The sequence below is a fragment of the Thamnophis elegans genome, chromosome 1, assembly GCF_009769535.1.
Source record: "Thamnophis elegans isolate rThaEle1 chromosome 1, rThaEle1.pri, whole genome shotgun sequence".
NCBI classification, from domain to species: Eukaryota; Metazoa; Chordata; class Lepidosauria; order Squamata; family Colubridae; genus Thamnophis; species Thamnophis elegans.
The window spans coordinates 105,970,854-106,042,942 of NC_045541.1; the positions used below are offsets into that span (position 1 = coordinate 105,970,854).

Below are 72,089 nucleotides of genomic sequence, written 5' to 3' on the forward strand. Positions count from 1 at the left end.
TTAAATAATGTCCCAGGTGTTCACACCATTTCTCCCTTTAGCGTCAGGGCTGGTTGTTAGGTTTGGGTTGATCACTAGCAGCCTGCAAAACGTTAGGTTTTTCTCTGCTGGCTGCTTCTGAATGTGCATCAAAATGTTGTTTTTTTTAAATGAACACAAACAGCAAAAGATGTAAGTCACAATCTGACTAAAGCTTTTAGGTTTATCCAGTTTCCCTCTCCAATAAGCATCAGTCTTGCTTTTGAGTAAAACAAGTCAGGTCAAGTTATAAATCAGGAGTTCCACGCACATTTAATCTCTGAGAGAACTGTAAACGCGGCGAAAAGTTAATTCTTTCTCATTTTAAAGCCTAAAATGCGAAACTGCTAACACCATTGGTGAAAACTTGGGGTAAAAACTATGCAGCCTGTCATAAGCATCTCGCCTCAGAATGCCAGTTGCTAAGGAACAGCTGCCGCTCAGATCCTGCCGTAAACCTCTTAGTCATCTTCTGGGGGGTGAGGGGGGACGACCTGGGATGGGGACCCGGAAAAGTTTTCCAACGAGCATCACAAAGTTGCTCTGCGGAAAAGTGACTTCAAAAATTTTTCCGAGACAAAGAGCGCAGCCCCGCCTCCCGCTCCTCCCGTTCCGATCTGCGGGTGGGTGTGGCCCCGAAGGACGTCTTGCCGCCCAACGGATACCGGCGCGAGGAAGTCGCCTATTCTGCTCAACAAATGCCGTAGAGAAAAGGGCGGGTCCTTCGGAAAGTGCGCGCGCAGGTGGGCTTGGAGGGCTTTTTTTTTAAATTTATTTATTTATTTTCCTTCCCCCTTGGTGGAGGGCTCCTGCGGCGGAGGGTGTAGTTGTTGGTGGCGCGCTTGTGTGAGTAGCTCTATTACCCGCAAGCGCTTGATTAAAAAAAAAAGTGGGAAGGTGGACTGAAAGAAAGAGACAGAAGAGAAACCTTCGTTATTGTGGTGTTAAAAGCCTTGCGGTACTGTAGCCGGGGGAATTTTAGAGCTCGTGCTTTGGGTCTGGCGGGGTGTGGGGGGGGGGAGTGGGAGTGGCGGGGGGGGGAGGAGAACAAAAAGATATTCCTTAAATCTAAGCCTGTTTTTTTATTATTTCTTCTCCTCGCTCCCGTTCCCTCCCCCCCCCCCCCAAAAAAAAAGTGACCTTAGGAGGTATTGAATCCCAGGACCTATAATCCTTGACTGGTGTGGTGGTAAGGAATTGATTCTGTGGACCATAGGGAAAAACTGTTCAATCTGCAATAATGTTACTCTGCATGTTACTTCCAATATAGAAACGAGGCTGCTTCCTTACAGGGTGTCCTTGGGCCTGCCTTGCTTGATGGCCCTGTTAGGCAGACATTCTGAGCTGTCCCTTGTAATCCCTGGTTAGGAAAATAATAATAATAAATGTTTTTGATCTTAACAAGATCTATTACTATAAAACAGTGCAAGGTTGTGAACTTGGGTGCTGCTGCATTTTAGATAGAAGGCAATTTCTTACCTTTTTATTGTTAACAATGATACAATGTTAGAGATTTTGTTTCCTAGTAATATATTAATACTCTCTTCTTCAAAAGCAGTAGGAACTAAGGTCTAAGCACTTTAGCAGTGTGTTAATATGTTTATTTTGATTTAGGAATGTTAAACTCCTTACAAGAAGACTGGTAAAGAAGAAGAATGGAAAATAAAAGGCAGAGAGCCAGAGTCCAGGGTGGCTGGGCCAGCCAGGGTAATAGCAGAATGACTTCATGTTCAGGTAAATGCTGTCTTGTTCTAATGTATATAAATAAATTAAACTTGTTGCCTAGCAGGAACACTACTAACTATTCACAAAGATCTTCTCTCTACCTATAAATACTACAGAAGGCCCTTTGGCCTGTGAAGTAGTTTACTAGGTTTCTCAGCTATTTAGATCAAACATCTTTTGGCCTGTTGGGCCACTAAAGGTCTTAAGTCTTTTTGCACATGTGTACTAGTGGCACAAGGCATTTTGATTTAATGAAATGTTTTAATGAAAAACATCAAATTTAGAGGCTAGTGGAAACATTTGGAATCTTCATGACCACTCTCAGAAAATGGTCCCTTATGACAAAACCTCTAAGGGAGATTGATATGTGTCTCCCATTACTTCTCATCCTGCTCTTTACCACCTTATTTTATTGTGCTTCTATATAAAGATGTATACTTCCTGATTCCCCCCCCCCTCCAAACCTCCAATCTGTAAGGCAAAGAGGTAGTTAGGAATGCAACTTTTGACCTAGGATGGTGGTTGGTTTGAAACATGCTAGCTTTTCATTTCTGGAAATAGAATATTATTTAAAACAATTAAATCTCTACAGCGGAAGGGAGATTGTCAAAACAAGGGCTTTAATTGCCCCCCTAAGATCTTTACGATAGAGGATCTAGAAACAATTTCCTAACTTCAGTGATTATTGATCTGAGTTCTTAGAAACCTTTGAACTAATTTTGACTGTCATAAATAGATTTAATTAGGACTTTTCAAATGTTTGTTTACTAAATGTGATAAATTAATATTATATTTTCCCCATGGCCCAAATAATTGAACAGTTAACTAAGGTCACTTCAGTCTAATTGTATGCATGGTCCCTCAGAAATAAATCTATTTAATGTTGAAGCTAATTGTTACTTAAATATAGGATTATAGTATACGCTTTTTAAGTATTATTAAAAAAAACCCATAGAGTTTGCTATGATAGATTTTACTAGAACTATAAAAATGTGGTTTCAACGCAAATGTATAGATTTCTTCAATAGTAGCATGAAGGAAATTAAACCATGAGAAGTGATTCATATGCTTGTTTGAGCCTGTCTCAAAGCCTGTCCCAAAGCCTCCTTCATAAGAGCATGAAAAAATAACATGATTTTAGACTATTATTTTTAATATCAGATTCTCAAAGTACTTCACACATGGGGGCTCTACATGAAAGAAATAAGTGCTCTCAAAACTTTGAGTCCTCTCACAAAAATCACGGTTCCTGAAGTAGAGATAGTAAAAGGTAAAGGACTCCCTGTGGATTTTGCTCTGCTAGTCATTGCCGATCATAGAGAGCAGTTTCAAGGCTATTGAGTTAGTGCTGTCCGAAGACATTTTCACATTCATGTGGCCAGCATGACATCATGGAGTGCTGTTATCTTCCAATTGAAGTGGTACCTATTTATCTACTCACATTTGCATGCTTTTGAAATGCTGGGTTGGCAGGAGGTGGGGCGAGGATAGGAACTCACCCCATCACATGGCGTTCAGGTCTCAAACCTGGATTGCCGGCTCTTCAGCTGACAAACCCAGCACCTTAACTACTGAGTCACCACATCGCAGTTTGAAGTAGAAATACCAAATGATAAAATGTTACATCTGTCTGTCTGCCTGTGTACTCTTAATTTGAAAATACAATTACTAAATAACATTGAAAGTATGAAAGTTGTTGTTATCTGGTTTGATACTGTTCCTTCTTATGTTAGCCTCAAGAAAGTCTAATGCTAGAAATCCAGCATTTGCCAATTCAGCACCATCCACATTCCAAGGAGAGGCAGAGATTTCATCTAAAAGACAGTTTGTTTTTAAAGCACCTGAAGAGGTAAAAATATTGTATTATATTGTTACTGCTTTGTTTATATGCATATAAAAATGCCTGAACACATAGAAAGCAAATTGTAAGTTTCTTGTGTGTATTTTCTTTAAAAAAAATAGTCTCCCAAGTCAGATGCATTATCAGCAGTTTAACTGAACAATTATTATTGGAATTTTCAGCAATATTTCTAATTTTTTTATACTCTCTCCCCCATTAAGTAAACTAAATATACATACATTATTAAAATGTTTTTTTTTATCCTTAGGTTGTATGCAAAGTCCCAGAACCCAGAGTAATAGAGTAAGTATTTTAATTCTAGTTCATTTTAATACCAGTATCTCTTGATCATTTGGCTTTGTTGCTCTTACAGAAAGTCCATACAATTGCAATTGGGACCAGAACTTTGTCACTAAGTGATGCAATCATTAAGTAAATTTGGATTCCCAATAACTTTGCTTGCTGGAAGCTCCTTGGGAAGGTTAAGGTGGTGATCACATGTTCCCAAGATGCTGCAACTGTTGTAAATACATTCCAGTGGCCAAGCATCGAAATGAAATCACATGATTATGAGTCCATTGGTCATAAATACAAGGATAGGTCTTAAATCACTTTTCACAGTGACTTCGATCAAAAGTTTGAACTGTCACTAAATTAATGATCATAAGTCAAGGACTACCTGTAATGTGTTTTTACTCCTATACATATCCCTTGGATTCGTGAATTTTCTTTCCTAACCCTAATTAATAGTTTGAACCTTTTATGTTTACCCAACCATGATGATTTTTTTTTCTTCCTCCACTGCAGAAAACAGGGTCTATATGAGATCAGCACATTGCCCTCAGGTATATCAAAGTAAGTATCTAACTCTGTGTGTTTGTGTGTGTGTGTGTGTGTGTGTGTCTTGCAGGATAGCTCTGTTAGGATTATGTTTCAGTATTTGAATTAGTATTAAGTCATTATAGCAAAGATGCTACAAAGGACCACAGACATGGAGGACCATGGTATTGTACAGAAATTTATTAATAAAATTTAATAAATAACTTTCACTTGTTAAGAACATCCTCTTATCTTTAATCAAAGAACGTGTTCTAATAACACTGTCCATATTGGCTTGCTTTTCTGATGGATACAAGTCTACAATGTAGTTGAAGCTTAACTGTTTTTAAGGCTGCATTTACTAAATCTTCAGGTGAAAAGAGTCATTGGATCAAGACCATTCCTATTAGTTACTTCCAACTATGTTATATATTTATTTAAAATTCTGAGGGTTTTCATCCCAAAGTGGAAGGCAACGTATTTGGGGATCTCCCTTTATTGTACATCCACAATAAGAATAGACTAACAATTATTTTGTGTATTTCTCCTTCCATGTTGAGTAAATCTTGTATTTTGCTTATTTAATCTTTTTTTTTCCTGCTGGATCCAAAGAATGCTATTAGAGGAAGAAATATCTGCTTGCAGGGCTTGGGAACTTACCCATAGACTTTTTGTTAGGAGAATATTGAACTTCATTCCTTTTCCAAATCTCACTTTCTCCATGATGCACAAAAAATATCTGTGCTAACTAAAGGATATGATTGAACTTAATTTTTCCTTTCTGATGAAGACAAACTTACAGGGAGTTCCTGCCACTTACAAAAGAGGACTTGTGTTCAGAAAAAGTAATCTCTGTTTTCTGTTTATTGATTTTGTCATGCTATTTATACGAGATCCAAAGTGATTCAAAATGTGTTATATGAGATTCCAGAAATGTTTAAGAAGTTAACAATAAATGAACTGGTACTATAGTTAGATCCAAATTACACAAGTCTCTGTGCACATTTTGACTTATATATCCTTCTGACCTCTTATCTGTTTCAAAGAATCTGTAGTTTCCAAACGTCTCTCCTGAATGACCTGGAGCCTATATCATTATACACTCGTTGGCCTATCATTAACTCAAAATGATATAATAGGTAATGATATTGAAGGTTATTGAAGTCTAGAAGAATTAACAATATTTTCCCAATCACCTTTTCAGCATAAATCATCTACTTTACTTCTCCTTACATCTACTTCTCTGTTCTTATTTCCCAAATGGATGCCATGGGACTATTCTCTTTGTCCTCCAGGCAAGGTACAAGAAGAAATGTGAGCTTAAAAAAAAAGTTATCCAACAAAACTTTAAACATAAGCAAATGGGGAGTGGAAGAGCTTGATAACTCCTAAGCAGCCCACAATATTTAAGTGGTGGTGGTGGGCACTCTTCTTAGAAAGCCACTTTGCTTGATGGAAAGAAATGACACAGAACCTACTTGGAATGTCTTAGTTTGAAATAAATCAGAAAATATCAACATGTAATGTGACTTTTCTTTATTCTAGGATTCATTTGATTCCTGGCTTCATTTCCTTGAGTGAAGCAGATTGGATGTTTGATCAGTTGTTCCACGAAATTCCATGGAGGCAAAGAACACACGTTAAACACGGTAGCTTTGCTATCAGTCTCCTTTAACTGTTGACTCCTGTTTTTTAAGGTCCAGCAGTAAATCTTGAAATATTCACTCTAGTAGAATCCATTGCAGCCAGAAAAATACTTGGCCCACTGCCACTAATTCTAATCTCTACTTAACACACAGATTTAGGGCTAACCTGTGTTTTGTTTAATAAAAGGAGATCGCCAAAACAAACTATTATTTTTTTCTTGTTCTAAAGATTCAGAAAGGTTCTGTACCCCTACTAGTGATTTTCCTTTGTTTGTACTGGTTGATTGTTTTGCTGGTGATTATTATTATTTTCTGAGAAGGCAGACAGGCTGAAGATTCATTGTTATCTTTTCAGCTCTGAACTGGTCTTGAGTTTCAAAAGGCAGTATGAAGTTGGGGCTACATTTTTTGTGGTAAAACAGATTCTTACAATGAGATGTTTTTTGTTGGTCATACAACAAACTCTTTTCATTGTTCTGTTTATTTTTTTATCGGATTTCAAACCATAAGCAGTCTGAACTTGGTTCACTTTAGGGCATTTTTGTTACTTCTCACATTTCCCTCTAGAAATTTGTATTTCAAACAGAACTACTTTGTTGATGTATAAATAGCCTAGAATAATTTTCTCTTGGTCGTATAATTTATGAATTGCAAGTTAAAAGTCTCATTTGCTCAGCTTTTTTATCTAGAGAAGGCAAAAAATTGCTAAATGAGTTACCGTCATTTATTCCCCAAATGCCCAAAAAAATTATAGCCATTTATTGCTGGTTTTCATAGTAGCCCTAATTATTGCATCCAATTTTCCTTCTGTAGATCGATCTTATGACGAACCCAGACTCACAGCATGGTATGGAAAACTACCCTACACCTATTCCAGACTTGAAATGCAAGGAAACCCTGATGTACGTATGGATCTTGAGTTTTCTAAAGCTGGCAACATTAAAAAGCCATAATAACAATGGTGATCTGAATTTCAGGCATTCCTCCTTTACTGTGATTTCTTTTCAAACAAGGGGGAAAAATTTCACTGGATACAGGGGGTGGGAATAAGAGAGCAGCAAAGCCACTTCTTGATGCAACTGTGGAGAATTGTGAATGGGGTAAATCCCCTGAGACAGGATAAAGCGGATTTTCTTTTAGTGGATAATTCACAGCTGAATTATCTTTACAGCATTACCTTTGAAACAGAAACTGAGCTGTTCCTTAAAATTTGTCATGATCTCATAAGGGATGATGTGATCCTTTCATGGTAGATCAGACTAGGAATCCAGTATTGTGTAGGTAGTACTACTTTTATTGAAAAACTGTAGTAACAGAATCTTGCAAATCTGAATGTGCCTCCCCCCCTTCCTTTATCGTTGTGACTACTAAGGAGGATCTTGTCTGAGTTGTTTACTCAGGTTACATGTCTGCCCTAGACTTAGTTCTCTTTTCCTGACCATTGTCATAACAAGTCTTCCTCCTATCTCTCAAGGCCATTCCTTCTTCCCTCTCCTGAACAGAGGTTTGTTAAAAAGTAAGCAGCTGATGTTTTAGCAGAACAATATTTACTACACGGTAGTCTTACCATACCTTGCTGAGGAGGTTAAGGAATGCATTTATTGAGCTTTCAGGGCATTACAGCATTGGACATTCAGCCTGGTTTGTTCCATCTGCTGTGCTGTTTTCATAGTTAAAGCCTTTGGAACGTGCATTCTTCTTGCTCAGTTATTGGAGAATTATGAAAATGGAATATTTTTTTAAAGATCCTGTTTTAGTGCCTGCATACTTTGGGTGGTGGCTTGAGTCTCAGTTTCAATTTTCAGCCTGTCCTCCTCTTGTTCCTTTGCTTAATTAGGATTTCTTCCCAATCCTTGACTTACAGGTATAGCCCATGAATTTTCTGTAGGACAGAAACCTAATTAATATATAATTTAAAATATGGTGATCTTACCTGAATTTCTGTTGGATGAATGATGGAACCTTGCATTTATCAAACACTGGAGGGCAGTATTGGAAAAGAACAGAGTAAAAGTCGCTATCACTTTTCATGTCACATAATGAAATCGTACAGTATTTTTCCTTACTTCAGTTAAAATTGAGAGAAAAACAACACTGTTTTCCCCCTGTCAAATAGCAGTGTTAATTCTGACTTTAAATCTGATTTATTTCATGGTTTGCTAAGGGAACCCCTCTCCCCCAACTACCTTGGCTATTAAATCATTGAGGAAATTCTAGAAATGTTCTTTGCAACATTGAACTATAACTCCTATGAAGAATTATTTAGGCAGCTTGCTAGTTGAGCAACTTTGTAACTGGTTTCATTTTTTTAACTCCAATATGCATTTGCAACAAGATGAACTTATAACAAATTATAAGTAATCCTCTCTTAATAGCAGCCTTGTACAACAACTGTTCACAATTATGACAATAATGAACAAATTGTGACCTATCCTCACATTTGCAAATGTTGTAGGTCTATACAGGTAGCTTATAACCATTCACTTAATGACCATTCGAAGTTACAACGGCACTGAAAAACATGATCATTTTTCACTTACGACAGTTGCACCTTTCCCATGATCACTTGATCATAATATTGATGTTTGGCAATTAGCTTGGATTTATGATGGTTGCAGTGCCTAGGGTCATGTGATCAACTTGTGACTAACAACCATGTTAGTAACAAGAGCAGTGATTCACTAAATAACTTTGGCCATGGAAATTTGGGGCTCAATTGTGGTCGTAAATTGAGGTGAAGTAAGATCATAAGCACGCTCGTGGTTTCAGTGACCCATATCTCTTAATGACTTGAGTTGCCGGTTCCAGTTGTCCCTAAAGGAGGACTACCTGTAGCCCTTATATAGTTCAGGCATAAAGTAGCAAATGCTATAGGCAAGTACCAATTAATCATGATATTGCAAAACATGCAAGCTTTGGAGATTATGAAAGAAACTTTGCTAGTCGTGAAGCTCTTACATTATTTAATCAGATATTAATGAACTTTGTGGCACTTAAGCCCTGAAAGATTCCATAAGCTATCACTACCTTTCTAGAATATGAGAAACTAAGGGTCTAGACATCAGATGCAAAATGTGTATTTGTATATATGTAAAGATACAGTTGTGTAAAAGTAAACACTTATTTATTAAGGAATGCTGCTTCAGTCATTTGACCCTAAATACCTTACAGCAATACAGTTCATGTTACAATGACACATTGTCAAAGTTATCAATAAATATAGTCCACTTAAAACCCAATAGAGTTATTGTAAGTCATGGCATCAAAAGAACAGCATCCATCAAGTACATCTCGCTTTCTCACCTCAGTTCTCCAAATATACAGTAGGAAAGGGATGTTACCAAGACTTCCTAAATGTTAAAACTGAGGGTGCAGTTCTTATATGAGTGTGAGGGCATTCTGCATGAGGGAACTCCTGCAGAGAATGCCCCTGAGTCCTCTCTCATCCACTTTGCAAATGGTGGGGACCACCAGAACATCTTGGGAAGACAAAATCTAAATGGTCCTCAGATTGCCTGGCTCCAATCCATATAGGATTTAAAATGTGTTGATCACAACACCTTGAGTTGCACCTGGAATCATTCCTGTCAGTTACATATGTCCATTTTCTTGGCAGTAATAGTGACATGAATTGCTGTTATTACCTTCTGGGTTGTTGGGTTGTTGTTTTTTTTAACCTCCTTTTTTGGCTTATAAGAAATATTGACAAACTGCCCACTTTCTTAAGAGTCCAACCACTTAACTGCTATATGTTCCTGCATATTGTAAGATGAGAGGTTTTTATTTCATTATGCTTACCACAAGTTCTAGGTACAGTATTTTTTTCCTTAAGTTTCAAATTAGTGATATTACGGTTTGAAACAGACTTCTTAGTAGTATAGCTATCTTATTTACTGGACACTGACTTTGCTTCTAGTTGTGATGTTTACCTCCTTTTTTTCTCCTCTGATTTCAGTGGCACCCACTATTGGCCATGTTGAAGGATCTTGTAGAAGATTTCACCAAGAATACTTTCAACTCCCTACTCTGTAACCTTTACCAAAATGAAAAGAACAGTGTTGACTGGCATAGCGATGATGAGCCTACACTGGGAAAAAACCCCATAATTGCATCGCTTAGCTTTGGTGCTACCCGGATGTTTGAGATGAGGAAGAAGCCTCTGCCTGTGAGTTTATAACGCTGGAATGTAATCCAGTTGAAAGACATATTTTAATGAGTTTAAATGCATAATACAATGTTGCTGTTTCTGTCCCACATATCTAATAAGAGATGGGTAGCACATAAACCCAGTGTTCAAGCCATTACTAACCAGTTCATAGCTTTAAATAGCATTTGATGAGCTATTTGGTGATGGGTGGGATGCTTTGGTAGTAGGTTAGTGTTAGGGTGCAGTTTTTGCTGCCATTTCTGGATGAGGCTGGAAAATGTCCTAATTGTAGTGAACCTGCTAAACAATATTTCCTATCTCATTGCAGAATTTCACTTCAATTCTCATTTGCCCTAATCATATACTGTACCTGATAGCTAAATCCAGAAACACTATGTTTCCATTTTAAAATGGAAGAACCCAAACTTTTATTATAAACTTGTTCAGATAAGTAGGTAAAGAAGTACCACAAATGTTTAACAAGATTTAGACAAATGAAACAATGATTTGAAACTGATCAGCTTCCACTGGTGTTAAGACCATTTTTTATTTGTTTTTTTTCTTCTGAACCAAAACTTTATGTACAAACTTGTATCTATTGACATTCTTTGCTCCCTGGATAACTGACAATTTTTAAAAGCCAACTCCAAGGTTCGTTTTCCTTTGCTGAGGAATAGGATAGCCTAGTCGTGAAGATGATGATTACAGTTGAAGACAGTTTTTTTCCATATTGAATTAAAACAATCCATTACAAAAACCTTTTTATACATTAGTTGATCAATAATTTGAAATAATGTGAGATGCAGAATTTATGAGCAGACTTTCACTTATATAAAAATATGTTCCACCTTGTCTTGAAATATCTTCCAATATTTAATCTATTTCTTCAGTATAATTCCTGAGTAATTTACATAAGAAAGAATAAAATTTGGTGATAAACACAATATTCAATTTTTTTATGATTTGAATGAAAATTAACAGCAAACTATTACTTAGAAGTTCTTTTCTAGTAGCAGAAAAAAAAATGATTTATTGGCCCAATGAGAATTTAGCTTTAGAATTTGTTTTCAAACTGACAAAGCCGAGATTCACCGTTGCTGTTCCAATATTTGAGGGGCTGCTACAAGGAAGCGGGGGAGGGTGTCAACCTATTTTTCAAAGCACCTGAAGAGCAAGGAGCAATGGATGGAAACTAATCAAGGAGAGAAACAACCTAGAACTAAGGGGAAATTTCCTGACAGTGAGAGCAATTAGTGAATGAAATGACTTGTCTCCAAAAGTTGTGGATGGTCCATCACAGGAGATTTTAAAGAAGAGACTGCACAGTCATTTCTCTGAAATTGTATAGGGTCTCTTGTTTGATCAGAGAGTTGGACCAGAAGACCTCCAAGGTCCCTCTGTTATTCTGTCTCCTCATGTGGTCTTAGCATGGATATATGGAATTGGAACTCTGAAGAATATCCTAAGATATGAATAAGTATAAAGAAAGGTGATATTTTAGACGATTTAGTCCAAGGCTTTACTTTTAAAAAAATGAAAATAAAATCAACACTTTTAAATCTATTAAAGAAAGGAGCCATTTGAGCTGACAATGTACATTGCCTGCTATCTCTGGAAGAACTAGTGAAAGTGCCAGATGGCAGAAACAGAGCAAGTGCCAGTTCTGTAATCAGAAAGGGGGAGAATGAGGACCAGCCCAGTCAGTTTGATATGTGGGCCTAGGATGATTCTAGAATAAATTACAAAGACGTGGATACTTGTAAGCATCTTAAAAGTAGTAGGGTAATAATCAAAAGTCAAGGTGGATTTGCCAAAAACAAATCTTGTCAACTAATATTGCATATTTTGATCAGATAAATTTCCTTAATACATTGCCAAAATGCTGCAAGCATATTATGTCTTGTTTTCAGGAAAGCATCTGGAAAATGCCCTGTGATAATCATAATTATTACACTAGTTACATGCTGCCTGGATGTTATGAGAACTACAAAACACGATTTATTTGAAAATAGTACTCCAAGAGTGTTCAATAATGGTTTGTCATCAGTTGGATGGAAGAATTGAATAGAATGGCATTAGGTTCCAATCTGAGTGGTCTAATCTTCAATATTTTTATTAATAGTGATGATGAGGTAGGAAAAAATTCTTATCAGATTTGCAGATGACAGATTTGCATGAGGTAGCTAATATTCTAGAAAACTAAAAACATTTTTGTTTATACTAAAACCTTGACTATTGACAGGTTTACATGAGGTTTTAATAATAGGACCCTTTTTACTCAATAAACTCTTTTTTTGAACTTTGAATTCTGATTTCCTGCAAAAAGGATACGTGCACAAATATAATATACATAGGGTTGGAAACAAATGACATGTTATGTGACTAATTTTTCAGGATGCAATTTGGCATTTCATCTCAGAAAGAATAAATATCTTTGATTTTATTTTATTTATATATTCATTCATTCATTGAATTTCTGTAGCCACTCATTTCAACTGGTGATTTTGGGCAGCTTATAGTTCTAAAACTATAAAAACAGTTGAGACAATAAAAGCATTTTAAAAATAAAAGCATTCCAAAAATAAATATATACAGCAACCGAGATAAATGGCAAGTGTTCCGACCTGCAAAATCTACCTATGCTGTCTTTTTTTGCTGCAGAGCCTTGAATTTGCTTGAAGAATTAGTTCACTGCAGTTAACTTCCCAGCTTATACTGCAATGTAAATTTAAAGCTTTGAAGCCAAACTGTAATAGTAGGTAGGCAGCAGCTCTGCCACTAAGATTGTAACCAAGGAAACAGGTAGCTGAGAGTAGGAGGAGGAGTTAGGGTGTACATGTTAGATAATAGTGGATATCCGTGATTAGCCTCTAGATAATTTTGTTTTTTTTCCAGTAAGATATTGAGCAAAGTCTGATCTCCTCCACTGAAGAATACTAAGTGTTTTAATTATTTGCACACACTCACACACACTAACAGGAAAGAAGAACTGCAGAGAAGGCCTTTTGTTTTATTGATAAGAAGGTAATAATGGTTTATGCATATGAGTTGTTACTCAGAAGTTTTTCTATGTCTATTGGGTGAATATTAAGTGTGCATAGCCCAAGCCAAGACACAATAGATTCTCCATAAATTAGAATACTTTATTTGGCCAAGTTTGATTAGATGCACAAGGAATTTGTCTCTAGTGCAGAAGTTCTCAATCAGTAGTGGGTTGCAGGTGGTATGCCCCAGTACGCACGTACCGGTGCCTGCCAGAAGCAGCAGCCACCATATCAGAATGGTGCTTTGGAGGGCCCGCCCGCCCTCATTCCTTACTTGTATTTGAAGGAAATGGGCCATCTGTGCGCGCGCAGTGTATGGCACCTGCATGACACTCCGCTGAGCAGCATGAGCATCGCAGGCAGTGGGTGTGCATGCGTGTGCAGTGTGTGTGCCCATGGTGCACACCCTGCTTCCGTTGCAACTGGAGCCAAAACCCACTATTGCTCTCAATATACTTGCAAAACAACAGAGTAATAATCATAATAATGATACCAGTAAGAGGAAACGGTAGAGAAGATAAGAAGAATGCAGCCATACCACATGGTAAATACTAAGTAAATACTTAGACGCAGGACAATTCTGTGGGAGTTAGGTGTTCAGCAGAGTGACAGCACAAGGGAAAAAACTTTCTCTGTATCTACTGTATTTTTCGGAGTATAAGACACACCTTTTTTCCTCAAAAAAGAGACTGGAAATCTGGGTGTGTCTTATACATCGAATGCAGCATTTTTTTGCCTCCTGAAGCTCCACGCCCTTCACCAAAATGGCTGTGCATACCCTTATGGAGGCTTTCAGAGAGCTCCTGAGGGCTGGGAAGGGAAGAAATGAAGAAATGAAGAAATATTGTCCTTTTTGCCCCCCCCCCCCAGCAGCACTCTATAAGCCTCCATAAGGCTATGCATGCAATTTTTTGACAAAAGAAACATGCCATTTTTTGCTCGTTTTTGCCCCCCTCCCCCGTGCATTTTGCAAGCCCCCCAAGGCTATTCATGCCTTTTATTTGAAAAAAAAAACGAGCTCGTTTTGGGAGGTTTGTAGAGTGGAAAAACTTTTTCCCTTTCGGAAAGCTCTTTAGTTAGAATGACTGATGAGAATTACATTGATCAAGTGCTGTGCCAGCAGAAACAAGTCTTAGGTGCTGCAGGTTGTCAGCGATTTCTTTCTCCAGCACATGGATAAATACATCTGGAAACATCTACCTACCTACCTACTCTCTCTCTCCCTACCTACCTACTGTATTTCCCCCCCTCTCTATCCCTCTACCTACCTACTTACTCTCTCTTTCCCTACTTACCTACTGTATTTCTCTCTCCCCCTCCCTCTCTCTCCCTTTATCTACCTACCTACCTAACTACTCTCTCTCCCTACTTATCTACTGCATTTCTCTCTCTTTCTCTCCCTCTCTATCCCTCTACCTACCTACCTACCTAATTTTGTTTAATTTGCCTCTTCAAAACCTTGGTACGTCTTATATTCCGGTGCATCTTATATTCCGGTGCGTCTTATACTCCAAAAAATACGGTAGTAGTTTTAGCATGCAATATAGTGGCTTTCCAGTGGGAGGAGTTAAAACAGTTTGTATCCAGGATGTGAGGGGTCTGTAGATATTTTCTCAGCTATCCTGCAATATACAGGTCCTCTATGGAAGACAAGTTGTTTTTTCTGCAGTCCTAACTATCTATTGGAGTCTGTATTTCAACTGTTTGTTGCTGTACCAAAGTGAGAGTGACACACCCATGAATCTCCATTCTGCTACTCCAGGTGAGGCTGATGGAAGTTGTAATCCAGTATCTGGAAGGCTACATGTTCCTTTATCTCTTGCTATAAATGAGACATAAATGTCTACATTTCTAACAGGAGATTATGTAACGATTGGAGTATTCATCTTGGTCATAATGTCTGGAAAAAAATGTAAGAAACCAACATAAGAGGCTGATTTTAAAAGCAAAACATTGAAATAAATAGGATGCTGGTGTGTTTTGTAAGGCTGCAGGAGACATGAATTCATGAATTAGTGGGTCTTTGAGGAAATAAAAATAGCTTCAATAATCATTGTGATAACTACTAGAGCAGAGAGATTCTTTGGTCTTGCTACAGAAGTAAAAACTCTATTAACTTTTAAAGAAAGGAACATATAGGCACAGAGATTCATAGATGGATAATAGTTAAGGTGATAGTTCTTGACAGTGATCTGTTTTCTGCCAAAGATTTCAGATATGTAGAATTTCAATGTTGTGTTAAATATTAATAAAAGTCAGAACCTTGCATAAATTATAGCGTAGATTTGAAAAGTTTGGTGGCATGCTAGCAGCATCCCAGAACTTCAATGGAAATACATTCCTGTTGGATCAGTTTTGGTTCCTGTGTTGGCAAGTTTGCTGTCTCAAATTACCACTACTTCATCTCCCTCCCACTCTCTGACTGATGCATGACAAAATATTCAGCCATTATATCTGGATGTTTAGTTGTTCAGGCCAATTATCCTGCCAAGTCAGTCCTACACAGAAGCTTGATAGCCACCTCCAGGGCCATATCTTGCATTATGCATCATTGTTGGCTTCTGTATTAGTCAAAAGCCCAAATAATAGAGTCTATTGACCTGAAATTTTGCAGCCTTATTTTCTCTCCCACTTCAGTGTTTTTCCAAAGTCATATCTCCCATGATTGATAGTTTTTGCTACTCCGTTATTATTCTTGAACTAGCAACAATGGAATTGTAAACTAGATTTATTGTGGTATCTTGAACATCAATAACAACTGTAATAAAACTGCTAGGATTTTCTCTCTGAAGACTGATACACTTTGTGGATGGATCCTAAGGAATAGTACATAGAAACTTCCTGAGAGTATTTTTTTTAACCAATTACCTAATATCCTCTAAACATTTCAGACTTGAAAAAGTTATCTCCTTAATTGTGGGAGGTGTTTATTGCTATTCAGTATTAAAAGAAATATATTGGAACAAAAATTATGAACACATTCACCAAAATCAAGGATAGATGCTTTTCTTAGTTGATATAGTAGCTGAATTTTTAACTTAAGAAGAGTCTGAGTTTATATGGATCTGGGAAGAGTTGGGATACTTTTTAATTGAGAGCGTAATGCTACTTAGTCAATGGAAGCTTCATGTATCTACATTCCACATTGTCCTTGCAGATTATTCTAGCTGTAGAAAATGCATTCTTTCAGGAAAATATTTTCTGGATGTTTTCTTGACGGTAGAAATACTGCTTGTAGAAATTCGGCATTCCTTGTACTTGTTTCTGGTTCTACCAATTACATTATGTAACTGTTCCATCTTTTCCTACTAAACTGAATTACTTTTGTAATCTATAAGGATTCCATGTAATGGGACTATCTGGGACAGAAAGCTGCAGTATCTTGAACTCTGATATAATACAATATAAACTTCATCTGGAGGTGTTCCAAGAGTTGCTGGATATCTGATTGTTTAGAATTAGACATCTGACTCCAAGCTGTTTTCTTATTTAATAAGCATAGTGTGCTCAGCTTAGGCCAATTGCTATGTCATTACCTAATGCTTATGGGAGTATTATTAGAATTACAGTGGAAACGGAAGAACTGTTTATAATGCTTGAGCTCCTTAGAGGAAAGATGGGGTATAAATATCAGAGAAGGGCAGCTAAGATCACCAAGAGGATGGGAAATTCGACAGGAACTATACTGATGCATTGAGAGGTGATGCACTTTGGGTTTCCTCCATCTTTTTTGGAAGCTAGCAGCTGCCAGAACTCGCGCCCACTCACGCTTTCTACACCAACAGAATTTGCTGCTGTTCTGCCTGTTCAAGCCAGCATGTGGTGTTCAGCATGGATTGATGAAAGAGCTCATGGCAACCATGAATCTATCCCAGATATTTGGAAGCTAGCACATAGTGGTGATCACATGTTAAACCTGGATTTTATTTTGTGGTAGTTGTGGTGTGATCTGAAGGTGGAAGATATTATTAGCAGGCCTTCATTATGGTTAGATCACTTTCTGGTTCACCTTCAGCTTACTGGCCCTTTCCCCACCCCTGCTGGGAACTTGGACCTAACAGATCAAGCTGACCAATACTAATGAACCTTGATAGATTTCACAGAGAACTTAGTGATATGATGGGCAATTCATTTAAGACTTTAGTTGCCCATGAGAATGGGCAAATGTCAAGGGCCTTGGATCAGATTGCATTGGCTTCTTTTTCCTTGGTCCTGAAAAACTTCCTTGTTTTCTGAGGAGCTCCTGGAGATGAAATGACAAAAGAGAGATTTAGTATGCTATTGGGGATAGAAGAAGAATGAATCTACCAAACACATAAGCGCTTGAATTAGATACTGCATTGTAGCATAAATGGTTATTGGCCAGCAGTCCTGTTTAATCATGCTCTCTGCTGGGCTGCAATAAACTATCTGCATTATCATGGACCCCTCTTGAATAAAATCTAAGAATTAGACTCAGACTGGGCCATCCTGTCTGATTTGACAGAAGCACTAACTTGTTCCCTGGAAAGTATTTGACCCTGTGCCCCATGAGAAAAGACAAGATCCATTACCTGCTTTTTAGATCTATGCCCCTCATATCTCTTGTTGAGTGTTAATAAATGGCTGGGTCCATATGGTGGTGAACGGATCTTTTAATGTGGGTGTGGTTCTGCCTGCCTTGAAGGAGTGGCAATGTGCCATTCTCCTCAAGAAGCCATTAGAGGATGAAACAATTTTGAATTTTTTCTCACTCTACAACCTTCCCGTCTTTGTTGCTGAGAAGGTACTTGAGTTGGTGCCTCAGAGGGCTCTGAAGGAAGTAGGCTATCTAGGCCCATTGAGTTTTAGGCCAGTACAGAGATGTCATAACTTGTTAAATATGGTACTGATATCTTTCCAAATGCACTGTATGGATTATGAATGGGAGGAACAGTGTTGTGTGATTCTCCTCTTCCTCACATGGCCAGTTGTTCTTGCCTGTCCTGTTTAACATCTGTATTAAGCTTGTGATTGAGGTCATTTGCAGAAACAGAGTTGCTATCATTATCTGGATGATATTCAACTGTATCTCAATCCCAAGGTGACCAAGTTGTTGAGGTCTTCTTTCAATGATTGTTTAGAATCTGGAGGTGGGATTGGGAGGGTGTGCTTCCCTGCCAAATTTGAATGTTCCCAATGCTTCTACTACCTTAGATTTTATTTATTTATTTGTATCCTGCCTTTATTATTTTTACAAATAACTCAAGGCAATACATATATTCAACAAAACTACTACTTACTATTTTCCCCATAACAACCCAGTGAGGTGAGTTGGGCTGAAAAAGAGCTCAGCTGCTTTCATGGCTAAGGCAGGACTAAAGCTCATGGATTCCTGCTTTCTAGCTGAGGACCTTAACCACTAGATAAAACTGGCTCCCATTTTTTTAGTCTGAATGGGATCACAGCTCCCCAGGCAAACCTAATGTGCAATTGGGGATCTTCCTGGACTTGCAGCTTCTGCTGCAAGATGATGTAGTAGTTGTGGCCAGCAGGGCTTTTACCCAAATTTGTGTAATATATCAGTTATTCTCCTTCATGGACTGTGAGAATATCTTCTCATAATGATGCATATTGTAGTCTACTTGTATGTAGACTGCTGCTTTACATGATGCTGCCTTTCATGCATCACTGCATTGTGGACTAGCTGCAGTTTCTGAGTTATTTTATATTTATAAAATTGCAAAATGTATCATTGCTTTATCTGATTAAACTTTAATTAATAAAAAAGTGGGGGTTGTCCACGCCTAACCCAAATGGTATTATTAGATTTAGTAATCAGAGGGATTGCACAAATTCACTAATTCTTTTAAGAGGTCATGAGAACACTTGGCTTAAGGACATTTTGTTTCCCTATAGTCATTGTATTCAAGCAGAAACTAAGACATCTACTTAGGCAGAGGTTGAATAAAATAGCCTAAGTAGATGCTTACACTTCTAGAATTTTATGACTATAGATTAACTATACTTAATAAATCTTTTTTAGGAGGATAACAATGATTATACCTATGTGCAAAGAGTTCACATACCATTGGATCATGGTACTTTGCTAATGATGGAAGGAGCTACTCAAGAAGACTGGCAGGTGAGGAGCCTAGAGAAAAATTATAAAAATGCTGTTTACTTCCTTACAGATCTATATTTAGGTAGTCCTCAACTTATGACAGCAATTGGGACCAGAATTTTCCTTGGTAAGCAAGGTGGTTGTTAAGTGAATCATGCTATTATTTCCGCATTGACTTGGCTGAATGGTGGGAAATGGTTATCATATGACACTGGGATGCTGCAACTCTTGTAGATACCAGATGCCACGCGTCCAGATTCTGATTATGTAACTGAAGATGCTGCGATGGTCGTAAACATGACCATCTGTGTATAGGATTGGAACCTGAGGCTAATGCAACACTGAAACACATTCAGGTGGGGAGAAATAAAAAGTTGTTTGCTATGACAGGTCCTCAACCCAGGGGGCGCAGCCCACTACTGGAGAGGCAGTCTGGCACACATGCGCACATTCAGCTCCACTCACACGTACGGCGGGTTGAGTGGAGCTGTGCACATATGTGCCAGCTTGCTGCTGACACAGCCCAGTTCCCCCTCCCCCCCCAGCCAGGTCACCAAGCCACAAAGTTTGGGGAACGCTATGCTATGAGATTGGGCTGCTTGTCTTTCATAGGTCACAAAAGTCTTACAAGTTTTTTTTCCTGGGCAACCAGAGGGCATGAGATTACCACCTGTGAAATAATGCAGTAAGCAAATGTATTATTAACCAGAAAAAACAAAACAAAAGAACAAAAGGACAATGGGATTTGGCCTCTTCTTCATTTTTTACCAAGTATAGCAGTTATAAGTATAGCATAAGTATAGCAGTATAAGGAAACTCAATTTTTTAAAGTACAATTTGATACATTTCATACCAAAAAACAAAGTATTTGTATTTCCTTAATATGTATTATGTAATTGAAGGGCTGTTTTGGATCTTTTTCAGCACCGTGTTCCCAAGGAGTATCACTCTAGGGAACCACGTATAAACCTGACATTCAGGACAATATATCCAGAACCAGGGGCAATGCATACATGACTGAAAGAAATGCAGAACTCTGCTTTTTCTGCTGAGCTCAGAGTTTAATGCTGACTTGGATGTGATGACCCAGCCAGATTCACCATTTGACTGCCATCATCTCAGGAGAGAAGAAAGACTGCTTGCAAAGAGAACGTACAACTTTTGCATATTTCCATTGAGCAATGTATTATTTTCTTAGGCTGCTTGCTAATATGTAATCCTGATGATAACATTATTTGTTTATTGTTTAAACCAATTGAAATGTATGAATTCAGAGTGCAAATGTTATTGGAGAACAGAAAGGATTTTTCTTGAGAAGGACTAATAATGGACCTCAGGATCCTTTCCAATTTCAGAACTTATAACTGTAGTTGCCATGTCCATAACTATTTCCTGCAATGCTGGAGCAATTTGGGGGGAAGGGGGAGCAGGGGGAAAGAAATATCTAATATAATTAGCTGTAATCCTTATAAATTAGCTGTTATGATTTCAATAGAATCTTCTACCTATACCAGTAAGAGGATTGTAACTGAAGGTAGCACAAAATTGTTTTAAATAACTCAGTGCTATTCAGTTCAGCATTCTGTTGCGTTAGATGAACTTCAGTAATATTTCAAAATATATATCTAGGAACCTTGGCCTCATTTTTCAAAAGTAAGGAGCATGTTCCTTCTCAAGTGTAGTTATTCATAAGATAAGACAGGGAAGGAATGACTACATTCCCAGTTATGATTGGATCAGAACTAGGATCTTCAGCTGAGAAGCACTCCAGGATATATGTAGCTAGATCTCTGGATATATTTACATCAGCATATTTTTTTAAAAAAGCAAATACAAATAGTCGACTTAGAAACACAATGGGAGCCAGAATTAACAGTTGTTAAACATTATGGTTGTTAACCAAGTCATATGAGTGGAACAATTTTACAACCATTTTTACTGAAGTCATTTAGAGAATTACCATGGTTGTTAAGTGACTTGAACAGCAGTTGAGTAAATCCATGTCCCCCCACTCCCACCCCATTGACTGCTTGTGGGAAGCCAGCTGGGAAGGTTGCAATTGTGATCATGTGATAGCAGGACACTGCAACCATCATAAATATGAGCCCTTTGCCAAGCCCCAAATTAAGAACGTGTGACTGCGGGGTTGCAACTCCAAGGATGAATTGTAACTCACTTTTTTGGCATTGCTATAACTTCCCTCCAATTTTAAATGAGCAGTCTTAAATCCAGGACTACTTTTATCAAGATTTTGCTCATTTTACTGTCAAAGCAGGCAGTGAAAGCCACAAAATGATGGTCATAATGAAAAGGTATCAAATATTTCTCACTTTACGACCTTTGCAGAAAAGCTGAAGTAAGATCATAACCACATCATTTTTCTTAGCAACCACTTTGTTTAATAACAAAGTTGCTGGTGCTAATTGTAATAGTTAAATGAGAACTCCCTGTATTCCTCTAGTAGCAGAGTTGGCAGAAATATATGATGACATAATTGGTACTCCCAATAATTGTAATCTGTCCCAGTAAGAGGGCTTTGATTGGTCCTGTTCATATACATTTACTATGGGCCAATTTGAGGGCAGTAATTGGTGGATTTTTCTGTTTTGTTTCCTTCCCATGCAGTGCCATTTACTGAAAAGAGACTCCACCAGTCACTCTCTTCTCAGTGTGGTAGGTTAGACTTGCTTGAGTATGGTCTGGGATGGAAGCTTTAGGTACCTCTGCACTTGCTGGAAAGGTAGAGTGCTGGTGAGGATATTTCTGAATGCAAGTTTATTTGTTTTCTGGAAGATTTGTACACCTTTTGTGTCCCCAAATAGTCCAGTCAGCTCAGTTGATTAGAGAGAGATGGGGTGAAGCATTGGCTGCCCTCCTGCCTACCAACTTGTTAAGCTGTTTGGGGCAGAGATTTACTAGTCTTTTGGAACACATGACCACTTTAGCATTGTTGCTATAACTTCGGCTAGAAGAGGATACTTGTAGAAATCTCTGTACATTTTTGCTTTAGCAGTACGAGTGCTCAAATTTAAGTAAATTAGATAGATTTTTACTTCAGGGATTGTAAAGGCGATACATCTTGATACTTATATAAAGAATCTTGCAACTTCCTCAAATGGGTTTTGAATATTAGGTGCTACCATTTAGGGGGCCAAACTAATTTGAACATTTCATCAACCAATCTGTAATAACCTTGAAACAGCTTGTGTATAATTATAAGGTAAGAGATCTAGCAGCATGCATTGCTATTGTTTTTAACATGCATTTAAAAATGAAAGGAAATGGTGGACCTTATGGAAACAAGTTGCTCTTACAATGCCACATATTCTTCCAAAAGCTTGGCTAGGGTAATTGATAATCTGTTGTTTTATGAATGACTGAACAACTATAAAATACTGAAGGAAGATGACTGTCAGGATCTGCACGCCAATAATTTTTACTTACTTAACTGAAAATATGAGAGAAACTAGCTTATCAATACCTACAGCATTTGCCTTCAATATCACTTTTATGTATAGGAACCTGTGCACTTCCATAGGCCTTACTAAGTAAACATGATAAGGAGTTGTCCCAAAGGTACATTTTCACAGGCAACTGGACTTTCTTGTTTTTCTTTGAAGACGTTTTGCTTCTCATCCAAGAAGCTTCTTGAGCTCTGACTGGACATCCTGCAGCCAAGAAGGCTCCACACCCATTTGCACTACTCAGGTGTCCCTGACTACACAAATAAACCTCCAAGTGGCCTCAAGAACTCTCCAAAACACAGGTGTTAAACTTGTGGTGCCACGTTGCCATCATCTGATGTGATGTTTTTCCCTTTGTGGAGCTGGGGTGGCTGTGGCCTGCACATGACACATCTGGCCCACAGGCCACCAGTTTGACACTCCTGCTCTAAAAGGATGCAAATGACCAGCTGTCTGCAAGGAGTATAAATCCTTCCATTCAAAGCTGAAGTAGCTTCTTGGATGAGAAGTGGAACGTCTTCAAGGAAAAACAAGAAAATCCAGTTGCCTCCTGGAAAAGCACCTTTGGGACAACCATGGCCTGAATGACTGAGAATCTCCATAGACATGATAAGGAATTGCACCGGAGTGCTTCGTCTGGAAGTAGGCTCCATGCCCCAAGACAAATCAAACTAACTGATGGGATAGAAAAGGGAGAAGAATATAGCTGGGTAGTAGACAGCAGCCTCAATGAGTTTACCTTTTGATAAATGGGTGTTTTTGTGATTAGCTGTGCCACCATGCCAACTGCTTAATGAAAAGGTAAACTTCAGTGGCAATGAATATTATGTGAATGCCCACAGGGTGGTCTTCAAATTCCACCCCTTTTCTGAATTATTAGCTACTAGTAGGTTAATGTTAATACTTATATTAGATAGATGTAAGTGGCAATGCTTTTAGAGGGGCTGCTGCAATGCTATTAATTCTCTTCCTCCTTCTCCCTTACTTGGAACTTGTTCATTACCTGCTTTGATTGTAAATGTGTGATTCAGCATTTTCTGCACATTAAAAAATTGAGAAACTGGACAATAAGCATGAATCCCCCTTCCCTTTTTTTCTGTGCTAGTATCTAACTGGATCAGAAAAAGAATTGCTGTTCAGTAATGCCTGTGATGGTGGACATGAAGCTGTGCAATCAGTAGATAGTTCTGTTTTGTCATTGAAAAATCTGACTTGTGTAACCCCGGGGAAAATGGCAGCAATTTATTTCAAATGCAGTTTACAGCTGTGTCCAAGGCAAGCTTTCATTGAAAGTGAAAATTATGTAACTGAAGGTAGGTTCTTTCTGTAGAATTATTTTTTGGGGTGTGTGCATTTCAAAAATTTTGACTGCTATTATAGAAGAGGCAGCAGGCAAATATTTGTCAAGCTCTATGAGTAAACCTTACAAAATGTATTACTCTTGCTAAACTTAGTTTAACCATGATTATTTAATAAGCCATGATTAGCTCACATGGCAGATTAAACCATAAACTACAAACAAATTGCAACACCCAATCTTGTTCATCTCACTATTATTTTTTGAACAAACAACAAAGAATAAAGCTACAATACAAGGCACAATAGCTTTAGATATGCTAAGACAAAACAGGTCATGTTATGGCTTAATATGTTCATGAACCTGATGCAGTGGTGGGTTTCAAAAAAAAATTTAGAACCTCTTCTGTAGGTGTGGCCTGTTTTGTGGGAGTGGCTTGCCGGCTATGTGACTGGGTAGTGGCCAACTTGTAAAATGTGGTGAACTCAGCAATGCTCTTGCTTAGCAACCAAAATGTTGGCTCAGAAACTGGCATTTGAAGCACGCAAGTCTTAAAGCTGTCAAGTTGCAAGACCCTTGCACCCCTAACCCTTTAGAAACAAAACTCCAGGGGTGTTCAAACTTGACAGCTTTAAGACTTGTCACTTCAACTCCCAGAATTCTTCCTCTCATTCTTCATCTTGATGATGTGTGGACGGGCGGGGGGAGGGAGCTGGAACCGGTTCTAAACGGCACTGTAGATTTGTGGAACCTCTTCTATAGAAGAGGTTAGAACTGGCAGGAACCCACCCCTGACCTGGTGATATGTGGAGCAATAAACAACCTTATTGGAAAACAGTAGTTTTCCCTAGAAACTGAAAGCAAACTTTCATGTTCTGGAGATTCTATGAAACTATTTTGAATCAGTTACAATCAGTTACAATTCAGCAGAGCTAAAACTTAGGGCTTCTTAGGGTGCTCTGGTTTGGACAAGATAACATCAAGATCAAGCATGATGATATATTGCCTCTGATTTCCACCCTCATTTAACCCTGATCACCCATCCCTGAGCAGCTTCTGACATTGTAGGAGGAGGCCCTTGTTAGTCTTTAACAGTGATGGAGAAACTTTTAGACACTGAGTGCCCAAACCGTGCACGCACGCATGTCCAAAGTGAAAGGTGTGCATGGACAAATGAACGTGTGCACGCACCAATGTACAGGCATGTGTGCATGCGCAGCAGAGACCAGCAGCACAGCAAGAGTCAAAATCTTTTTCTTTTGTGAGCTTCTGTTTTGTTTGCAGGGAAACAGAAGCTCATGAAAGTAACGCCACGGAGATCTGACCTGGGACGACAGCACATATGCCATAGGTTTACCATCATGGGTCTATAATGTTAAAATGGCAGAAATTGGTTCCTGCATATACACATCACAGGCCCCAACAAATACTCACATATTCTTCCAACTGATGTATATCATCATCTGCAAGCTATCTCCTCTAGATTCTACATAGGGACAAAATGTAGTAGCGAGAGGTTTGATAAAACAAGGCTAACATAACATGAAAGCATTTAAACTTCCCAGATGTTCTGCAGCAAACCTCAAAGTAACCATTTTGGAAAAGTGGGGCTTTAACAGCACTTTCAAACAGTTGTTGAACTTGCATACATTAAAAGATTGTGGGCAATTTCAAAAGGTCTGAACAATACAAGGAGTTTTTGACACTTACAGTTGTTGATTTATTGTAATGTTTTACACATAAGCTGCATAGTTAACCTACCTTCTTCTCTCCTTCCACTTTTTTCACTACCAACTCAACCCAATTTAAATCCTGCATCAGTCTAACGACTCTGCATCCTATGAAATGAGCTTCAGTTTCCAAAACCTTATGCCTTTTAATAATATTCGTTGGTCAGAAAAGGTTCACCTACATGCCTAATTCTAAGCAGCTCCTGTTTATAAAATGTTTACCAGCTTATTCCCCATCTCAGCAGCTCCCCTCCTCTCTGCCATGTCACTCCCATGTTGATTAGGGGTGATGGCACGTCCTATCAAATGACCTAGCTCTCCAATCTTCTCAGCCTCTTCTCCTTATACAGAAATACAGAAGGATGAAACAAACAATGTAATCTACAAAATCAACTGTAACCAATTCTACATGGGACAAACCTCAAGTCAATTAAAAACCAGGATCCACAAACACCAGCAGGCAATCAAAACACCACAATCCCAAATCCTTAATCTCTACCCACACCAACACTAAACAGCACCAGTTCAATTGGAGCAACACAAAAATCAGCCACACTCCCTCCCCCCAACCACACTCGACATTACATTGAAGGCTGGCACTCCACAAGCAATTCCATTAACAGACACATTGACCTACAACCAGCCTATGAACCCCTCAGAATCCAAATCAACCCCACAGCCAACCAGAGACCGCACAACCCTCAATCAACCCATGCAACCCCACCAGCAGTTCACCTTTCAATGACCCTGACCTTATGTAATCTCCTTATCACAAGACCCATTCACAGCTCACACTCACACTGAGCCATCTCAAGATCCTCACTTGACACATCTGCACCTGAAGCCCTTATAAACAAAAACAAACAAACAAACACAGACACTCCCTAAATTCTGCTGAAGATGTTACCTAGCCTGGTAACAAAACGTTTGGAAACCAACCAACAAGCTCAGAGAACAAACCTTCACCCTCATCATCTTATTGCAATACATTGGCCTGTACATCTGTTTCTTCTTATTGGTGATAGCAGTAAGGAAGATTTTCAGGGGAGACAATTAATTGACCTACTGCTGTTCTTCTCAAAACCCTTGCTTCTCTCTCTCCCTTTGCCTTTCTGTCATTCACCCACTTTTCCCCTCAACCACTTCTGTCTGGATTTACTAACACACATGACCCCATACAGCTGAAACATATTCATTTCAGGTTGTATAGGAACTGTCCAAAACCAGCTGTTCTGAGCATGAAATGGTTCATGAAATTGAACATTGCATATCTATATTCCACCTTCTGGAACCTTCTAATTAACTATTTCCCTCAGGCCTAAAACAAAAATAGGGTGTTAGGTCAACAGTATTTTTGTCCCTCTATAAAGGGACATGTTTTGTACCTCTTCCTCATTATTTGGTAGTTTCTGTGTAGCAAAATAAAGCAAATGCCACCAGGAAGAACGCAGCTTTTTTAAAGAAAATACACAGAAAATAGCCAATCCACTGTTATTTCTTTACCTTCTCTTTCTTTTGCTTAAGCACTTCTTTTATTATCTGTCTTCCCTTGAAACCATTCATGCATTTTTATCGAACTGACAAGTTGGCCCCATTCTATCCATTACGTTAGGATTGCTTGAATGATCAGTAACTAAGTCACCCAATACCTTTACAGTTCTGCAGATAGTTGATGACAGGAAAATGCTTAAGGACCCAGGGAACCAAGAGAAATGAATCTTGGGTGGCCTGGGACAACTTTTTTTTTTCATCAAGTAGCAATATAAAGCAAGGCTTGAAGGATGTCTGTGAAGCCCAAAATATCTCAGCATCCAGTGCTGGCACCTTTTTCTTAACTAAACACAGTTTTCCAAATTGCCTTTTCTGGGCAGATAATGTTTCCACTTGAAAGTAGAAGTCCTATTAATGAATTTGTAGGCATGTGTGTGGTTTTTAAATATCTTGTTTCTACGGCAGCCCTTTTTTATTTATTTGATTTGTGACTCATCGGCCCTTCTAAGACCAATTTTTTTCTATAAATGTCAATGTATTCCAGGTTTCTTTATCAGAGCTGGGGAAGTTTTGATAAGTCTGTTGCTGCTTCAGCAAAGACTTTGTTCCTCAGACCTGACCTCTTCTTCTGGGAAGTACACAATATGTGACTTTCTTTTCATATCTTTTTTTACAGTACAGGAATCCCCAATTTGAATTAAAGCAATAACACTAGAAAGGAGGTGTTCAACTTTTGAATATTTTTTGGGGGGAAAGGCCTCTTTAAAGGAAGTGTATCATATATAGGCCTGAAAAATCCAAATGAGCCCAATCTGATAGCAAAGATAATTGCCATTCAGCAGTCATCTAGGTATAATGTAATACATTATATATAATACATTATACATTTAGCAGGCCCCCTAAATTAACCCATTCTTTGGTATTCTGTTTATTCTCATAAGGGGAAGTTGTTTTCTACATTATACACAAACAGTGAGAAGTTAGATCATAATCACAGAACCGAGGGAGTGCAATGGTTAGAGTGCAGTACTATAGGCTACTTTAGCTGACTGCTAGCTGCAGTTCAGCAGTTCAAATCTCACGAGGGTCAAGGTTGACTCTGCCTTCCATCCTTCCGAGGTGGGTAAAATGAGGACCCAGATTGTTGGGGGCAATATGCTAACTCTAAACCGCTTAGAGAGGGCTGTAAACACTATAAAGCAGTATATAAGTCTAAGTGCTATTGCTATAATGTGGTATGATCTTTTCAAGATTAGACAATCTGGGGCCCTTCGTGTTTTGCACTCAACTACATTAGCATTGGTCAGTGACAAGGGATGATCACAGCTTTCTTTTAATATCACTGTTAAAAGCATATATTAATAAAATCCCAAACCATTATTTAGGTTTAGTTTAGATTGATGTTTTTCACAAACTTTTTTAATATTGAATTTGGAGGGATAAGGACAACCACTGTGCCCACCATTGAGATGGCCGGCACTATATAATCGGAATGAACTGCCCACCCAACAATGGAGTGGGAGGAAGAGGCAGGCCTGTTGAACACAGAGACACTTGACAGATGTACACATGCCTGAATTAAGGAAGAACAGTGTTTACCCGCAAATCAACAAGAGCTGGCCGCCTCTGCCTGAATCCTAGCTTCCTTTTTTGGAACACGTTGAGAGGCCTGCAGGGCAGTTTTTTAAAAAAAGGGTTCAGTGCAGGGGCAATTTTGATGCCTCTTGATGACATCTTGAGTAATATGTTTTTTTCCCCCTCTCTCCTGTGTGCTGCTTAAAAAGAGCCTCAATCTTTCTGTATTTATCTGCAGCCGGTACCAGGCTATGCTGAGTCCTGCCAATCAGGTGGAAATCAATAGCCCTTTGGTTGGTTACAAGCATCACTGGAAGAGCAAGGGTTGGGGGTTTTTTTTTGGTTTTTTTTGCAATTTGCCTTTATGTTTACTTTTGTCTCTCCTGCTTCTGGTATCAGCTTTGCCTTGAAGCTTTCTAGAGGGCAATGCAAGGCTTAGTTGAAGTACTTGGTGCATTTTAAAGGTAATATTTCAGGAAATCTTCATAATGCTCAATCTCTGAACTTTGTTTTGTTGTTTTAGCCTTTGCCTTTCTTCCTTGTTTTTATAATTTTCTAAATATTTATAGAAGCTAAAGTAGCAACACGGCTGGAATGATGCAGCACAACTGGAATCATAATATCGTAGGGCTGGTAGAATGGTGAGTTGCTAACTGGTTTACTATCCGTTCGCTCGTGCTTGCACTCATGCTTGCGCATAATGCTTCTGTGCATGTGTGGACATTTATGTGCATGCATGGAAGCATCCGCAGTTGGGAAGAGCCTCTTGCCACCACCATTACCGGTTTGGCTAAACCGGGAGCAACCCACCTCTGGGCTGGTAGCAGGCATGAAATCCTCTTATCTTCACTATCAGTTCAGAACCGGAAGTATGTGCGCGCGGCGCTTCTGTGCATGCATAGAGCGTCCGTGATGATGTCTGGGTGGGTGGGTGGGTGGAACCGCCGCCACTACCGGTTCGTCCAGGGCGAACCAGCAGAATACAACCTCTGGCTGGAAGGGACCTTGGAGTTCTTTAATCCCCTGCCCATCTCAGGCAAATGATTGCCAACTCTTTTTGCAAAAATCCCAATGATGGAGCACCCAAACCTGGGTGCTGAATGGTAAGCCGTTCCATTACTTAATAGTTCTCACTATCAGGAAATTCTTCCTTATTTCCAAGTTGGTTCGATGCACCACCCATTCTTGCCCAGGGCCTGTGATCTCCATTGGCTCACTTATGAAAGTAGATTTTTCTGGAACTCTTAATGTGGATTGTAAAATGTGTGATGATTAAAGCTAAAATACAGTTTGTGTGGTCCTTATCTTCATGTCTATTTTCACACTGTTGATTGAGGGATTCTGGTAACTCCCAGTCAGAATTCCACAAAATTCACCGAAAAGACCCCTTATTGTTCATATAAGAACAATAATTGTGTGTCAATTCAATTGTTTTGAAGTAGTTTCCAAAGAATAAAGCTACTTGGACTTGTACAACATCTTTGGGGGATTGGTTTGAATCTGACAAAGGTTGATTCTGGAAATTATAGAGATAAAATCATTTGTGAAGCTTCATGTGAGTGAAGCAACTATTAAAAATAATCCTGATAAAAGTATAAAGTGCTGTGTCTTGTCCACGACTGCACAGAGAATGGAAACAAGCGGATTTGTCAACAGCTCTTTCACGTAGCCATTCAGTTTTAATTCCATGTTTTAAAATATACTGTATGCATACAAATACCATCCTTGCAAATATGCCAGTTTTATACATTTGGCAAAAAACCATTTGTACTCTACTTGCTGAATTAATGAGTATAACTTGGCATTGATGGTTTAGAAGACAAGCTGTTATTCAGTCTGACATTTGTCTGCAAAATTAACTGAACTACATCAGCCACTTGCTGCATCAGAACCCATATTGGAACATCTCATTTTTCTCATCCAGAATCAGCTATCTCTGCTTTGTCTCTGCGTTAAGCTGTACTAAACTGAAATGTTTATATCCTTTGACATATCCCCTTTTCATACTTGTGCACTTCCTTCCTTTTTACTTTAGCCCTGTTTTTTAAAAAAAAAAAACTTAGGCTTTTAATTTTTTTTAATTAAATGGAGAGTTAAACCTGGTGGGGTTTTTGACCAGTAAAATAAAGATTTCTTCCATTCCCTCCCTCCAGGAAAGTTGGGAAATTCTGTGGAAAAGATTTGCAGATAAAGAAGGAGGGATGCAGTAAGAGAAAAATTCATCGCACACCAGGCTGTAACAATGGATGTGACCCATTAATACTGTCCAGAGGCAGGAGAATTTATTAGTAATGGTACCATATGGTTGGAAAGTAACTAGTGCTCTGACTTTGATGAATACTACCAGGCCTCAAATAAATCTCGGTCTATAATTCTGGATGATGCTGAATTTCAGTTGAAGTTTGAAGTAGGCTAAAAGTAAGAGGGAATGAGATAGTAGTGCCTATATTAAGACTTAATAGACTTGAGATGCAAAAATATTTCCCTCACATGCATTCCACATCATATACATAGTACATGAAATTGCATATAGACATGTTTTTAAAATGAGACAGCCCTAATGCTAGTAGTTGTGAACAATTTCCAAATTCAAAGATAAGCTTTAAACCTAAAACAAAATCATGTAGGTAAATTGATAATGTCTACAGAAATGAGATAATCATGAGGACTACAACTTAGAATTATGTGCTGCACACTTTACCACACTCAGATTCATTTATTTGTTCCTAGTTAAATTTGACAAAGGATATATGGTATGTTTACAAAGTACTTAAAAATAAAATAGGTTATAGGTTATAGGTCTATTTCATTTATATGCCACCCTATTCCCGGAGGGACTCAGGGCGGCTAACAAACCCAGGGGAGAGGGTAATATAGACAAGGCAAAAACAACAAACAGGATACAGAGAAAATTTAAAAACAATCAACAGTTACACAATTCGAGCGGGGAAGGGAACTCATCAACCCCAGGCCTGTCGGAACAGCCAGGTTTTAACGGCTTTACGGAAAGCCTGAAGGGAGGTGAGGGTCCGGTTCTCCACAGGGAGTTCGTTCCAAAGGGCCGGAGCAGCCACAGAGAAGGCCCTCCTCCGGGTGGTCGCCAATCAACATTGGCCGGTAGATGGGATCCGGAGGAGGCCTAATCTGTGGGATCTGATGGGTCTTTGGGAGGTAATTGGCAGCAAGCGGTCTCTCAAGTACCCAGGTCCAATACCATGAAGGGCTTTATAAGTGACGACTAGCACCTTGAAGCGTATCCGGAGAACAATAGGCAGCCAGTGCAGCTCGCGGAGGATAAGTGTAACGTGGGTGAACTGGGGTGCACCCACAATCGCTCGCGCAGCTGCATTCTGGACAAGCTGAAGTCTCCGAATGCTCTTCAGGGGCTGCCCCATGTAGAGCGCATTGCAGTAGTCCAGTCTTGAGGTCACAAGGGCGTGAGTGACTGTTGCGAGAGCCTCCCGATTCAGGTAGGGACGCAATTGGTGCACCAGGCGAACCTGGGCAAATGCCCCCCTGGTCACAGCTGACAAAATCTTTAATAAGTGATTATTGGGAGCAATGCACATTAATTGCAGTATAATGAAATGAGCCTTCAAGATTTTTAATTTTATAAATACCCGTATTCTACAGATGTATTATGGCAAGCCATCAGATAAAGGCTTTTATTTTTTGGAAAAAAAAAGATAAATTTGGAATTTCAAATTTTCATTCAGAGGATCTGGGTGCACCCTTCACTTTCTAGGAAATGATGATACTATATAGGTAAAATAATGGTAAAGGATTGAGAAAAAGGTGAATATTAACGAAAGACTCTGAGCTTATCAACTAGAAAGCTGTCAGTCTGGGTTCACGACCCAAGTGAGCTCACCTCGTTGCCCCAACTAGCAGTTCAAAAGCATGCAAATGTGAGTAGATAAGTGGGTACCAATTTGGCAGGAAGGTAACAGCGTTATGTGTGCCTCAGTGCATTGTTATGCTGGCCACATGACCACAGTATTGTCTTCCGACAATACTGGCTCCCTCCGCTACGAAATGTAGATGAGCACTGCCCCCTATTGCCAAATATGACTGGACAGGAAAAACCCACCTTTACCTTTACAAAATCTTTTCTACATTCAAGGTAAACAGCTTTATTCCTCGATGTTTGGTGCTTTGATAAATCACTCACAACTGTTCACTAACACTAAAAAAGTTAAGTCAAAAATTAAGTCCCTGAGCTAAATAGGGCTTGCAGCCTTTGGACTTGAAGCTTTTGGACCAAATAGAACTATGCCAAAATTGCAGCAGAATACATTCTCATCTAGTCAGCTGGTGATGGTGATAAATAGTGAAAACAATACATAATTCAGAATGATGGTCAGTCACAATGTTGCTATTGCTTTTCTTTTATCTAGTGTTGATTTAAATAACATGTAGTGGTTCAAATGTTACCAGATATAGTCAGAATGCCTTATGTATATGCTATATTGGATTTACTGTATGCAAGGAATATACTTACTTAGAGCAACTGCGTGACATGAAGTATCAGTCATTTATATGTCAGTGTCACATTTCAGATACCAGGAGATTAAAGCAATGACTTAAGCCACTGGAACAAATATAGACATTAGGGCAGTTTGCAAGTCAAAACCTAAATTAGAAAATTACATCAGTGAATAATTCCACTAAAAATTTTAGGCTTGCTTGAGCAAAAACTACTCTGCCCACCTGTTACGCATCTTATATTCTTTTTTCAGTATGGCTAAGAGAATTTCTGCACGGATCATATTAACAAAAAAGGGGCTATGCAGCCCCAATGCTTAGCAAATAGCAGTCTCAGCTACATGGAACATGCTCAGCAGAAAATTATCCAAACCCATTTATGTTCATAATGATATGGTGTAAAAAAAATTATTTCCAAATCAGACAATGTGATTGGATTTGTTTTCTCATTTTGTCTCTCATAGTTGAGATCTACCTATGATGTCAATTACAGGCCTCTCTCATCTTTTTAAGTGGGGGAACTTGCACAATTGGTGGCTGACTAAATACTTTTTTGCCTCACTGTATGTGAATTAATACGTGTTCGTTAACACTAATTTCACAACTGGAATAAGGACCTTTTGACTTATTAATATAATAAAATTCACATCATTTGAAAAGACAGCTACTAATTTTGATTGCAAACAAGCTATGTTCTTTGTTTAAAGAGATGCCTGAGTTCCAGAAGAGAGCAGTGGAGGAGGCAATAAAGAATGGATACAAGAATAATATGTTTATGAATTTTTGGAGAAATATAGTTAATTGCATCACAGGATTATTTTATGTCTTTGTAATAACAACTTTGCATGGATAACAATTCTTTTCATTGTGCAGAAGTATATTTTGAAGCTGTAAGTGGTAATGTGCTCTGGTCTATCTCTTTTTCAGTGGATTTCAAAGTCCCACTGATTGGCACTGCCAAAGCCATATTATAAACTCTAGAAGAGAACATATTTAAAGAGCATGGGAAATAATTCAAAAGTTCAGAATATATTTTTCATAAAAGCATAAAGTCATATTTATTGTATTTTGCATTGTCCTGCATGCTCTGGTGCATTGCACTTCTTTCACACCCCTTATCAGCTATTTATTTGCTGATAAGTAAAGCAATCCTTCTAACTAATTTATTATGAGAATGATCATCTGCTTCAAATATATTTGTATCATGGGATGAACACTGGGGAGTATTAATCTTGATTAAAAGAAGTAGAAAACCACTCTTTTGATAGGAGAGCTGATCCAGTATACCGAATGGCTGATGCTTTGCTAGTGCTACATATCTATATCTGCACTTTTTTCTGAAATCTCTAATAACTTCTACAATTTACTAAAGAGATCACAAAAATATCTACTTTTATTTAAAACAGGATGCATATGAATCTTCGCAAAGATTTTTTTTAAAATTCATAAGCTCTGCTCTGCGCATATATTCCCTGACAACATTATTGTTGGCAGGCGGCTGACAATGAAATGAGCCATTGTGGATAACAAACCAAAATGCTATACATTACATAAGATGCTAAATCTAATGCCAAATCTCCAAAGTCAGTGTGGTGTACTGATTAAGAGGTGGGTCCAGGATTAGGGTTATGGACACTCAGGTTCATTCAAGTACATTAACCAGGGAAACTCCCTGGATGACGTTGGCTAGGCATTTGTTTCTCTAAGCTTAGCCTTAATTCTCACAGGGTGTTATTGGAGGGACAAAGTTGTACAGTACATTGAGCTCTGGAATGAAAGCAGGATAGAAATTTAATAAATTAATAAATAATACACTTGGATTTAGCATTATTAATCATTAATTAAATAGGCATGCCACCCAACTCTCAGCTTAAGTATTAATTATATGTTGTTACTGTCTGAATCCAGTTAATTCCCACCTCCACTTTCCATTATATTTATAGAACAGAATGATTTCCCAGGCAATAAATATTCATTTATCTTATTTGTAGCTTTCCAGCAAAGCTGGCATTAGATTAATGCATAATTTTGTATTAGACTGTAATATTTTATCAATGGATAAAAAAGTAGGAAACATTAAATAAAATTTAAAAAGAATAAAATGTATAATGGTTTAAATAAAATAATAATTATGTATTATTAATAGCTTGTTTTCCAAAGTTTAGGTCAAATCTCTAAGAACCTCATGATAATTTCATGAGTTTTCAGATGGCATTTGATACTCTCTTAATCGGAGATAACAGTGAGCCAACTTGTAAATTTACCTGTTCACATAAAACAGTAGCAGCTTGTAAGAACCTGTAGAGATTCTCAGTCACCCAGGACATGGTCGTCCCAAAGGTGCTTTTTCAGGCGGCAACTGGGCTTTCTTGCTTTTTCTTTTGAACGTTTCACTTCTCATCCAAGAAGCTCTGACACTATTCCCCACTGTCCTGTCAGAGCTAAGCAGCTTTTTGGATGAGAAGCAAAACATCTTCAAAAGAAAAAAACAAAGTCCAGTTGCCTCCTGAAAAAACACCTTTGGGACAGCTTATAAGAATATTGCAAAAAAAAAAATCTGATTTAAGTGGCTTGGACCTACTTCTTCTTAAATCCATAAGCATTTCCCTATTTTGTTCCTCCTTGTTTGCTCCCTGCCCACATAGCTAAACAAAGCTTGACTCATTTGTTAAAAATTATATACTTATGCATATCATATATATAATTACCATTGAGGAGAAATTGAGGGATTTTTTTTTGTTAGTTTAATAGATTTTGGAAATACTTATGACTTTACTTTGGGCTTAAAATAGAAGTAACAATTATGTTAATGTTTTATTGGAGTACCTGATTATTGAGGTCAGCATCATGCTTCCAGGTTTTCTATTTCATGTACTTGATGGAAATGTTTTGTTTTGAACCTGCAGTGAAAACCTTTCATGCCCAACAAATAGTTTTAAATGTTTCCTCAATTTCTCAGGTAAGATGACCAAGGCTTTGTAAAAAAAAAAAAAAAACATGAGGCCCTCAAGTCTCAAATATTGGTTTGTATCTCAACTTTGAATTTTTACTTGCAGTAGTTTTCAGTACACATAGGTGGTACTTATGACTGAGCCAACTGATTATGTGTTTGAAGCTATATAATAATAATGTAGCGAGCTCAGTGTTAGTAAAGGTTCCATCATATAATAATATACTATTCACGCCATGAGTCTAAAAAAATCCTTCTATAGTAGTCCTAAAATACTGATAAAGTTTCATTTAATTGGTAGTAAGATTCACCATTGCCAAATTAGTATTATTTCTTTTCTTTCCTTTTCCTTTCAAACATAATTCTACATACTCCTCACAAAGATCTAGGAAGCGAGCCAGATGATGCATTAACCTCGGTCCTAGGTTAATGCAGAGGCTTTGGTTTCTGAGAAAGGGTGATCTGGGAAATGTCTTGAAGATTCTGGACAAGACACCAAGATGCTGCTTCCATTGTTTTATATTGTAGCAAATGCAAGTAATAAAATACTTAGGTTTTAATTGATTAACCAAAACTTCACTCTTGTTCTACTGATGTTCCAAAACAACACTTTATTGTTTCTTTTTACATGTAGAACCTTCATAAATTATGAATAAAACTGTTAATGAATTGTCTTACCATAAAAAAAACTTTGAAGGTAACTAGAATCCTGGTTCTAGTTCACAATGCACTTCAGACATTCCATGCAAAACATATGGTATTGCTTCTTACCTGCTCCCCATGAGATACTTAATATTCCCTGTTTGTTGCAGAAGAAAATTATAGAAAAATAGCTTTAGTATGCTGCTTCCCTGCTGTTCTCAATAATAAAACATGAGGGAAAAATAACTAAAAAGCTTCAGATACTTAGAACTTTGTGACATTTTATCTGATTCCCATTAAACTGAGTTTTCGAATCTGAAGACTGGAAATTCAGCTCCCATAATCTTTGCTCCAATGACTGAAGGCAATACTAACAAAGTAACTATGAGAAACATCATGATGAGTAGTGAAGGCACTTGGAAAATTGTGAGTTGGAATGTAACAAAGTGGTAAAAATCATATCTTAACAAATGAATTAAAAAAAAAATAAGAACAACTTATTTCAGATTTGATAAATCTGACTGACTATGGTTAGATCTTGTGGAGCTGATGAATACATGATTGGGATTGAAGGTGCTGACTTAATTATGAATAAAAGGAAAAAAACATGTCAAAACATGTTGGAATAAGAGATTATAGTGAGTTGCATGAAAGTCGTTCTTCAAAGGATGGTCATGGGTATAGGTTACATTCCACTGGTGGAACAGAAAAAATAGAAGTGAGTTTTGGGGGAAATTGTGTAATTTTCTCCAATTTGAATAATGAATTGGAGTTCAACTCCAATAATCCTTAAATCAGAGAGAACAGAAAAATTGGTGGGCTATTGAGAGATTCAAGAATGAATTAACAACTGGTAACTGTTTACAGAAAAATCTATATTAGTTTCCAATACACTAAACAAACATTCATATGCGATAAAATAAATCAATGAAAATAATTTGTAAATAATTTTCATTGTTTATTATAAGAAACTGAGATAATTAGTGAAGGAAGCAAGAAGATTCTGGGAGGCTCTGAATGTGAAACAGACCATTGTTTGGTTTTGGATCTTGGAGAGATAATGGACATATGGATTAAATAACTAAATCATCCATATGAAATACGATATGATGGTTTGATCATATAGAGAGAATTAATGAGAAGTAAATAGCAGAATAAATGTAGGAAGAAAGAACCAATTGGACCAAAAGGAAGAGAAAATTCTTCAAAAGGAGATTTGTGAGAAGTTTAAAGAATAAAAATCCTCAGCTAAAGAGGTGTGTTGTGGATCATAGCAATAGCAATAGCACTTAGACTTATATATTGCTTCATAGTTCTTTATAGCCTTCTTTAAGCAGTTTACAGTCGGCATATTGCTCCCAACGATCTGGGCCCTCATTTTACCAACCTCAGAAGGATGGAAGTCTGACCCAGTCAGGATCGAACGCCTAGCAGTGAGCAGAGCCAGCCTGCAATACTGCATTCTAACCACTACACCACCACAAGCAACGGTATATATCAGTGGTGGGTTGCAAATATTTTTACTACTGGTTTGGGCATGCTCCTGCAAACACATATGCATAGAAGCATCTGGGTGGGGGTGGGGGCTCCTGTCGCCGCTACTACTGTTTCGGCCAAACTGGCTGAACCCGGAGCAACCCACCACTGATATATATAGAACACTACAGCATGTGAAATTTGCTGGCTCCAATCTCATCCTCTCTGAATTACCTGTTGCAGATCATTTGATTTCCTGCCAAGTCAATGGATGACAAAGGCCATTTTTCACCTGGGATTTTATCATCATCATCATCATTTGTCTGCCATTGATGGGTCACTATATTAGTAATGAAAACAAGCTTTATTTCACTGATATGAAGGGATAAAGTTATAAATCACTAATTACGAATGTATACCCTTGAGGGTCCCTTTGGATGACTATGGGCTAAGTTGGTAAATATTTGTACAACATTTATAGTTAAGGACAATTTACACCTGTCTCACTCCTGGGTTCATGTATTATTTATTTAAATAAAAACTCCTGGGCTGAGAACAAGATGAAAACAACATGAGACATGGCCTAAAAATGTTGCCAGCAGGATATGTTTGTATGGTCTTTGGTCCTGAGATTTGTGGAATAACAATAGGAAACAACATGCACAACATGTACACTTCTGAAACCAGCTTATTACAGTCACGATATGATTGTGCTTATTTTTACTTGGGCGCTTTTTAGTCACTTGAAATGATTTTAACTAATCAATTTATCTAGCTTTTCTAGAATGCACCTATAAAACATGTACGGTTATGGATGCTCCTTTTCTTGCACTACTGTAACAAATTACCTGAATCCCTTCTCCCACAAACTTGCTATTGTTCTGCAGAAATGATTATGAAGCAACTATAGCCATCAACATAGACTCGCGGGGCTGGATGGCACTTCTTGCGGTCTTATAGATGCCAGCAAAACAAAACCAGAGATGGGAGTGACACGGGAGTGAGTGAACCCAAAGAAACCGACACCACCTTCCTACCTTTAGACAAGGCTTAAAACTTCGCTTTTTCAGCGACCCAGAAAGCAACAATGAGAAAGATTAAAAAAAATTCTCTTTCATAAATGCCACAGGCTTAAATACACGGATCAATCTGTTCTTGATTGCAATAGGAGGGTGTAACAACCTGCGTCGCTGGAAGGGGACGAGCGGGACATAGATCAGAAATTAGGAGTCTGGAATATATGTCCCCGCGCCACCGATCCAGTTTTAAAAATGACCCGTCCAGTCGAGAGCGGCTACCAGGTGCAAAAGCAAATCGCCGCCCTGGGGCTTCGTCGAAGTTGCTTAAATCGGTGTTAGAAGTCGGGGATCCCACCGCGCAGCTTCTGGGGTGATGCGCCCGCCTAGATTTCGGCACGGGCGCCTCTAAAGGTGGTTTTCTGGCTGCGGGGGAGAGCACCCCCCCATCTGCCCCCCCCACTCCCCGTCTCTCTCTGCCGACTGCAAAACGTCTGTGTGTGTGTGTGTGTGTGTGTGTAGCAGGCCTGAGGAGAGGGAGGTGCAGCCGGGGGCCCATGGAGCTCAAAGGGGGGCTATGAAGGGGGATTTTTAAAAAGATTTTTACAAAACCATTTTTTAAAGAAAAAAAACATTGGCTATATAGTTCATACGTATAGAAAAATCGCCTTGTAGCCTTGTTTGACATAAACTTTATTAATCTGAAACTCAGTGAACAGTTCTTTATGGAATGTATTGAATTGTAATTTCATTACTTATTAATTTAAGTTTGCAAGTTTAGTTTCATTTCGTTTAGGAATGTATTTTATATTTCATTTCAGTTTATGAATGGTTGTGAAATGTCATCTCAAAAATCGGGAGCTCCAAAATGCAAGGAAAAACAAAAACGCGCGGTCCATGTGTAGGTGAGGGGGCCCCACATTAGTCTTGTTCCAGCATTTAACAATCGTCTCGGCGGGCCTGGTGTGTAGGCGAGGCAGAAGCGCGCCCTCTTCCTCCGACTCCGCAGTGGGTGAGCGCGGGGGTTGTCCCCGTTACTTTGTTATTGTTGCTTTTTTGCTTATTTTTTTCTCAAGAGAGAAAGAGGAAAGAGCCGGGAAGACCTCAGGCGGAAGGACAGCAGCCTCATCGCCTTTAAATGGAATCGCGTGTCATCTGAGCATGCTCCTGAGTGGGCCGGCCAGGGGTATAAAAAAGGCTGGGACGCAGCGCGGAGCTCTGAAGCAAAGAGCCGACGCGAGTCGCTGGGAGCGTTCGAGGATCCTCGCGCGCGCCGGGCTCCTTTTTCGGCGGAGTTCCTCGGCTTTAAAAAAGAAGAGAGAGAGAAAGATTCCTGGGCGGCTTTCCCGCGCAATTTCTGCTCCTTCAAGCAAGTATAACTTCAAGCAGCACGGAGCGGAGCCAGAGTCCCCCCAGGGGGAGCAACCACAACCGGCCGGTGCCAAACGCGAGCGGGAGTTTCGCGCCTCGACCCTGCGTGGAAGGGGGGACCGAAGGCAGCAGCAACAGCAGGATGGCAGCCGCCGCCGCCAAGCCCGCCGAGTTAATGGGCATCTGCTCGAGCTACCAGGCGGTGATGCCGCACTTCTTGTGCATCGCCGAGGAATTCCCTCAACCCATCCGGCCCGCCAAGCTGGCCAAGGGCAAGTTGCGCAGACCCCGCCAGTCCCGCTTCAAGACGCAGCCGGTGACCTTCGACGAGATCCAAGAGGTGGAGGAGGAAGGGGTCTCCCCCATGGAGGAGGAGAAAGCCAAAAAGTCGTTCCTGCAGTCGCTCGAGTGCCTCCGCCGCAGCACCCAGAATCTCAGCTTGCAGAAGGAGAAGAAGCTGAGCAGCTGCAGCCGCCTGAGGAACAGCCTGGACTCCTCCGACTCCGACTCGGCCCTCTGAAAGACGGGAGCTGCGCCTCGGCTGGGCTCGGGACGCGCCTCACCCACCGCGGGGGAGAAGCGGATCTGCCGCCTTGGACTGTGTACCCGCCCCGCCGCACGCCCGGCTCTCTGCTTCATACTGAAGTTGGCGGAGGAACTCTGTGGAAGAGCATCCGAAAGCGGGAGGGAGAGAAATGAAAGGGACGGTTTCTGAAAAAGACTTGGTGAGAAATAAACCTTCATTTCGGCTTTCCCTCCTGGCACAAAAATAGCCTTTGGGGCGCTCCGGTTTATTTTGTTATGATAAATCTAAATCCTTGCAAGGAGACTTGACAGGATGGGAATCCCCTCCCCTCCTCCACTTCTTATTTTCTTTTTTTTTTTTCTTTATCGACAATAAGATCCAGTATGAATGTAGTAGATTCGAAGAGTAGTCTGCAAATCTGCGCAGTCTTGAAAGAGAAATATTTTGTTTCGGGGTGGGGGGTGGGGGAAGTGCTTGTATGTTTCTAGCCTGGCTGTTTGAGATTTTTTTTTCCTTTGCAATATGAAGAAAATATTTTAAAAATTGCACATCTTTTTCTAAACGGTTGAAGGGGAAAATGAAGTTTTATGAATGCCATCAGCTGCTGGACTTTATATTTATTTTTGCATTTAAACTCTAGACTGCATTAATTTAATATGTTTCTACCTGAATGCCTGTAATTATTTCCACAAAAGAGAAATAAAGCTGATATATTTGCACAATGCACTTAGACTGGTTGATGTGGACGGTGCTCCTTGATGGATTTCAATCATGGTATTGCACGGAAACAGTGATCTGGAGTGGAGCCAAGGCACTGTAGAGTTTTGTCATAAAGAAACAATTGCTATAAACATGAAAGTATGTTAAGAACAAAAATGTTTCTGTGTTAACTATTAGTTGACTTCCTATTCCATCAACTCTTAAGTTACTGTGTTTTAAAATCAACCATTTGTATTTGCTTTGGATATTTTAATTGCTTTTTTTCCAAAATAGTCTCTTAAGGCTTGGCATACCCCCCCACACACACACACTTCAGGCAATCAAATAGTTTGTCAAGTTTCAGAGTAGATGTAGTGATGCTGTTTATTATGTAAGGCACACAAGAATTTGGATGAGAAATCAATATTTTATGAGAAGGGCATAGCATTTGGATCCTTTTCCCTTTCCCTCTATATAGTTCTCTACTTTTAATTTTAAATTAGTCTTTTTTATAACATGTTCAGAACTGAAGAAATACTGTTGCTAGTTTCTAGCAAGCATCAGAATATCAATACACTTTTGGCTTATATATTATTTCATCTGCCCACATAAACATCCTTGCCATAGTGTATTTCTACAGTATTATTCTATTTTATTCTGCCAGATTTGATCATCTAATTGCAAGAGATAGTACATTTGGGGAAATTTCTGGAAAGGCCTTGGCCAATCTGGATGCTTACTGAATTAATTGAAATATCAGGGCAGATTTTTCTGGGAACAAATGTAAATTAAAAAGATTTGCTGAAGTCTATAGAGTCAGCAAAACAAAATGCACTAAGACCTGAACACTAAATGTGGTAAATTTGGGCTGTTTATACCTTTCTTCTGTTCCAGTGTTCCTGTGTAAGACAGACAAATTGGTAGGCAACATTGAAAAGCACCACTGAAACAGCATTTGAATTACAGCTGTGCCTACACAAGTCACAAGAGTCCATCACGACAGAAACCCAATATTTTTACTGTTGCCTTTGTTATATTTGTGTTTCTTTTTTTTGTTTTTTGTGCTGATAAATAAATAAAGGGAGACTAGTATAGATCTATTTCAAGCTATTTAGCTCTCATCAGCTAGCCATACCCTTACTGGGATTTGAACCTGGGCTATATTACATCCTAGGCAAACTTCTTAGCCATTAGGCCAACAGTAAAAATATTGGGTTTCTGTCGTGATGGACTCTTGTGACTTGTGACGAGCCGATAGACAGATGATGGAAGCAGTTAGCTTCCTCCCATAATTGGGGCTTACCAGGGGTTGTAAAAAATCTAATAGATACCTTTCACCCTGGCTTCACTGATAATGGATAAGAGCCTGTGGCCTAATGGCTAAGAAGTTTGCCTAGGATGTAATATAGCCCAGGTTCAAATCCCAGTAAGGGTATGGCTAGCTGATGAGAGCTAAATAGCTTGAAATAGATCTATACTAGTCTCCCTTTATTTATTTATCAGCACAAATAAAAAAACACACACACACACACACACACATATATGTGTGTGTGTGTGTATGTATCTATATAGATATAGATATTCATTCATTCATTCATTCTAATGGGGGAATTATTTTTAAAAAAAACATTGATTTTAACACACAGGAGAATGAGCCAGGAAAGTACTACTTTCATGATCAATATTAAAAACCTTCAATATCTAGAAAAAAAGTTCACTTAAGAAAGCTGGAAGCTACTAATCCAAGCTTAAATGAAACAATCTTATATCTTAAGATATTTTATATTATTTAGTAGTTCACCTAGTTAGCAGACTTTCCCCATAATTTGTAGTGTAAGAAACCAGTAGAAATTCTTTATTTATTGTATTGGTTTGGAGATTCAAAGATGGCTCTTTTAGCCACAATTTTATATACAGTAATGTAATTTAACTGCAGCTGGGTAATGACCATTTATATTCACAACAAAGGTTTCAAATGCTTCCACCCTAGTGCTTCATGAAATTTGGCTTCGCAGGATTACTCTGAAAATATAAATGAAGCATTTATAAAGAGTTGATAATTATCTCAGTTTGTTATAATCATAATCCTGAGCTTTCCAGTGTGCTCTGTATTCCGACATTGACTTTTTGCTACTGATATAGATTATTCTTGCCTAATAAACGCCATTGTGAACTGATTAGAAAAGTCTGCACAATGTCCAGGAGCTGTTAGAAAGCAACAGGCATTCTGTGCAGGAAAAAGATTTACTGAATATATGCTTTAAAGTACCAGTTTGGAAATTTGATCAAGAATGATACATAATATCAGCTCTTGAGATAATGCAACTTATTCCAATAAATTGTTCCATGTTATTAAAATAAAACATTTCCCAACAGAAGGGCTACATTGTCCTAATAAAAAAATATCAGCTAAGCTGGTTTACATTTCTTAGGAATATACTATCTATCCTAGTTTAGTCTTCATATAGAAAATAGCATGGATACAGGACTATAAAACAATTCCAACAACACGTAAATATTTATCCAGAATGCAGAGAACATGGCCACTGGTGAAATAAATCATGAATGACAGTTCTTCATCTGGAGGATTATATATTTCCAGTGGTTGATTTAAATGTCAATAATACATATGTGGATTTTCAATTACAGCTGAGACTTAATCCAAACCAGGAAATTTAACTGATTTGTACAGACATGAAAGTCCCAGCAAGCTCCATTTCACAATATTGCCAGAAATGACTGATTCTTAAATGTGAAATAATACTCAAAATGATAATCTACAACCAAGGTATTCAGTAATAGCTGGCAATTGTATCCAGTTGCCTTCATTTTCTGTATTCCAAAGAATTCACTTGAGTGGTTAAAAGGAGCCATTTCTTAGTGTAATTGTTTAAATACAGTTTACATTGTATTGTTACTGAGTTAGGCTATATTATGCACAGATAATTCTAGTGATGTTTCAGTAATAAGATGCCAGTAGTAGGAGCCAATAAAGGATAGTATCTAAATGACAAATCTATGTTACCAAGCAGCTGAGATCTAATTTGGCAGAAATATCAAACATAAAAAGTAGCAGAAAACTTTAGACCATTTGGGAAAGTCCGCAATAGAAGATCACAAGATGACTAGATCACTGTTCAGGAATGATCTAAACTGGGGTGTGTTATAATGAAAGTTCTGGTACAGCCTCCCCCACCTCCACCCAATTCCACTTAAGTGATATTAGTTTCCTTGCAATGTTTGTGCATACTCAGCATAACTGTCAGAAAAAGAGAATCCACATACAGTGTACATGGCCTTATGCCCATTGGCATCTATCTTTCAGTCTTTGTTCTAAATAATTCAGGGATTCAGAGCCCTCACGTGGAGAGTATGCTGATATAGATCAGAGGACTTATTGGTAAGCATTCTGAGTCAAATTCTGGAAATTTTTTTTTGAGTATAGCAAGGGAAAGACAGAAAAAGCCCAAAACTAATGTATAGTTTTGGCACATTGGCCTGCAACAGTGTTCTAGACAATATAAGTCTTTCTTATGAAGAGGACAGCCGCTGGTTAGGAAGGGTGTGATTTGCTTTATTAAAAGTGTTTTTATTAAAAGAACCCAAACTTCATGTAATTTAAAACTGTAGCCAATATGAAAAATAGGTTAAAAAATATTATTTGGCTTTGGTAAAGGAATTTAATGGAATATTCCCTGCAAAGTTAGGGAGGACATTTGGCCTGTCTTAGGTCAAAAATGCTACATTATCAGCTAACCCACTGGCCCAACTCTTGTGCAGTTTTTGTTAGTAATTAGGCAAAAAATACAAATATCATTTGAAATTATTCTCCTGATATTGTGGTTTCACTACCAATATACTTTTAAAATTATATTAATTTTTTAATTAGTCCATTACACCAACATTCACTAACTTCCTGTCTAGAATTTAAGGAGTTTTGATTTTTAATCTCTCCTAGGGAAAAATGGGAATAGTAAATATTTAAAAATAAATTAAAGCATATCTTGAATGCCTCAAAGGAGTCCATATCCTTGACCTCAAATGTAATCTTTTATCTTCTAAAAAAGTTGTAATGTATATTAAGATCAGTCTCTGTACCAAAGTCCTGTAAATGAATTCTCACAAAGATACTACAAGGGAATTCAGGAAAAGAGAATAGCAATAGCAGTTAGTCTTATATACCACTTCATAGGGCTTTCAGCCCTCTCTAAGCGGTTTACAGAGTCAGCATATTGCCCCCAACAACAATCCGGCTCCTCATTTTACCCACCTCGGAAGGATGGAAGGCTGAGTCAACCCTGAGCCAGTGAGATTTGAACAGCCGAACTGCAGAACTGCAGTCAGCTGAAGTAGCCTGCAGTGCTGCATTTAACCACTGCGCCACCTCTGCTCTTCAGGAAATAGTACTAATAATATATAATTACAATACTTACATTGGAATTATAATATATTATTTTATAATTATATATTTAAGTATTATAATTAGCAGTAACAATAGCTCTTAGACTTATATACGTTTCAGAATGCTTAACTGCCCTCTCTAAGTGGTTTATAGAGTCAGCATATTGCCCCCAACAATCTGGGTCCTCATTTTACCGACTTTGGAAGGATGGAAGACTGAGTCAACCTTGAGCCTGGTGAGATTTGATCTGCCAAATTGCAGTCAGCTGGCAGTCAGCAGAAGAAGCCTGCAGTGCTACACTCTAACTACTGCGTCACCACAGGTCAGATTTATATTATATTAGATTATGAATTTAGATTCATAATTAGATTGTGTATTGTATACTATATAATATAAAAATAAATAAAAAGAATAGATAAGAAGTTCATTTGTTATACTGATCATGACTGAGAGTCCTCAGAGTGATATCTAAAGGACAACCTCAATATCTGGAAATCTTAAATTTATCAAACCTGAATAGTTCTGGGTTCATGGTAGAAGATACGATAAATGAATCGATCCAATGGGTAGCTGTAAAAAAAAGGAGGCAATATTGAGAATCATTAGGAAGAGAAGACTAAATAACTGTCAATATTAGAATGTTACAATGGCAACAAGCCATGTTGATGTCAGCAACCATGGGAAGAAGTTGCTAAGAACCCCAAATTTGGAAACCCTTGTATTTGCAATTTCTGCTTGATCTTTTCTCGGACAGCTGGTTTTTAATTTTGAGAGCACAATAGGCCTGATCAAGATGTTGTTTCTTATTCGCTTACAAATTACCATTTTCAAGGCTGAAAATGGTAATAGTATTTTAAATTATCATTTAACCATTGCTATGGCAATATGAAGCTGGTCTTCATTAGTAGATCATCACAGTGATAATTGGATAACTCTATATTTTATAGCTGATGGCAACTCCTACTCTACCTGGACAATCTGCTCCAGCTCCTGCTCACTTAACAGTTTGAAAGCATGCAAATGTGAGTAGATTAATAGGTACCACTTTTGTGGAACGGTAACAGTGTTCTGTGCATGTTTGGCGTATCGCAATGCTGGCCACAGAAAATGTCTTCAGACAATGCTGAAGACCAAGAAATGGAGATCATCACTGCCCCCTAGAATTGGACACGACCTGGACAGAAAATCCTTTACATTTACCTTATGGGTCTCAAAGGTCCGAGCTCCGGACCGAACCCACAATTAGGACATCACTCCCTTTGAATTCCAAGTGGTTTATTAAGCCGTATTCTAGGCACATGGTGAGTTCTGAAAAAAATAAGGACTAAAAATAAGGACTAAAGTTTGTTCTGTGTGCCTTTGCCTCCCAGCACCTTTTGAAGGCTGGAGCCGTGCCCTTCCACCTCTGGAGCAGCTGACCACCCAGCAGACGGCAGAGTTAATCAATTGGCACTTGGCCAGCTTGCAAGCAACCATGATCAGCTGATCGTCAGCTGTCTTGCCTTCAGCCTAGATCAGCTATTCTTCATTGGTTGCCACTTTACTCTTGCAGTTTCAGGTTTGGGATGCCGCTTGCAGCTTCAGGTTTTGACAGATGGTCTTCCCACCACCAACCTCCTGTGCTGGGGTCCCTCCTCCCCAAGTATTGCAAACTCCGGGCCAGGGTTTGAAAAATGGGAGCCATGGTGGCGCATTCTTCAGAAGTTGGTAAAATGAGGACCCATATTGTTGGGGGCAATATGGTGACTCTGTAAACCACTTAAATATTGTTGTAAAGCACGTTGAAGCAGTATATAAGTCTAAATGCTATTGCTATTCCTACCTTTACTTACATAATATAGAATATATATAAATGATACCATATTTTTCAGAGTATAAGATGCACCGGAGTATAAGATTCACCAAGATTTTGAAGAGGCAAATTAAAAAAAAAGTTTTTGCACTCTGCAGACCTCCACAAAACGGCCCGTTTTTCTCAAAAATGGGCCCATTTTTTTAAAAAAATAGCATGCATAGCCTTTAGGAGCTTGTAGAGTGCTCCTTGGGGGGCAAAAATGAGGAGAAAATGGCCCATTTTTCACAAAAACAGGCCTATTTTTCTCAAAAGGCATGCATAGCCTTTTGGAGGCTTATAGAGTGCTCCTGGGGGCTGGGGGAATGGCAAAATTGAGCAAAAAATGGCCTGTTTTTTGCTCATTTCTGCCCTCACCAGCTGCCAGGAGCACTCTGAAAGCCTTCTAAAGGCTATGTATGGCAAATTTTGGTGATGGGGGCAGGGTTTCAGGAGGCAAAAAATGCTGTATTCAGTGTATAAACCGCACCTAGGTTTTCAGCCTCTTTTTTGAGGGAAAAAGGTGCGTCTTATACTCTGAAAAATACGACATATCTAGATATAGAAATACCAACTCTTGGTGCCATCTACTAATTCTCCATACTTTTGGAAATCAGGTATGGTATGGTAACTTTGACTGATCCTCCAAAAGCTAATCATGACTAATCTTTCCTGGTTAGTAGTAGTGTGGAAAACCATTAGGAGAGCCCAGAACTCTAAGCTAGATAAGGATATCGGGGGGAAATATTTCCAGAAGAAAAAGCAGTGGCAAATCACTTGTATACTGCTGCCCCCCCCCCAAAAAAAGCTACAGGTATGCACTGGTGAAATCACCAGGAATCAACTCAAGGAACCTTAATATGGTTATCTGGTGCCTGTGGGTATCACCTATGATCCAGTTCCATCACTCTCTGACAACTAAGTTGGATCTCTTGCTGAGAAATAACTTATCCAGGAATTTTTAGACTTCTTATTGAATATATGTTCATATGCTGCTTGCCCAACTTTTTTAAAAAAGAAAAATGGAACAGATCACCTACCTTCCTTTTGTATCTATTTCTTTCATAGGTCTATCTTTCGAAAGCTAAAATGCAGAAGATATCCACACAGATAATCTAGACAAACGTTTTAGAGATGATGAATGCTAAAATGAATCAAGAGGCATAAGGAGATGTTTAATATTTTTCTGGCTTATTACCATCATTTGTACATATTGAAAAAGACAGGGTTGTGGGGTGGGTTTTTTTTTTTTTTTGCCTTTTCTTTCTCCTCTGCAAGCCCAGATAAGTTAAGCTGGATGCTGAATGCAAAAAAAGGTATGATTTTTCTTAGTAATGCATAGCTTTCCCTCAACAGAGATAACCTTTGTCTTCCCACCCCCTAATATTAACAAAAAAATGTCCATGGAGAGGCTGAAGATATTTGTTGAAATTTGGCTGAAAAGGATACTTTCTTTCAGTGATGTTAAGCCTTGTTCATATTTAAGTGAGAGTGAAAACAGATGGGAGAGAAAAACAGAAATGAGGTTTTGAGTGGTTCAGCTGTCTTCCAACATGTCAGAAATTGCCAGACTAGGAAACACAGATCCATAAAAGGGTTATGTAGAAACTACTATCATTTTTCAGCTGAAAGTCTTAAAGTATGCAAATTAAGAAAGCACCTTTTCTTAAACCTTTAAGAAATAAGCAAGATAGTTATTTTATTTTAAAGAGCCTTTTATTCTCATCAGGTTTAACTTCTTTTCCATCTTGAATTCCAAAGATCTGATGTGTGAGTCAAAATTATCAAACAGAGGAAATAATCCTGGGCATATTTGCAGTGGACAAAAATCATCCTGAAATGAAGAGCTGCTACATTTAGATAAATGTCACCAAGATCATGTACCATAGGAAGCCATTTTGTGATGTGCTTGGTTCGTTAGCCCTAATTCTAGGTTTGGCATATGGCGCAGATCCAGCTAATTGTGGTTTAATCAATAATTAAGGCATGGTTTTATGCAGTATTTGAATAAAGTTTGTATGTCAAGGTAGTTTCTCTACCAGAAAAAGTTCACAACTTTTAACAATGGTGATTATAAGACTGCCAGAAGAGCTAAGTAGGAAAGAGATGAAGATAAATGGCTTGATAAAACTTTTGTATCTTTAAAGGCAATTTAATATTCATAACACAGGAAGTAAATGGTGATTGAATGATCTCTTTAACAAATAGTGCTGGATTTGTACAATTCAGCACACATAATTTAATTACTTATTTTTGGGTCCACCAAACACATTAGATCATAAAATGTAAGACACGGATTCTCAGAACATATTAAGTCACACGCACACACACAGCACATACACACAAAATAAAATACTTAAGCCTATTGTTCAAAGGCATTTACTTTTTTTTAAAAAAATGACCTCATTATGTCTATTACATGAAGCAAACCATTGTAAGGAGCTGAGATAGCAAGACAAACTCCTTATCCTGTTTCAGTGCATTGTGAGAAGAAAGGGCTGCAACCCTTTAATAATCAAATGTTGCACATCAAAATAACATTAAGAAAGAGCTGTAGAACCTGGCTGAAATTTTGTTAACTTTTTCTAAATATTTGGGGTAAGCAGTTACTCTAGGTTATGGTTCACAGAGAACTAAGAAGCCTTATTTCAGAAAATAAATACATAAATTAGTAGATAATGCTGTTTTAAAACTAATTCTAAGGAACCAAGGCAATAAACTGGCCTGAATTCAGAAAAGCTGCTGGGATTCAGTATTTTCATGAGGATGGGAGTGTTGGAAGAAAATTCTTATCTTAATGGTTCTACTTACGTTTCCTTTCAGCTGATGCTTTTGCCTGGAGTTTTCTTAAAGGGAGAAGAGTGTTTTCTAAGGTTTCTGGTGCTGTGAGATTTCTGGCACTGTCCTTTTGGGGTATACTTCCCACGGGAGTAAAAGAAAAAGAAGATAAATGGGATTTTTAAAATACTAAGTATCTGAATAAAATTATAAATTATATATAATGAGTGATGCATGTTTATATACCTGGAATTGAATTTACCCTTCCTTATCTCTTGTGGAATACCATATATTAACTCTTCAGCTATACACAAGCAACACACAAAATCAGAATCATGGTTTATCTCATTAACCAGATTGCTTGAATTCATACATGTTAAATGACAAACTAACCCCATTTTGCCTGCCTTGGTACCACATACACTAAGTCACATTTTAATCTAGTACATAATTTAAACACAATATGCTTATAATGTGCTAGCCCAGTCTTGGTAGTACAGTACTCTAATGGGACTAATGTTGGCAAATAAAAACGAAGTGTACTCTGTTGACACAGCCTGTATAGTTAATTTAGTTATTGGGTTTAGTGAATTGCATAAAATCATAATTTTGCATTAGATAATGATAGGTGAACATCAGTGGTGGGATTCAATTTTTTTTACTGTGGGTATGGCTTGGTGGGCAAGGCAGGGGAAGATTACTGCAAAATCCCCATTTCCTCCCAATCAGCTGGAATTTGGGAAGCAAAGAATAGATGGGGTGGGGCCAGTCAGAGGTGGCATTTACCAATTCTCTGAACTACTCAAAATTTTCACTACCAGTTCTCCAGAACTGGTCAGAACCTGCTGAATACCACCTCTGGTGAGCATGATAGACACACTGCCAGACCAAAGCAATCTCCTGCCATTTTGCCCCTCTTCTGTAGTCTCCTCCAATGCCTGCCTTGGTGTTTCCCAGGACCAAACATCCTTTGTAGGAAGGAGAATGATTTGGTCAAGAAAAGGCACATCCAATCTTGTGCTTTTAACAGCACCTCGTTGCATAGGAAATGGGGCTGTTTTGAACTATAGCTTCTTCAACAAATTGCAGTGATGCAAACCATATATATGCATGTGTAATAAAGCATGATGAAAAGAACACCGTGCACTCAGTTATTCCAACTGCCTGAATTCACATAATACATTGGACTACAAACTAACCACAGTGGTTGAATTGGCAAAATCCTGAGCCCCCCAACTTGCCAACTACTTTTTAGTCTGGCTTGTTGACCAAATCCAGTGTTCCTTTGTCTGGCACTCTTGGAAAAAGATGGCATATATCCCATTATATTGTATTTCCAATTTTTTTCCCTAGCCACTGCAATTTTTTTTCTTTGCAGTTCTACTATTACATAATGTAACTCAGTTCTAAGGAAATGCGTATACAGCCATCTCCCCTGTTGACTGTCTACAAGGAAGCACAAACAGTGCACTCTATTCCAGCTGGTTGTTAAAATCAGGGTGACTATTCTACCCCCTATTTTATCGTCATGTTGTTACTTTTTCCCATTTTGTGAGCAGACAGATTTCATCCTTATTAAGTGTTGTTTATCACTGCTTAACAATTTGTAAACCTCTATGATATAGTTTATGTAACACAGTAAGTAAACATCTTAAATATTTAGAATCAGTCTAGGTTTCCACAGTCAGGATAAAGATTATAACAGCTAATTTCCATACTGAATTGCTAATAGCACAGAGCTGCCTAGTTGAGAAGCTGGTGAGATTTATCCTGTATAACACAGGAATTTGCTGTACTATGTTTCAAAAATTAGACCTATATGTGCAACTCTTGCACATATGCAGTATGGAAAGATGATCCAAATATTATTTAAATATATTGATTAAGTAGAATTCAAGGCTTCTCTTGTGTAGTTTTCCATCTAAGTACTCACCAAACTAACACAATATGTTTTTCTGAACCACAAGCTTTGTACCATGCAGTGGAAAGTGGATATTTATCACGGGGTTAGCTAAGCAGATGCCCTCTTCTATTATCAAACATGGAAGATCTTGGGTGCATGGATATAAGTGCTACTTTGAATCTTGTAACATTCATTTCTGCTCTCATATATGAATCATTGCATCATTTTTTGAGCTGGGCAAAAGGGCATCTGTTGGGAAGATCACAGAAATCAATAAGGCACATAATTCTCCCTTTTTAATACCTGTGTGAGGTGTGTTGCACATTAAAAAGGGGCAGGAGTTCAATCATATAGTCAAGCTTACACATTCTGCCATTTTTTTACACCTCTACAAGATACCCCTGGTTGGAAACATGGAGCTTTTGGATATATTAATCTAAAATCAACTCTTTTTATGCTATATTTTTTCTTGAAAATTAAAAAGTTATTGGAAACATCCCACTTATATCTTTCAGTCACTAGCTGGTTTATATGTTGTGCCAAGCAATACATGAATATGGTTCACTTAGTTTTGGCTTATGTGGGTTGTATAGGGCTTCCACAACTGGCCTGCAAAACCTGAGATGACCACTAGATGGAGGCAAATATAGATATTTTGACCTCTCTGCTGCCATCTAGTAGTTGCCTGAATTTGTGCAGTCCAGATAAGGTAGCCCTAGTGTTGTGGAAGTGGAGGCAGAATGGTTTGCAAACAATGGCTTAGCATAATGTGTGATACTAGATAACTATATTAAAAACAATTTATGTTTAACAAATGGTGGCTCATGACAATGTGTAAACCAGATCATATTAACCCAGTTCTCACATCATGAATAACAGTATATATTATATTAACCCAGCCCCTGGAGTTTATTGAACAAATCTTGATTCATTCTATCTGTCTGTCTGTCCGTCCGTCCATCCATCCATCCAATTAATATCATTGCCCAATTCACCCATGGTGACTACAGGTGGCTTCCCCACTAAGTTTACTTGTCAAAAGGACATAAAAGGGGATCTCATGAGCCTGGGACACAGCGATGGTCATAAATATGAACTAGTTACTGAATCTGAATTTTGATCACATGATCATGAAGATGCAGGAAAGATGGTAACTGAAAAATTGTCATAAGTCACATTTTTCAGTGCCGTTGTAACTTTGAACGATCACTAAAAAAATGAACTGTTGTAAGTTGAAGACTACCTGTAATATAATAGTTAGTGTTGTGTGTGAACTCAATCAATGAAGCAAAAGTTACAATTGAAATAACTTTTATAGAATACACTAAATCATAAGCCATTTGTTTATATACCAATATAATCTAAATCAAATGAATGACTTACCTTAGCATGGTGTATAAATGAAGTCAACATATTAAGCTATAGCTTGGTTGATCTTAATATATTCTGTGAACACAGCCACTTTGGTTTATTAGTCGTGATTAATGACTTATTTGTTTTGTAAGGACAACTGTTGACTCCACTAAATATATTTAAGAATTGCATCTTGGTGCTTTTTTATTTTGTTTTGTTAAAAATTAGTGTTGAATTATTTGCTTAATTAACCTAACTAATATATTTAATTATGCACAAATGTATATAATTCAATGTATACAAATGAATTTTGCTTATCTTAGAGCTCAGAGTCAAGACCAACATAATGGCACATAATCAAACCAATCAACCAACCAATCAAGCATTTATTTAGTATCCATTGTTGCTGGAAGTTTCTTCATCCTTACTTCCTTATCGATTCTTCATTATCAGTTAAAAAACCCGAAGGATCTTGTTTTAAAAACTGATTATATTAAAAGAAAAGAGTACTCTGTAATATGGACACTCTTGAAGAATAATCCTGTCAAGCGGTAAATTGAAAAAAAAAGGCTTTTAACTTAGTTTACTTAAACTCAGTAAACTGTCTTGCTGCTAAAGTTATGACAAGATATATTCTCTTGTTATCAGCTATGATTCTGGTAAAAACATAAAGAATATCTCTCTTGCACAAAATTTTCTTTCAAAACCTCTGTATCTATTTTTTCCTTATCCATTTTCCTTTTCGGTAATGGAAATATGTCATCCATCTTTCTACTGAGCTATTCTTAGCTTGTATTTACAGGGTTTCTCTGCCTTGATATTACTATAATTTTTAAAGTCTTTAGTGGGTCAGTGAACTGGAATGTCCTTAATGTAATAAACAAAACAAAATCCTCTCCATGAAGTGAATTTGAAGCAAGGCTAACCAGAATGTTATTTTGTGAATTGTTCGATATACATTCCATGATGGCAGAGCCTGTAAGTATATCAAAAGAGTACTTTTATTTTCTTAAGGTATCCCCAAGACCTCCTTTTTCAGTCATTGTTTTCTACAGATGCCTGCCTGGATAAGTCTCTGCAGTTTTCTTGGCAAAGTTTCTTCAAAAGTGGTTTGCCATTATCTTCTTCCCAGGGTTGAAAGAGAAAGAGTGGCCCACATCACCCAGCTAACTATGCCTTAAGGTGGAAGTGGAACTCGTGGTCTCTCAGCCTGATGTCTTCATTGTTACAGCATAATGGCTCTTCCAGCCCAATCATACATATTACAATTAAAAGGAAAGTTGCTTTTTCCTATATTAAATATTCAAATATCTACTAGAACATAGGTGTCAAACTCGCCACGTCACGTTGCAGTCACATGATGTTTTGCAATGTTTTTCCCCTTCGCAGAGCTGGGGTGGGCGTAGCCTGTGTGTGACACATGTGGCTCATGGGCTGCCAGTTTGACATCCCTTTACTAGAAGAATTGAATTAAATGAAACTACTTTTGTTCAAAGATCTGATGAACAATCCTTAGGACTTCAGTTAAACAGCCATGAAAAATTGGAAATGTCCATTTCTGATTTAAATCCTAAATTGCTACTTCCCATCAAAATGAGCAGAAACTGCAGTGGTGGGTTGCCAATATTTTTACTACCGGTTCGGGCGCGCTCGCACACGTGATGTTTCTGCGCATGGGCAGAAGCGTCCAGGTGAGTGAGCAGAACCTCTCACCACCGTTACTACTGGTTCACCCAATCCAGGCTGAACCGGGAGCAACCCACCTCTGAGAAACTGATTTTCTAATTGTGCTAAATCCATAAATTGACTTGTTTGATCTTAACCTAACCAGCCCATAAGGCTATCCCTTGTAAATTGTACTCTATAATTAATAGTTTGGTATTATATATAAAGAAAGCCACTATGTCTTCTTCAACAAGCTGTGGTTAAAGTAAATTATGTCATAGCCTACTGACATAGCTTCAGTTCTACGGTGATCTGGGTTATGAGACCTTCTCTTATTCTTAAAAGATGATTATACCCACTTCTTCTTTCACCTCTATTAGGAGAAATTTTGCATTTAGGCAAGCAGTGTGATGCGGTTTACAATGTGTATGCAGCAGATGTGTTTTGCTATTTATTTATTTACTTATTAAATTTATATGCTACCCATCTCATTTCTAAGCGACTTTGTCAATGCTATTGAAGGCAGCTGGGAAGGGTGGGATCATGTACCCTCTGTTGAAGTCAACATGTAGCTCTAACTTAAAGCACAACATTCTGATATGATAGCAGCTGAGCCAGGGGAGATAAAGGAGTCAACACCCCTTTTCCTTGGAGGAAACTGTTGCTGAAAGATGATCTACTAAATGCTTTACCATCAACTTTCAGAGTCTGTTTAAAGTACAGAAAAATAGGAAGAGAAAATCCTCCTTTCTCAATCAAGATTCCTAATGATTGCAGGAATGTATTCATGCAAATTGTAAAAGTAAGAAGAGTTTTCCTAATGTATTTTTCTGGATTGTTTTCAAGTTCCCAGCCTAGCATACAGCCTTGGGATTTTATTTTATAGTCTCCCATCCAAGTACTACCAGATCTTTCTATATTTAGTATTTTCAAGCTAAATCAAGGCCATCCAGGTTTTGTTAAATTTCAGAGATCACCTATATGGAATTGGAGAAAGGTAAATATCCACATTACAGTCCCAATATTTTTTTTTTAAAGTGGGGGGTTGGCTGCATGTTTGTAGGTAGAAAACAACTCTTTCAGGAGCTTTTTCAAAAGGCAGCTGAACTTTCTTTGTTTTGCTTGAAGACGTTTCACTTCTCACCCAAGAAACGTCTTCAGTTCCTGAAACAAAGAAAGTCCAGTTGTCTTTTGAAAAAGCACTTTTGGGACAACCATGACCTGGATGACTGAAAATCTCCTTAGACAACAAATTCTTTCAGTGGTGTCTGCCTTCTGCTTCATGCTGTTTAAAGTGTTGTTGGCTTCTTGCTGTAGCAGGAGATAAGAAGGTGATGAAGCTAGTGACTGGGATATCCAATGTGTTTATGGAGTAATTAGGATATTAGAGTTGTAATCAGTACAGGAGGAGTGCTGTTAGTCAACAGTAGCAAAAAAATCAGGACTCTGGTAGCATCTTTCCTGAATAATGCACTTTATTAAAAGGCATAACTTTTCCCAAATTCATAAAAGCTTATGCCTTTTAATAAAACATATTAGGAAAGATGCTACAGGATTGCTGGTAGGTTTACAATCGTAATTATAGAAATCTGAATAGAAATAAATTCCACTGAAATTGCATGGAAAACTATTGTCTGGTCAACATTTTGAAACTACTAAGGCTAGTAGTAGTAATAATGCTAGTTTTTGTTTTCCATTATGATCATCACTTCACTATATTGGCAAATCATCACCATCATCATTCTCTCTCTCTCTCTCTCTCTCTCTCTCTCTCTCTCTCTCTCTCTCTCACACACACACACACACACACACACACACACACACACAAGTGCGCACGCACACACAGAGAGTATTTTGGCATGTCAGGCTGTGAGAAGCCCACCTCTCTCAGAAGTCAAGTATTAAGGATTAGAAGCCAAAGAGAGGAATTTCCTTCCTCCAAAAAAGGTGGATAGTGGCAATAGAAATTGCTGCATAACCAAATTTAAACCAAGGCAGGTGAGATCTAAGGTCAGGGTTGGATTGATTGAGAGGGTCCCATCACCTATCAATATAACTACTCTTTTCTTTGGCCCTACTCTAAAGTGTCTTACAAAATTAGCAATAAGAAGAGATTGTGCTCCTATCAATTTCTGATATCATCTTGTGTCGTCTTGTGTCAGAAATGTAGGAACTGGAAAGGGAAACATTATTAATTTAAATTTTAAAAAATTAAACACTTCAAACAAAACCCAAAATTTTGATCTAGTCGATGATGCTATGTTCCAGTACAGATGGAGCTAGACTCTTGCCCATTGTTCTTTTTTTAATCAAGTCTTCTGAGTTTTAATGAAGGTTGATAAGATCCAGTCACAAATCTTCACTTACCTACACAGCCACCAAATAACCTTTTGCCAGTCACAAGCTCTGAGATCAAATTTCTTTTAAGGGCTGTAGTGAGGGCAAGATGGCGAGGGTATATATAGTGTTTTCCTGAAAATAAGACAGCATCTTATTTTCTTTTGACAACCCCCCCCCCAAATAAGCGCTTGGCCTTATTTTCAGGGAGGTCTTATTATTTTTGTGGTGCAGGAGGCCCCTTAATCTCGACTCGTGGCCTGTGAATCAGCTGATCCAGAGAGGGCCAGAGGTTCTGTATCTGTTTCTGGCGCACTCTTGCCAGCCCTAAAGTCATTGGGCCTGCTGCTCTTTTTGCAGCCACCACTAAGAGAAGGGGATTGGTAGCTAGGGCTTGCGGTAGTGGCCTCCGTGAGGCTGTTCCGTGTGGATTGCAGGTGCATGTGGGGCGCATGGGGCATGTTCCCCTTTGTCCCAAGAAAATGGCAGGGACCGGCTGCGCATGTGTTTAAATATTTTAGGAGAGGACTTATTTGGGGGGGGGGGAGGACTTATTTTAACTCATGTGCTCAAAAGCCCAATCGGGCTTATTATCCAAGGAGGTCTTATTTTCAGGGAAACAGGGTATGTGAGATCTTTGGAGGAATGGCTGCACTGATTTCTTTCTAAATCCATTGAGCTCCATTGTCATAGTTGATCAAGCTCAGCCACATAATACTGCTCTGAAGCAAAGCCATCCTGTGTTTTGTACAGAGAAGCTACAGTATAATGCAAATTATTGCACCAATGAAGTGGTAGATTTTATAATTCTGTGTTTCTTTCTAGAATTGGTCAAAGTTTAAAGCTTTGACAATGTAAGACCAGTCCTCTTAATCCAGCAAGATCCAGAAGGTTTGAACTTGTTGCCTGGAATACTGGAAAGTATACACTTGGTAACATCTGCACAGTTATCACACTGGAGAAGATAGCTTTTTCCCAATCTTTCTTATTAGCATTAGAATTTTAATCGATCTGACAGAATTAATATTACTGAGCTTCTCCAGAGAAAACTCTGTATTAATACAATTGCAATTGTTTTGATGAATGGGAATAGGGGTGCACAAATCGTTTCACAGCAGAGGCGCCAATGTTATTAATATCATTATTCACTAAATATGGCTATACTTTTTACGAAAATGTTTATCACTTTGTATTTCATTTAAGTCACATTGCCTTAGCTTTCCTCTTCTCACTGAGCATTTACTATAGAAATTTTGTAGGTGTCTTTCATACGATTTGTGAGCTTGTGAGACAGCACTGAAGTCTTATGTCTTCATGACATATGTTTATTTCCAGACTGCAGCAGCCTTTAAACAGTACAAATTCCTTAAAAACAACAGCATGCCTCTAGCATCTGTTATGGTTATTCCTTGCCAGCAATTTACTTAATAAGCATTAATTGGTTAAAACATTTCTTTCCTATCTTCCCTACCATCATCATTCTGTTAGCAGAAGAAGGGTTCCAATATCTACTGTAGACTGTAATAAGGCAGGACATAAAGCGAGATTTGGACATAAGATTGAACATGAAACTGGGTCAGACTAGAGGATTTATTGGGGTCCCCATCTATCCCTTCTAGCTCGTTATACATTTTCTAGTCTTGAAGAAAAACAGGAAGTTTGAACACAGGAAGTTTCAAATGTCAAACTACGACACCTGTTGAAAGTAGGCCAAGTCAGTTGGAGGTCTCGCTTGCGAATCAGACATAGAGCTTAACCACAAAAGGCAGAATGAAACTAGTGTTTCCTGCATGCTTCTCTGACTTCTCCTAGCCATTTGAAATACTTTAATATTTCCATGTTTTTGATGCTTTGAACACACTATAAGAATGTGTGTTTGGATTAGAACGCTGTTCAGATGTTAGAAATTGCTATCTGTATCTGAACTATTTAGCCAAATAAAGTTTTTCTTGATCTCGCAGTCCGAATCTCCTGATTTTCTGCAACAAACCAGTACTCATGCAATAAACATTCTAGCTTTGGAAAGAGAACATAGAATTATTATTTTATTTAAGTTTATATCTTGGCACTGTTATTCAACAAGAAAAAGAAGAAGCTATCTGTAGTTACAAATTAATAAATTCATCTCACTTTAGTCATTGCTCAGCATGAACAATGTGAGAGACAGCTTGAATAGGAAGTATATATGTAGATCAGGATAGAAGCATATTTTCAAGGCTGAGTCATAACTGAAGGAATATGGAAGAGATAATTTGGTATGGGATCTCACAGGTCCATAACCACTTCATATGGAACTAAACTTTAAAATATTATGCACATTTGTCTGTAAATGCAGAGGTGAAAATGGTGTTGGGATAATTTCTCCAGCCCAATGCATCTCTCACAGATGGATGTTCAACCTCTGATTATGAATCACTAGTGGAGAACCCACCACTTCCTGAGACTTCTGCATTTAGGAGATTTCCTAATGTGTTTACTTGAAACCTGCCTCCTATGAGTAGTTATAGTCTAATTTATAAAAGTAACATTGACTTCGTCTATTACACTTTTTTCAATAGTCTCTGCTCCAAAATAAACAAGTGTAACCTTGAATGACTTTTTAAAATCATCCTAGCCATTCTCCATTTGATATGCAATATTATGTCCTTCTTAAATTGTGGCACAGAAGACATTGCAGAATATTTCACAGAAGTCGCTAACATAGCATTGGCTCTCCCCCCCACCCCGCAATTTAGCAATTTTCCAGCATGCAGCTAGTTCATTTTCAGTTTGCAATCTGCTATCCCAAAGCTGTCACTTTCTAGAAATATAAATGAATGAATAAATAAATAAATGTGACTTATATTAAGTGTTTTACTGAAATCAAGATATTGTATAATATTCAATATCCATGACTTCCCCTTGATTTTTCAAATGCATACATTTGGAAAGATACATATTCATTCTAAAAAAACTGGGGAATTTTCCAGCCATTTTCTTTCCTAACCTTGAATTCAAAGTTATCCTTACATTCTTATTTTTCTTTTTGTAATACTGTATATAGAACAGATTTCTGTTTTTGTGGAAGTCGTCTTAAGTAGTATGCTAATTGAGTGATTCCACATTCTCTTAATCATATGTTATTATTTCCTCCAAGCACTGGAACGGTCTTCTTTTTCTTCTTTGCCCTCCTTGCATCTTAACCTAATATTTCTTTTTCATTTAATTTTAGTCATCTTTTGCAAGCCTTTGAACATTCTGGGCTGCAGTGTTCCTGATATCATCCTTGCTATATTTGAGTTAGAGCATTTTTTCATCATTTTAAAATGCTCCTTGTTTCTATCTCCTGTCCTTACCCTTTTAAAAAGCTCAGCTCACAAAAATATTCCTTTTGTGAGTACATTCATTTTCCTAGATGCCTCTCAGTTTTCTTTCATTTGTGCCCTCTAAATGTTTTTCTCCCCTTCTTCCTCTTTGGAACCCCCCCTTTTTTCTCTGAGCTCTTTGAAACGAGTTTGTGAAAGATCCATATTAAGGTTTTACACACATTGTAGAACGATAGCATGGCCTTTCCTCCTTCCTACCAGATAGCTATTTATTTCATTTTATCAGCCAGCTGTTTCTAGTAAAGTCAGAAGTGATGCCAGTATATCAGACAGTTTCTCCATCTTCTGTAGAATTATGAGCATCCTTCAGGTAAGAGCTGGAATTATGAACAATCTGGATTAATGAATACTCCTTGAAATTTTCCCCATATTAGCCAATTATTCACCTGCCCAATAGTCTTTGAAAATGAATGAAGGTCTTAATAAAAAAAAATGAATGCTGCTTTTTCATGCCATTTTGTAATATGAAGTACTAGCTGGATACCCGTGCTTCGCGACGAAACTATGTGATCGGGCAATGCAGGAGAAATCCAGTTCATTCGGGTTCAATCTGTTGGCTCAGTGGTGGTCAGTGACTGAAACACATAAGGGAATATTGCTCCTGCCGCCACTGAGTCCAGAAGTAGTTCCATAGGTGGAAGGCGTAGACATTTTGGTGAGGTACCGACATTTAGTACTGTAAGCAACCCCAGACCGCTTGTGAGTGAAGGAGTGGAACGTCTGCCTGTTTCAACTGAGCTAATGAAATGAGAGGCAACTGGCAGTTGGAACAGATTTCTTTTCAGGTGGGTGGGGGAATAGAACTCCTTAGCATCGGAACGTGCTAATTACTGTATAAGAAATACTAATGATTCGATAGTCACTTGAAAAAAGCCTTTCTTAGCGATCAACTAGAAGCCAAGAGGAACATACATGCCAAATTTCAAGTTTGTAGGCTTTACGGTTCTGGAGATTTAGTAATAAGTGAGTCGTATTTGGCAATAGATGATAGATAGATAGATATAGATAGATAGATAGATAGATAGATGGATGGATGGATGGATGGATGGACGGACAGACAGACAGACAGACAGACAGACAGACAGATAGATAGATAGAGATAGGTATATAGATATAGATGATTAGATATAGATATAGGTATAGGTATAGATATAGATATAGATATAGATATAGATATAGATATAGATTAGATATAGATATAGATATAGATATAGATATAGATATAGATATAGATATAGATATAGATATAGATATAGATATAGATATAGATATAGATATAGATATAGATATAGATATAGATATAGATATAGATATAGATATAGATATAGATATAGATATAGATATAGATAGATAAGCATTTCAGTTGCCCTATAGATGATTGTACTTGCCCTGACCATTCTGGAATATTCTACATTCTGAGGTTCTGTGCTTGAATTCCAAACGAAGTCCCAGACCTTTTGCTGCCCTGAGATGAAAGACAGGAAGGTACTTCCTCCCCTAGTTTCACAAACAAAAGTTGACTAAACAAGCATATTTTAGCATGGGCTACTTCTATTCCATTGGAAAATATCAGATTATTTTAGGGCCACAATATATGTTATATATCACCTACATATGTGGAACATCAGTTGAACTAAGCAGCAATGTTTGCTTATTGAACAAATCATTATTGACTGGGTATTGATGGGCACACTAAGCTATCAATAAGTTTGGATGCTTGGCAAACAGCACTTAAAATGTTTGTAGTATCCTGGGGTCATGTGATCACCATTTATAACCTTCCCAGCCAGATTTCAACAAGCAAAGTCAATGAGAGAAGCTGAATTCGGTTAACTGCAGTGATTTGCTTAACAACTATGGCAAAAAAAGCTTGTAAAATCAGATGTGATTCAACCGTCTTGTTTAACAATGGAAATTCTGATTTCGCCTGTCATCATAAATCAAAGGCTACCTATAATTCCAGCCAATTGTGATGTCTTCAGTAGATCACGAGTGATGTGTGAATCTGGTCAATCTCTATGGAAATTTTCAATCATCCAGGTCATGGTTGTCCCAAAAGTGCTTTTCTGAAAAGACTTCCTTGTTGTTGTTTTTTTACTTTTCTTGGGACATATGAATCAGGTCATGCTGCTCATTCTTCCACCTTCTCTCCATTTGTTGTCCACGTTGTATGTCTTACTAAGTCTAGCAGTAGAGCAAGCTCTGGAATGTAAGCTCAACCAGGATAATCAGTGGATCAATGTAGGCAATAATGTAAAGTCCGGAGGTAATTTTAAAGCGCTGTATCATTATTTCAATTTTTAATTGCATTTAGATTGAGAAACTATAGGTGTTCAGATTTCAGTACTCTCAATTTGCAACCAGATGGGAGGTTTTTTTGTAATTGTATTTAATAATAAATGGGAGAATATGTTCATTGTTTTATGGTAAGGGAAAGTGTTTTTCCCTTTTTGAGAGATCGGCCACAAACACTGAAGGTTGGATCTGTCCTATCCACCTCCCTGCAGCTTAGCACTGGCTCCCCAAAAGGCTGTGTGCTCAGTCCCTACCTGTATACATTGTACATGCATGATTGTGTATCATCTGACCCATCCACTGTGATTATTAAGTTTGCAGATGACACCACTGTACTGGGTCTTATTACAGGTAGAGACGAAACAGCATACATGGGGGAGGTTCAAAAACTATCCACATGGTGCTTAAAAAACAACCTGCACCTGAACATCAGCAAGACCAAGGAGATGGTGTTGGACTTCTGGAGGAAGAGAGAGGAACCTGCCCCACTTTAGATTGAGGGGGGATGTGTAGAGGGAGTCTCTTCCTTTAAATTCCTGGGAGTCCATCTCAGCGAAGACATCACCCAGAAAAGCAACAGGATCCAGGTGGCCAGGAAGACCCAACAGAGATTCAATTTTCTTAGGATCTTGTATAAAAACAGGGTGGAACAACAATGGATGACCTCCTTTTACCGGTCCACAATAGAAAGTATCCTCACTTATATATATACACACACATACACATATACACACACACATAGATATACACATACATATGCACCTACACCTACATATACACCTACACCTACACACACACACACACACACACACACACTCTTCACTGTGAGTTGTATATACACACAGACACAGAAACAGACACACACACACACACATACATACATATATATATATATACACATATACTGTACATGTGTACACACACACATACATATACACATACATATACACTTACACCTACACACACACACACTCTTCACTGTGAGTTGTATTTTGTTGGGGTGGGGTGCATTGAGGAACCTCAACCAATCTCATTGTACATATGTTGTGCACTGACAATAATGAATTATTCTTATTATTATTTTCAACATCCCTTGGGGTGTACAGAAAACTACATCTGATTTTCTTCAGGGTTGCTTCTGAGCAGTTAGGTTTCTCAAATATATATAAAAAATCCTAAAATAGAAAAGTAAAATTGAGTTGAAGAGGGCTATTTTTGTCCTGTTCAACCTTTGTTTCCTTTCTGAGCACTTTTCCCCTCACCATAGTTTTTCCCAAACTTACCAACGTGCTGGCTGCGGCACTCTGGGAGTTGAAGTCTACACATCTTAAAGTTGCCAAATTTAAGAAACACTGTCCTATTCTAACTGCCTAAAGCTTGTGCCAACATCTCACTCTTTGCTGCGCCCTGTGCACTATTTGATTTACAATTTAAAAACAAAATAATCCCCACTTCATAATCCTAGATCATTCACATTTTCCACCAGGCTACTGCTCTTTAACTGAACACAGACAGAACCGGATATCCAGAACGATTCTATTTAATCTTGAAACCATTGGTACGTGGCTGATTAAATCAAAATATTCTAGACAATAGAATCAGGAAAGACATTTTCCATACTCCCTTCCAAATGGATTTCTTTGTGTCTGATTTTGATGCTCCATTAGTACATATGCTTTCTGGCACTCTTCTCGGCACATTCCATAAGCTCTGAAATCTAAGTGAAATGCAATCTTTTTTTTTCATTTCTATTCTAGCCATGTAGGGTACATTTAAGAACAAATGGGGATTTAACATCAGCACCCAGTATGACTTGCAATAAGTAGTCTTTTCCTACAGATTGTGCTCTATTTTTTTCTCCTTTAAAACAGAGCCCAGCTATATTGACATTACTTAACTGTTCCAAAAATCCGAGTCCCTTGGTATAGGAAAAACTATTATTTGAGTAACATAGCGAGTATAAAGCTCTAGTAAGACCACACCTGGAATACTGCAGCCAATTTTGGTCACCGCATGATAAAAAAGAAGTTGAGACTTTGGAAAAAGTTCAGAGAAGAGCAACTAAGATGATCAAAGGCCTGGAGACTAAAACATAGGAAGAATGGCTGCAGGATTTGGGTTTGGCTAGTCTAGAGAAAAGAAGAATTAGGGGTGACATGATAGCAGTATTACAATATAGGAGGGGATGCCACAAAGAAGAGGAGGGGGTCAATTTATTCTCCAATGCACCTGAGACCAGGACAAGAAATAATGGTTGGAAAGTGATCAAGGAGAGAAGCAACCTGGAATTGAGGAGAAACTTAACAGTGAGGACAATTAACCAGTGGAAAGCTTGCCCTCAGAAATCATGGGCGCTTCAAGTTTTTAAGAAGAGACTGGACAGCCACTTGTCTGAAATGGTATAGGGACTCCTGCCAGAACAGGGGGTTGGACTAGAAGACCTCCAAGGTGCCTTCCAGCTCTATTCTGTTCTAACAGCTGGAAAATCAAATGACTAAAAAGAGCATTGAAAAGAGAGTTCAAGTTCCAATTTTTGCCACATTGGGTCTGTATCGCAGTCTCAGTTTCACACGTGTCTATCACTAAACTGAATTGTCAAGTTGTTAAAATTACAGTAAAATTTATCCCCTACATCAGAAATAGCATTGTAGGGATAGCAGGTGTTTTGAAATCAGGACACTGTGGCACAAGCACTTATTATTTTGTCATCTCAAATACTGAGCTGACAATATTATTGATTGTTTTCTGAAGAATAAGATTTTGATGTAGGATCAGGCATAGGACAAGATCTGACAAATTTGACTTGATTTTCGTGCAATGCGGAATTCAGCAGTCAATAAATATACATTTTAGGGAGCATTGTGTTTATGTGTATGCATTTGTGCCTTTGCGTCAGTGATTACTCCTGATCATTGCCTGGGGAAGCCCTTTCATTTTTTAAAAAAAATAAGGATAAATCTAAGATCCACTAATATGAATTTAGTGTAAAATGCAAAAGTCAAGAATTTTGTGCCTTCAAATTTTGTTTAGCATAGAACTAACTGCAAACTTTCTACATAAACATTTGTTTCCAATTACCTAAGGATTTCTAAAACTTTAGATAAATAATTAGGGCGGGATTCATTATCTCCCCCCCTCTTGCTACTTGATTACTATTAACTGATTGATGGCCAGAATTTATTTCTGATATACAGCAGATTAGTTAAATTCACCACTAGATGAGAGCTTGTTTCAACCCAGCCTTGTTTGAATTATTTTCGACTTGCCTGAATCTGATTGTCTGTATAATAGGATGCAGCTTAATCCCAAAAGGAAAATTAAGTGGTTTAGTTCTATGACAATTCTTCTCTTCCTATATGGGTATAAGAGACTTTTCTTCTTGTGTAACTTTGCTAGCAAACTCTATCTACAGTTTTTATTTTTTAACATTTCCCAGCTGAGTGGTAAGCAACTCTGATAATATGGCTAGGAGACAGAGGTGGATTGCTACTGCTTTGCGTGAACTGGTAGTGGCAATTGGGACTGGGTCGCTGAACCGGTAGTGACGGCAGGATGGCCATGCCCCCGAACTGGTTCCCCGGTTACCCATGCCCTTGCCGACATTTTTTTTTTGATCATTTTATAATGTTCTACTGATAGTCCCCTTTCCATCTCCCTCTATCTTCAACTCCTTCCAATCATACCGATTTAATGTAAGATCTAAAATTAGGCTCCCCCCAACCCTCATCCCAGTAATACTTGGGTGGTAATGGAATAAAGAATAAAATATGAAGACAAATGGTTTGTGTAAGCCATATTGTTAGGTTCTGGAAGGAGAACTTTATACCTATTACTTTATTTAAGAGAGCTGACAATTCTCTGTCTGCACAGTGTCTCCCAGAGATAAACTCATGAATCATTAGTTTTGCATACAGTTCCTAATAAAGACAATCCAAAAAGGATAATAGACATGAGATTTCTGCTCTATAGCCGTACATTTAGTGAGAAAGGAAAGGAAATAACCATTTATGCAGAGATATTCTGCATCTAGCATTGCTCCAGGGTGGAATGGGGTTGTCACACTCTGCTTCCAATCCCAGGATAAAAGAAGAAATCCAAGGAGAAGAAGCTTGGAATATTAGAGAATCCCATTGGTTAAATCAGAGGTTAAAAACTCTTCTTGTTGTTAGTTGTGAAGTCATGTCCGACACATTGAGACCCTTTGGACAACATTCCTCCTGGCCTTCCTGTCCTCTACCATCCTCTGGAGTCCATTTAAGCTCACACCAACTACTTCAGTGACTCCACCAGCCACCTCATTCTCTGTCCTCCCTTTCTTCTTTTGTCCTCAATCTTTCCCAGCATTAGGCTCTTCTCCAGTGAGTCCTTCTTTCTCATTAGGTGGCCAAAGTATTTGAGTTTCATCTTCAGGATCTGGTCTTCTAAAGAGCAGTCAGGGTTTATCTCCTCTAGGACTGACCGGTTTGATTGCCTTGCAGTCCATGGAATTTGACTCTGCAAAAACTCTGCAGGGGCCCAAATGTACAACAGATTGAAGCTCCCTAGATCACAATTCTGATCAGTTCCAACAAGAATGGCGAATGTTTATAAACTGGTACATGTAGAGTGACTCTTAAGAAGGGCTGTTTCAGAGTACGCAGAAAAGCAAAGTATTTGATGATACTGCTGCTGAACCACAATTAATCTTAGAGTTCTAAGATGTCCTTCCCCTCCTTTCCAGTTGTCAGACTGCTGCTTCTGAAGATGGAATATTTTCCTCTTGACCCTTTTTCCCTTGGCCACTCTTATCAGATTCCATGGCTTTGTAAAATCAGCTTGTGTTGAATCAGCAACAAGGTCGAGCTGTTTCAAGGGCAAGAGGCTCTGTGCATAGGTCTATATTATTACAGCTTCTTGTAAAGCATATGGAGAGGAATCCTAAATCAAGTTTTCCTACTGCTAGTCTGCATAGAGAAACCAGATACTGCTTCGCAACTTTGAGAGAGAATAGAGTATGGATGTTAGATTCATGGTTTAGAGAAGCAACACTGCAACATCACAATTGAATTCTAGATATGACACCCTCTTACACTTCTGCAAGCAAGCTTTGCAAGGCAAATTACCGATGCTGAATTCCTCCATTGAAACCTATCAATTAGATTGCTGGCAGGTTGTTTTCATCTGATAGAGATAAATTTGTGAAAAAAAGTAATCGTCCATGGGATCATCTCATAATAAAGTTCCCTGTAAAATAGAAAGCCTGGGTTTCACGATATCAATTTGTATGGTGAATCATCACTGACCAATTGAGACCACTATCTCAAAATTAGTTCCGTGAATGGAACTAATGTGTAGTGGTTGGTGATTCAGTACTTGACAGATGTTACCATTCAATGTGTGTGAAATCATCCCTGGGATGTTTGTTCCCAGTAATAAGCCATTAATCCATGATGAATCACTATGTTGTGGCTGAGACCTGATTCACATTGTTATGTTTTGAAGATGAAGTCAGTTTACAAAGAACTCAGAGCTTGTACTTCATTTCTTTTGATTTAAATGTGTATTCAAGTGTGTGCACATACAGTATGTCCATGTACACTGTAGAACTCCATGATTGCAAAAAGCCTCTAAAACAGAATATGAGAATTCAAATGAGCCAGCATATGTTGCAACATGGAATTAAATTCATAATGGCAATCCATTAAATACAAAATCTGAGCAAGACATGCTGTTCAGGAATAATCATCCATATTCATTTGATAACAGATGCCTCTATTTAGTGATGGAGAGTAGGAAGCTATAAAATTCAATTAGTCAGGCAGTTACATTAGAGAGATGAGAATATTATCATGCAAAGGAATCATGGAGATGTGAAAGTGCACTAGATCTATAGGTGATGGAAACTTGGGGGAAACATGGAGAAGCTTTGATGGACTGAAAGTTCTACAATAATAAATCTATGGTCTAATTAGTTTCAGCAAACACAACTGAGGACTGACCTTCTACAGCAGTGTTGTTCAAACTTGACAACACAAGATTTGCGGACTTCAACTTCAACTCCTGGCATTCTAGCTGGGGAATTCTGGGAGTTGAAGCCCATAAATCTTCAAGCTACCAAGTTTGGAAAAAAAAACATAACTCAAAACCTTGATAAAAGCTGAAAAAATTTCAGGTCAGAGCAGGTTAGAATGCAGGGATGATAATATACTTTGAGTCCCTGCTCTGCCCAATACTATCGTTTCAAGATGCAGATTCTCTCTGGCACTTAAGAGCCTAAATATATGTCAATTAGTCTGGCAACTGGCTAATTAAATTTTTGTTTGCTTGCATCTTTACCTGGACAAGTCCCTGCAGCTGCAGGTTTCTTGACAACATTTTCAGATTTGGTTTACCATTCTTTATTCCTATGGCTGAGAGAGAGAGATTGTGACTGGTCCAAAGCCACTTGCTGATTGATAGTCCGGTGCCTTTGACCATTACACCAAACTGGCTCTCAATTAAACTTTAGTTTACTCATTTTTTTTCCTAGGGTGATTCTCAATGTCCAATTAACCATAACACAATCCTAGAAGTTTATCTTATTCTGCCATGTCCTTATGTCACTCTCTGATTTATTGATTGATCGGTTGGTTGGTTGATTGATTGATACGATTTACATGTCTGTCCAGCTTGTTGATAGCAACTCTTGGTGGCTCATATAGGGTTTAAAACATAAAACAGAGTTCAACACAGACAACTGGGGTCAAGCTGCAAATATATTACAAATCCTCAAACTGTTACAGAATGGACACATCCAACACCCTGGCCAATGCTGAGGGGGGAAAGCAGTTTTTTAAATTGCCTTATTGAAGATCAGCAAGGTTGGAGCCATGCAAATATAGGGGATATGCTGTTACAAAGGACAGAGTCTATTACAGAGAAGAGAGACTCCTTTTCACAGAATGGACTCAAAGGATGCTTATTTAGACAGATTTATGGGATGGGCTGAAACAGCTAAAGACAAGCAATCCCACAAATCACCTGACCTTGTGCATGGTCATGGTCATGAGCACCTTGAATTGCACCCAGAAGCTTATGGGGAGTCGATATGCTTGTAAAGCAATAGCAATAGCAATAGCAGTTAGACTTGTTTTAAGTATATTTTATTCAATTTTCACATTCCATTTGCAATCATTTATATACAGGGTATTTACTATAAAAAAAGAAAAAAAAAGAAAAAGGGAATAAAACGAACAAATAAAAAGGAAACACAACTCATCATTCACAACCCCACCTAACCCTTTCATCCTCCATACACCCCATCTACCCCCTCCAACTTTCCTTTCTCCCTCTAACACTCCCCTCCTACTTCCCTTTCCCCTCAAACCTTCCTTCTCCCCTTACTCCCCGGACACCCTCCTTACATTCCCCTTACTCCTTCCTTACTCCTCCATCTTCTTTCCCTCTACCTCCCTCCTTGGTGTATGCCTTTATTCGAGTGTTGTTTGATCTGATAAAAGTAAAATGAACCAAGGAAAAAAAGAAATAAAAAAAGGGAAAAAAGGAAAGAAAAAAAAAAAACCACCGTATATAAATACATTCTTGTTCTTATTAAGACTATGTTAACACCCCCCCACCCCACCCCCCACAAATCCCCATCCCTAATCCTCCCGACTTCCCAGGGCCCACACCTGGCACCACCTTCTGTCTAAAATATCTTGTATACATATGGATTAAAAAATAAAAGTAATATATCAAAAGAAAAAAAAAAAAACAGAGAAAAGAAAAAAAAAAAAGAGAAAAGAAAAGAGAAAAGAGAAAAAAGAAAAGAAAAGAAAAGAAAAGAACACAAAGAGTGGTTTCTTTCTTTTCAATAGCAGTTAGACTTATATACCGCTTCATAGGGCTTTCAGCCCTCTCTAAGCGGTTTACAGAGTCAGCATATCGCCCCCAACAATCTGGGTCCTCATTTTACCCACCTCGGAAGGATGGAAGGCTGAGTCAACCCTGAGCCGGTGAGATTTGAACAGCCGAACTGCAGCTAACAGTCAGCTGAAGTAGCCTGCAGTGCTGCACTCTAACCACTGCGCCACCTCGGCTCTATGGTGTTACGTAGATATGCCACTGTTTATCCATCACTGGTCATGCCACTGCAATCT

The 72,089-nt window shown here is 38.3% G+C and overlaps 2 protein-coding genes across 3 annotated transcripts; both read left to right on the top strand.

Moving 5' to 3' along the window:
* The first annotated feature begins 662 nt into the window (after positions 1 to 662).
* ALKBH3 (alkB homolog 3, alpha-ketoglutaratedependent dioxygenase) lies at positions 663 to 22,768 on the top strand. 2 transcript variants are annotated; one of them, XM_032226247.1, is made up of 10 exons: positions 663 to 761; positions 1,633 to 1,752; positions 3,477 to 3,592; positions 3,852 to 3,886; positions 4,391 to 4,438; positions 5,948 to 6,051; positions 6,862 to 6,950; positions 10,004 to 10,213; positions 19,244 to 19,342; positions 20,246 to 22,768. In XM_032226247.1, exons 2-10 carry the CDS (start codon positions 1,674 to 1,676, stop codon positions 20,336 to 20,338), a joined length of 873 nt encoding a protein of 290 aa, XP_032082138.1. In that variant the 5' UTR covers positions 663 to 761; positions 1,633 to 1,673; the 3' UTR covers positions 20,339 to 22,768. The 2 variants fall into 2 exon arrangements, with proteins under 2 accessions (XP_032082138.1, XP_032082130.1); XM_032226239.1 differs by lacking the exon at positions 663 to 761 and adding an exon at positions 781 to 864.
* Positions 22,769 to 40,671: 17,903 nt separating this feature from the next.
* C1H11orf96 (chromosome 1 C11orf96 homolog) lies at positions 40,672 to 42,068 on the top strand. Its single transcript, XM_032219756.1, has one exon. It carries the CDS (start codon positions 40,961 to 40,963, stop codon positions 41,336 to 41,338), a length of 378 nt encoding a protein of 125 aa, XP_032075647.1. The 5' UTR covers positions 40,672 to 40,960; the 3' UTR covers positions 41,339 to 42,068.
* The last annotated feature ends 30,021 nt before the right edge of the window (positions 42,069 to 72,089 follow it).

Coding starts and splice junctions, on each gene's coding strand:
- ALKBH3 (XM_032226247.1), top strand. CDS start 1,674: ATGGAAAATAAAAGGCAGAGAGCCAGAGTCCAGGGTGGCTGGGCCAGC. Junction 3,593..3,851: donor TTTTTAAAGCACCTGAAGAG/GTAAAAATATTG, acceptor TTTTATCCTTAG/GTTGTATGCAAAGTCCCAGA. Junction 3,887..4,390: donor CCAGAACCCAGAGTAATAGA/GTAAGTATTTTA, acceptor CCTCCACTGCAG/AAAACAGGGTCTATATGAGA.
- C1H11orf96 (XM_032219756.1), top strand. CDS start 40,961: ATGGCAGCCGCCGCCGCCAAGCCCGCCGAGTTAATGGGCATCTGCTCG.